Source organism: Nicotiana tabacum, chromosome 7 (assembly GCF_000715075.1).
Source record: "Nicotiana tabacum cultivar K326 chromosome 7, ASM71507v2, whole genome shotgun sequence".
Lineage (NCBI taxonomy): Eukaryota > Viridiplantae > Streptophyta > Magnoliopsida > Solanales > Solanaceae > Nicotiana > Nicotiana tabacum.
Window position 1 is genome coordinate 33302154 of NC_134086.1, and position 72089 is coordinate 33374242.

The 72089-nt window shown below is 41.1% G+C and overlaps 1 long non-coding RNA gene across 1 annotated transcript; it reads left to right on the forward strand.

Moving 5' to 3' along the window:
- Positions 1-12948: 12948 nt before the first annotated feature.
- Positions 12949-28074, forward strand: LOC107828277 (uncharacterized). The gene is made up of 4 exons (XR_001657701.2): positions 12949-13270; positions 13366-13416; positions 26221-26672; positions 27865-28074. It is a non-coding gene; the product is annotated as an uncharacterized LOC107828277 (long non-coding RNA).
- Positions 28075-72089: the final 44015 nt, after the last annotated feature.

A 72089-nucleotide genomic window follows, 5' to 3' on the forward strand; every position in this document is an offset into this window, starting at 1 on the left:
GAATTGATGGTCTGAATTATGAAGATCTATGCATTCAGCTAGACGTGGAACTGCCGGAAGGTTACAAACCTCCTAAGTTCGAGATGTTTGATGGAACGGGTGACCCGAAGGTACATTTGAGGACATACTATGATAAGCTCGTGGGAGTTAGGAAAGATGAAAGAATTCGCATAAAACTATTCATGAGGAGTCTCACTAGAGATGCCCTATCTTGGTATATCAGTTAAAATCCCAAGAAGTGGGTTAATTTGGTAAGCATGGCATCGGTCATGGACCGATTCAAGTTTAATGCAGAGAATGCACCAGACGTCTTCTACATATAGAACCTCAAGAAGAAACCAACGAAAACTTTCTGCGAGCATGCTACTCGATGGAGGTTAGAAGCTGCAAAGGTCAGGTCGGCACTAGAAGAAGAGCAGATGACCAAATTCTTTGTCAGGGCCCAGGATCCCCAATACCATGGAAGGTTAATGGTCATCGAATATCACAAATTTTCTGACATCATCAAACTCGAGGATAGGATTGAATAAGGGATCAAGAGTGGGATGGTAACAGATTTTGAGGAATTGCAGGCTACGAACAAAGCATTACAGTCAGGGGGTATATCAAAGAAGAAAGAAGTAGGGGCGGTGATGGTGACCCAAGGTCCAAAATCTCTAGTCACATACCAAACACCTCCACCCACATACCAACCTTCACCTCCCAGATATCCTCAATCCGCTACCGCCTACCAAACTTATAACACCCAGCCAGTCTATTACCATTTACCTCCAACCCGTCAAAACTATCAAAAACCAAGACCCAATTTCGATCACAGGTCTCTGATAACTAGGAAATATGATGCATTGTACACTCCTTCTAGCTTAAGTTTTGATTAGAAAAGTGTACAAAATAGTCCTAAAAGCTCATAATTTGTGCTTGATTGCAGGTTTGATCAACAAGGTGACAAGGTGTCAAAAACCAGCTCAAAAAGGAGTGAAACTTGCATAAGTACCAAGATAAGACAAAGCTCAGTCAAACAGGGCCATTGTAACCACACACAATTCTGTACGATCCGCAAAAGTGAAGTTTAGAGAGGTTGTTTTTCAGGCCAAAAAGCAATGCGGCCACAAAGAGTTTTGTGTGGTCCGCATTGAGTTCACCATAGCCGCACTCAATTTCGTGCGGTCTGCAGAGCCAAGGTTCAAAGAGGTGGTGTTTTGTAGGTTAAAGCTCAATGCGGTCCGCGGTCCTTTTTGTGCGGACCGCAATGGAAGCCACCGCGACCGCACTCGATTTCATACGGTTCATATTGCCCAATTTCAGAGAGCTAATTATTCCAGCCTAGAGCCTTAGTTCGGCCATACTCGATTTTGTGCGGTCTGCACTAGCCCCGCTGGGGTATTTTTGTCCAGAATTTTCAGCCTAGTATAAATAGATTCGTTTTCCATTTTTAGGTCATCAGATAGTTTTGTATTGAGCGCTGCGCTCGTGTCTTCATTCCTTTTTACCTATTTTGAGTAATTTTAGCTTAATTTCAATATTGAATCTTCAAGTTTAATTTAGCAATTAATTATTATGAGTTTTTCTTCATCTATTTCTTTGTTTTCTTCTCTAATTATGAGTGGCTAGACTCATTAGCTAGGGTTGTGGCTTAACCCTATTGTGGGTAATTAATGGGTCTTGTGTTTTGATGTTTGATTGTCTATGGGTGTTTGATATTTGGGCTAATTTAGGGTTTTAATTGTGAATTAGTGGTTGCAAATACTAGTTTATGCCTAGTAGACTTTGGCTCTTCTTGAGAATGAGAGCCTAAGTCCATGAAATTAGTCCAACAAGGAATTGGGTCATACTCAAGAGATTGATAGCCCCAATTAAAGGGTTAAACCTAGAGATAGTAATACCCGACTTGAACCTTGATTGCTTGTGCAAATTTGCATACCCAATTGGTCTTGAGAAAGTCAATTCGGGCAAAATCACTCGAACTACCGAGAGGTATAGAGTGAGTAGAATCGTGTAATGGTTATATCATACTCCCCAAATGTGACAATCTAGCCTTAGACTCAAGAATCCGTCAATTAACCACCTAGGAGAAAGTCACTACCCTAGTGCCTTTTAATCATTTGAACAACTCGCAATAGTTTGGCCTTAGCCTTATTTAGCTTAATTGAGCATTGTAGTTTTATACAATTAGAAGTAAATCAAACGGAAAAAATGTGTAGAACTGCAATTAAGAGCGAATACACAACTCCACTTTAGATAGACACTCGACTCCAATATCTAGCTCCCTATGGAAATCGATCCCGACCTTAATCGGGTAAAAGATGCTTCGACCTCTCTCGCTACTCAATAGTAGCGCAGGGTTGGCCTTGATCACTTTTTGGCGCCGTTGCCGGGGAGCTAACGGTTTTGGCTATCTATCTAAATAGTTTTGTGTATTGTTCTTCTTTCCTTTGTGTTACTAATTTGTTTGTGTCACAACTTCAGGTACAAAATGGCAGCGAATGCTAATGACCCTCTTGGAAATGTGATTGCGGGGGAGGAGGTAGATGATGCTGGAGATGATGAGGTACCTCTTGTACCTCAAGTACAACGTAGAGGCCGCCAGGCCAATACTAATGCCAATGACAGTATTCCAGGCCCTCCTCACCACCTCCAAGAGTGGCTCTAAGAGTGCTTCCGAACTAAGGCTATGCAAGTGAAATTGTGACACCCCGGATCCTGGCGGGCAATTTTAAATTAACCAATGTGATGCTGACATTGCTGGAGCAGCGTGGGTATTTCACAGGCATCGCAAATCAAATTGCTTACAAATATCTCAAGGGGTTCGTGGATACCTGTTGGGGGAGCAAGCAAACAAATGTGTCCGAGGATTCTCTTAATGTTGAGACTCTTCCCATTATCACTTAGAGGGAAGGCGTTGGATTGGCTTGAGCAACTTCCCAACCATTCCATCACTACTCGAGATGAGTTGGCAGACAAGTTCATTGCAAAATTTTTCTCACCGGGGTATTAACACAACAAATCAATGCATAGTGAACCAACTTGCTTGGGGTAACTTCATGAAGTTGTCGTATGATGAGGCTTGTGACATTCTTGACGAGATGGCTGGCACTTCTTCTACTTGGTAAAGTAGAGCCAATATGCCCCAGGGTGACCCTACGGTCACTCATTTGCATAAGGAATTACATGATCATGGGCAGGCTATAGCTGAGTTGACAACTACGATGAACCAACAAGCAAAGGCACAATTTCAACAAGGTCAAAATCCTCGCCAAGTGAATGCCATGGAGGGTGTCAACATGCTTGTCAACAAAAGAAGACAAGAGGTCAACAGAATCAAGGGAATTCAGAGCTATTTGACAATGATTGTGGTGGATTACAAGATGATAGTTATGATGGGCAGAATGAAGAGGTGCAATACGTGAATAATTATAAAGGCCATAGGGGTAATTCTTCCAACAAACAACAATGGAGACCCCAAGGCAATTTGGGCAATCAAAAACAACAAAGCAATGGTAATTGGGGGAACAACAATCAAAACTCCAACTAGGGAAATCAGAACAACAATCAAAACAATCAAGGAAATTGGAATGGTAATAACAACAATTGGAGTGGTAACAACAATCAAGGTGGATGGAATAATGGCAACCAAGGAAACCGAGGGCAAGGCTTCCAAAGGCCACCAATGTACCAACAACCGAACAATCCACCCCCATTTTTATATCAAGGTCCTAGTTCTTCTAACATTGATATAGGGAGAATTGAAATCATGTTTGAACAAATGATGAAAAACAGTGCGGATTCTGATGCTCAATTGTCTTCCCACAATTCTTCAATTCGGAATTTGGAGGTTCAGTTGGGCCAAATCTCACAGTCTTTGAATACTCACCTTAAGGGTGCTCTACCAAGTGATACGGTAGTAAACCTGAAGGGTGGGAACAATCATGTTATGGTGGTAACTACAAGGAGTGGACGAGGCAGTGATGTGAATGCCTCCAAACAAAAGCAAATTTTGAGTGATGATGTTGAGTTGCAAGAAGATGAAGTTCCTTTTGTGGGTGAAAATGTGATTGATGACAATGTGAATGAAGAAGTAAGGATTGATATTCAAGATGTCAAGATGGAAACTCAAAATGCTATGAACTCGTCTAGAGAACACGTAATAGACATGCCGGAGCCGGTTGTACCTAAAGCCAATGCTCCTTTGCCAAGGCCACCTCCACCTTATCCTCAAAGGCTCGTGAAGCAGAAAAATGAGAATCAGTTTAAAAAGTTCATTGATATGATGAAGAGCTTATCCATTAATGTCTCTTTGGTGGAGGCTCTTGAACAAATGTCGGGCTATGCTAAATTCATAAAGGACTTGATGACAAAGAAGCGGTCTATGGATTGTGAAACTATAAAGATGACTTACCAAGTTAGTGCAATAGTGCATTCAATGGCCCCGAAGATTGAAGATCCCGGTGCTTTCCCCATTCCTTGGACCATTGGGAGTGCGAACTTTGTTAAAGCTCTATGTGATTTGGGGGCTAGTATCTACTTGATGCCCTGCTCAGTTTTCAAGACTTTGGGTATTGGGTGACCGAGGCCGACTTCCATGAGATTAAAAATGGCAGATAGAACGATGAAGAGACCATTGGGTATTATTGATGATGTGCTTGTCCAGGTGGACAAATTTATCTTGCCAGCTAACTTTATGATCTTGGATTGTGAGGTGGATTATGAAGTTACTATCATATTAGGGGGACCTTTCCTTGCTATTGGGAAAGCCTTAGTTGATGTGGAAGCAGGGGAACTCACCTTCCGGGTGGGTGATGAAAAAGTGGTCTTTCATGTATGCAAGTCAATGAAGCAGCCCAATAGTTTCGAGGTGTCCCTTTTTGTGGACCTTGTCACGGTAGTGATAGTTGATGATACCAGTACAATGATCAATGTGGAGGACCCTCTGGAGGCCGTATTGTTGAATCTTGATGTCAATGATGATGAGGGCCTAGTGGAGTGTGTGAATGCTTTACATGGGATGGGCTCTTACTCTTATGAGCCGAGGAAACTATCTTTGGACCTTGAAAATCGGAAGACTCCACCAACAAAACCTTCAATTGAGGAGCCTACGGTGTTGGAGTTGAAACCGTTGCCTCCACACCTCAGGTATGAGTTCTTAGGCCCTAGTTCTACTTTGCCAGATATTCTTTCCTCTTGCCTTACTAACATGCAGGTTGACGCCACATTGGCGGTGCTTCAAAAGCGGAAAAAGGCAATTGGATGGACTTTAGATGATATTCGGGGGATAAGCCCCGCATTCTGTATGCACAAGATTATTCTGGAAGATGATGCAAATCCCTCCTTGGAACATCAAAGGAGGTTTAACGAGGCAATGCAAAAAGTTGTAAAAAAGGAGTTGATTAAGTGGTTGGATGCCGGGGTTATGTACCCCATCTCTAATAGCTCTTGGACTTCATTGATGCAATGTGTACCGAAAAAGGGTGGCATGACCATGGTTGCAAATTCACTAAATGAGTTGATTCCTAACAGAACCGTCACCGGTTGGAGGGTATGCATGGACTACCGCAAGTTGAATAAAGTGACCCGCAAGGATCACTTTCCTTTGCCCTTTCTTGTTCAGATGATAGACCGACTTTCTGGGCATGCCTTCTATTGTTTCTTGGATGGGTATTCCGGGTACAAGCAAATCTTGATTGCTCCGAAAGATCAGGAGAAGACCACATTCACTTGTCCATATGACTCTTTTGCTTTTTCTAGAATGCCTTTTGGGTTATGTAATGCACCGGATACATTCCAACGGTGTATGATGGACATTTTACCGATATGGTGGAAGACATTTTAGAGGTGTTCATGGACGACTTTAGTATTGTGGGTGATTCATTTGATGAGTGCTTGAAGAATCTTGATAGAGTTTTGGCCCATTGTGAAGAAACCAATCTTGTTCTCAATTGGAAGAAATGCCACTTTATGGTGGAAAAGGGATAGTTCTTGGGCATAAAATTTCAAAGCATGGTATTGAGGTAGACAAAGCAAAAATTGATGTGATTTCAAGGCTCCCTCCCCTTACCTCTGTCAAGGGAGTTAGAAGTTTTCTTGGGCATGTGGGGTTCTACCAGAGATTTATGCAAGTTATTGAAAAAAGATGCCAAGTTCGTGTTTGATGATAAATGTATGCAAGCCTTTGAACTTCTCAAGCATAAGTTGACCACCACTCCTATCATTACCGCACCTAATTGGAGCTTTCCCGTTGAGCTCATGATGGATGAGAGCGATGTTGTGGTTAGGGCAGTTTTGGGTCAAAGAGTGAATAAAATGTTTCATCCGGTATACTGTGCGAGCAAGACAATGAATGATGCTCAAGTGAACTACACGGTGACCGGGAAAGAACTTTTGGCTATTGTGTTCGCAATGAAAAATTTCGGCTGTATCTTATGGGTGCCAAGGTCATAGTCCATACCGATCATGCCGTACTCTGGTACTTGATGACGAAGAAGGATTCCAAAGCTAGACTGATGCGATGGGTCTTGTTACTTCAAGAGTTTGATTTGGAGATTGTGGACCGGAAGGGTAGTGAAAACCAAGTGGCAGACCACTTGTCCCGCTTGGAGGAGGAGGGGAGGCCTCGTGATGGCCTAGAGATCAATTTCCTGACGAACAACTCCTTTCGGTGTCGGTGGATGGTATGCCATGGTTTGTGGACGTTGCTAATTTCCTTGTGACTGGTATAATCCCGTGTGAGCTCTCTTCTAACCAAATGAAGAAGATCAAATGGGATAGTTTGTATTTCTATTGGGATGAGCCGTACTTGTTCAAGATTTGAACGGATGGTGTGATCTGAAGGTGTGTCCCGGAGGAAGAGCAATTGAGTATCTTGGAAGCTTGTCTTTCCTCTCCCTGTGGTGGCCATCATGGCGAGGCGAGGACGACTTCCAAAGTTCTTAGTTGTGGGTTTTATTGGCCAACTTTGTACAAATATGCAAGTGAACTAGTGAAGAGGTGTGATGAATGTCAAAGAGCGGGTGGAATTTTGAATTAAGATGAGATGCCTCTCAATACCATTCTTGAGGTTGATATTTTTGATGTATGAGGCATTGATTTTATGGGCCCGTTTTTTAGCTCGTGTGGGAACACATACATTCTTGTGGCGGTTGGCTATGTTTCAAAGTGGGTTGAAGACATAGCTTTGCCCAACAATGAGGCCCGGAGTGTTGCTGCATTTCTCAAGAAGAGCATTTTTACAAGGTTTGGTACTCATCGTGTAATCATAAGTGATGGGGGGTTTCAGTTTTGCAATAGAACTTTTGACACTTTGCTTGCAATGTATGGTGTCAACCACAAGGTTTCTACTCCCTATTATCTCCAAGCGAGTGGCCAAGTTGAAGCCTCAAACAGAGAAATCAAGAGTATATTGTCAAAGTCGGTCAATGGAAATAGGACCGATTGGTCAAAGAAGTTGGATGATGCTTTATGGGCTTATAGGACTGCTTACAAGACTCCGATTGGTATGTCTCCGCATTGGTTGGTGTTTGGAAAAGCTTGACATCTACCGGTTGAGTTAGAGCACAAAGCCATGTGAGCTTTGAGGAAGCTAAATCTTGAATGGGATGTTGCAGCCAATCTTCGTGTGGAGCTCAATGAACTTGATGAATTCTGATTCCATGCCTACTCCAGTTCGTCCTTGTATAAGGACAAGATGAAGTTCCTTCATGATAAATATGCTCGTAGCAAGGAGTTCAAAGTGGGTGATTTGGTTCTCTTGTTCAACTCTCGGTTACGTCTATTTCTGGGAAAGCTTAAGTCAAAATGGAGTGGACCTTTTGAAGTGGTGTTTGTGACCCCATTTGGTGCACTTGATTTAAAGAACAAAAATGGAGAAGTTTTCAGAGTAAATGAGCATAGGGTGAAGCACTACTTGGGAAAAATTGATGACAGCCACGTGGTGGCACTTATTTATCTCAAATGATTTGATGCTAACTTGAGTCGTGCCGCGACATTAAATCAGGCGCTTCTTGGGAGGCAACCCATGTGTTTTTCTTTGTAGAGTAGGATTTATTTTTGGACTGACTGGTTGTGAGATGCTATAGGATTGTGCTGATGCAGTGTAGGAAAAAGTTAGAAAATGACTACTCTTTGAAGATTTTCAATGTGGACCGCACTGCCATTTTGTGCGGCCGCAAAGACCTCAATGCGGGGGCAAGAAATCAATGCAGACCGAATTGATGAATGAGCAAAAGTGGAGGTTCTCTAAAGTTTACCACTGCGGCCGGATTGCATTTTGTGCAGTGTACGATAGTCCACTGCTGCCGCAATGCATTTTGTGCGAGCCGCAGCGGATGCCTTGTCTGAGTCCTATGACTTTGAGCAGTGCGGACCGCAGTACCATTTTGTGCGGTCCGCGGTGGGTAGGTGAGATGGGCCCCAGGACCTTTTTCTATAAATAGGACCTGAGGCCCTACTTTTGAACTTTTTGAACTCTTTACTCTCAGAACTAAGAAAATTCACTGTTCATCTCCCTTCTTGCTCGTAATTAAATGCTAAGATTCATTTATCTTCAGTACTTCTCACATCTCGTAAATCTAACTTCTTCTTAATTACCTAATTTTGTTATTTTCTTTTACTTTTTTTTGTTTTCCTTTGTTCTTCTTCGTAGCCTTTATGTGTCTCTTTCAGTAATGTAGCTTAGGTTAGTTAGTTCTTGTTTAAAGTTAGATTAGGTACTTAAAACATTGGGCAAACACTTAGGGACTCTTTATTAGGTGTAAAAATTTACTTAAATTCAACATATCATAAACCCTAGGTTAGTGCTGCTACTTGGTGCTCTGTGCAGACCGCGGTGGAAATTGTGCGGTCCGCAATGGTATTTTGTGCGGACCGCATTGCTAAAAATTCTTAAACATGATCATTGAGGACTTCAGCCGTATTGCATTTTATGCGGTCCGCGGAACCTTAATGCGGACCGCAATGGCATTTTGTGCGGTCCGCGGTGCACTTATTCAGAGAGTAGGTAGTCTGAACCCCACCTCTTGTGGACCGTAGTGCCATTTTGTGCGGTCCGCATTGGCCTCATTGCGTCTGCACTGCATTTTGTGCGGTTCGCACTCTGCTAGTTTAAAAACTATCTGCAACATTTCTTTTGCAACTGTGAATTACAATGTCTTCTTGATACTAACAAGCATAACTGAATTTGTGTACAGACAATGTCGAAATCAAGAGGCAAGGGTGCTAAACAACCAGGACGAGGAGAATCCTCCCGGGGATGGAAAACAAAAAATGATAAGGTTGATCTCACAAGCCCATCAAAACATAAAGAACACAAGAAAAATTAGTAGAGTTGTTGATAGAGCTATTGATCAGTTGTGGAGTGAGTACGAGCCCTCCTGGGAGGTATCATCAGATCAGTGCCAGAGTACATTCTTGACTGGCCGGAGAGAAATAGACTGAGAGTCACTCCTCCAGTATTCCCGACTGCCCAAGCTTCAGTTCATGTATCGTCTGAGTCGTCTAAGGGCTCAGCTGACGATAGTGGAGATGAATACTCCATCTCTCCCACAACTTCATTATCCGGAGAGGATGTAGTACCAGAGGAGGGGGAAGAAGCAAAAGGGGGTGTTCCCCAAGTTGGTGGGGTTGAGCGGACTAGGAACCTGGAAGCATAGGATGACCAGTTTGTGAGTGAGGTGGGCTACCACAAATTCAGAGAGTGGTGCTAGAGAAGAAACTGATACCTAAGTAGAAAATAATCACCCGGGACCTCATACCTCACAACGCAAATGTGTTGAGGCAATTCACAGACAGAACATGATGGGACTTTTTCATTGACCATGTAGAGGACGCAAATGAACATGTTGTGAAAGAATTCTACACCAATGTGGCCCACATCAAAAAGGGCACCAAGGTCACAAAAGTGCGGAATTTGAAGGTCAAATTCGATGGCAAGTCCATTAATGATTAGTTGAACTTCGCAGAGGAGGATGAGTCCATATACTTGGAGAAGATGTAGTTGGGTGAACAAGCCCGTCCGTGGTTGGTGGAGTACTTGGCAATCCCAAGTACTACTCCCGATTAGCTGACTATGGGGGTGAAAAATATTGAGGAGGACACTGAACTTCGAGGCTAGGGGGTGGGAAAATTTTGTGTGCAGCAGATTAGACCCTACCATCCATGACAACTCACTCCTACTTTACCGGGCGATCTTAGTAGCATCCATTATGGCACGGTACCCGATCAATGTCGGGAATGTGATGTCCAAGGTCATTTCACAGGTGGTGGATGAGGGTGACTGGTCCTACCCATTCCCCAACTTCTTGACGATGTATTTGAGGACCTCAAGGTGGAGAAGAGGAAATTTGATGTGAAGGTGAAGGCAAAGGCACCCTTCTCATGGTATAGCCTACAGGGTGATGACAACCCTAAGGGCAAGGGCTCCACAGGAAAATCCACCACTTTAGCTGGCAGTCTGAAGATCCAGTAGTGGTAGTGACTACTCCACAACCTCCTCCCACTATATCAGATATGGCCCCAAGTCCATCGACCTCCACTGATCCAGAGATTTCCTCCACCACTGCATATCTATTGATAGCCCACCGTCTGAGGCAGGCCCTCACTAGCATCAACAATTGGATGCAGATATCTACTTCCAAGCTGTCTGTGTTATCTTCTACCATGGCAGCTCAGTCGGCACCACTGCATCCATAGGTCCCACAGTCTATTTAGGACGCTCTCAAGGATATTCTGGACAACCAGAAGAAAATCCTTGACACTCAAAAATTGCTTACGGACGCTGTTAATTCACATGGAAAAGCTCTCAAGGAGCTTGCTAGGGAGGCTAAGAAGATGAGGAAGAATCGAGCTTCCAAGGAGTTCGTAAAGGAGTTGCGGGTTGAGGTTGACAGGTTGAAGGCATATCACATGCCTTTGGATTATTGTTACATGACCCTGTGCCAGCAGGCCATCCCCAGCCAAAGCAGTCCCAGAGGCCTACTAAGAGAAAGAGGATGATTCCCAGTTCATATGATGCAGTTATCCAGTTGGCAGACCCACTGGAGACTTCCTCCAGTTAGCCATAGGGTGCAGCCCAGGAGTCTATCCAGGTCCAGGCCCAATAGCACAACTACAGGTCACAGGGAGCCAATCTCTGGTTCCCGAGCATATTGAGGACACAGGGACCACACAGGACCCCATGCAGACAGACGGCCCATAGGGAGTTTTTGTATCCTCTTTCCTCTATTTTTGGTGCTTATTTTGCTTAGTTGGCATTGAGGACAATGCCAACTTTCATTTGAGGGGGTAAACCTTACTTTGATTTATTGGATGACTATATATATTTTACAGATTTAATGATTTCTTTCTTTTTTTATCTTTGGTATGTATATAATTTCAGCATTTCATTATATTTTTCGAACTTTTTACCGTGGGTCTATATATAAAAGTATGTTCCATTGTATATATTTATTTTACCTATTGTATATTCGATTAAATTCCCTCTTGTATATATTCATTTAACTTTCCGCAATTTTTCCTTCTTAGCTTCTTATTTATGTTTGTAGCTTCTTGTTTTGGATTTTTGCAATAAGTCTTTAGTTTCTTAATGCCACGGTTTTTTCCAAATATGGAATTTGTGTGAACCGGGTGGCTCTTCCCGATGATGGATGGCATGACTATCTTATTAAGGGTTTGAGTCTGTTTTTTTTTGCTTTTTAGTAGTTAATTGTTAAGGGTGCCTCAAGCAAAGCTTCACTTGGGCCAAGCACATTTTCCTTTGATCTTATGGTAAAAAACAAATCGTTGTGTTTAGGATGATGAAAGTTGTGACCTTGAGACTCTTGTGTTGGACGATGATCATCAAGTGGTTTTCCGGGACCATTGTGTGCTCAAATCTTATCTAAGGTTGTTCTGGGCCCCCGACTCTGTGTCTTTAGCGATCCCATAGCTTGTGTGGTGAAAAATTGCATGCAAGTCCAAGTCCCGAGCCATTGGTCTAGAACATACCCTGAATGTTTGTCGAGGCGAAATCCTAAGTGAAATTTGACTTGAGACATGATTATAGGCTCTCCTTGATCCAAATGATAGCTTGAACACTTCTATAGCCTAACAATGATAAAATCCCTAGTCAACCCTTTTGAGCCTTAGACCTTTTTCCTTCAAGAACCACAATACAAGCTTTTACACATTCTAAAAGATACCCTCTCTCGGCACCTGATCTTTCCATAGCACATAGGAAAAGTATAACATTGGGGGGAGATACGAGGATTGCAACAAAGTGGTAAAAAGACACAAAATAAAGAAAAGGAAAGGTAATGAAAAAGGAAGAAAAGCAAAAAGACAAAAAGAATGTTCAATATAGAAATGAATAAGAGTGACAGTGTGTCTCTCTAACCCCTTAGAAAGAAGTGAAATGACTTAAAAAGTCAAGTGAATGTGTGCCAAAATGAAACAAAAGAAGTGCTTAAAGGGAAGATGGAACCTACTTAGACTAAACATTTCCTACCCTGAACCAAAAGCCTTCACTATGTCTCCACAAATGCCCTATATGATGCCTAGTTGAATGAAGCTTACATTAGTGGTGACTCACATAAGGGGCAAGCATATGGTACTTAGAGCCAGACTTGCGACCACTACCAAAAAATGGGTCTATGACAACGGATATTTTTGCAACGGTTCAAAAACCGTTACTATAGATAGGTTATTGGAACGGTTTTAACTGTTGCGATATGACATGGGTGATACCAGCACACTTTGGCTATAAAACCGTCATTTAGGTAAAAAACCGTTCCCATAGTGTTTTATTTTTTGCAACGTTTGTTTTAACCGCACCAATAAATACATTCATTGGAACGGATCTTTAAAAAACTCAATCGGAACGGTTGTTATTTCCATCCTGAAATTTTGCCGCCTAAATTTTCGTAAACCCGCGCTTTTGAACCCCTCTTTTTACATTATTTTTTAATTAATATTATTTTATAAAAACCCATTTATGTGTTCTCCTAAATAATATGCTCTAACCTCTTTCTCCGATTTCCTTTTAGCGTACCGCCAGAACCTCGGTCTGCCAATATCCGCCATCGACCTCCGTCTCAACTGCCAATATCCCGCTGTCAACCTCCACCAACACTAGCAGAACCTCAATTGTCTTTTTCCTCCACCTATAAACTTTATCTCCTCCACCAAAACAACAACTATTCAATTAATCAAAGCTCTATGGTTTCAAATAGTCACAAAATTCTAGGGTTTTTTTCTCGATTAAGCTCGACTACAACTCCTTGTTCTCACTGAGCCTTAATTCTAGGTTTTGGCTCGACTCTCGCAAATTTTCTGATTTATTTTGCATGATCTTCTTTTATTCCTTTAGTAATTTCTCAATAGTTCAGTCGTAACTTGCAGATTCCATTAGCGAGGACGAAAATGCAACTGATAGCTGTGGGATAAATAATTGTAAGATTTCTTAAACTTTTTTTAATATAAACCGTTGTGATTTTGGATGTAAATTTCAGTTAAAATGTTCCTTTTTGCTCGATTAAGTGATTTTTATTTTATTTTGGGAGTATTTGAGTTATGTAGTGTGATTGAATGGAGATTCAAATCCATATGACACAAGCATTAAAAAGTATCTACTCGGACTTAACAATTACGGGAACTTGGGGTTTTTGGTTTATTATGGATTTTTTTAGTTATCGTTTTCATGTAAAAATTTTGTGTTATGAGGCTTTTTTTGTTGCATATTTGTCTCTATGTCTATGATTTAAGAATAATGTTGTCTTTCTAATAGTTTGATGCTTGTGCTTGAAACAAATATAGAATTCAACGAATCTGTTGGAGTATTTTAATCCAACAGATATTGAGTCTATATTTATTGTTAATGATTTAGGGAAATGAAGGGTCCAGTCCATCGAAAAATATTTCGTGGTTATGCTCGTGGTGAAGTGGTTATCCAGTATTGTTTCCTGCCCTCTACATGTTTGTACTACATGTTTACCTGAATTAAATGAAGAGACTGATATGGAACATACCAAATTTGGTGCTCCTAATTAGCTGTGCTTTGTTGCAAATTCTTCTTACTGAAGTCATAAGCTAGCTAACTTCTTACTGTATCACTTTCTATTTCTGGTTAATCTTCATTTGGCTTCATTGTTCTGACCTTATTTGCAATTTGCATCTAGCATTTACTAGTATTATGGTGACAACTTTTACGTGTAATAGCATTGATGCAGTTTCAGATCGCGATTTTTCATGGAGTTCCTTTCTGCAAATTCCATCACTGCTAAAGAATTTGGTTTCACTGCTTAGATAAAGATTCCTCAAGTTAATGTTTCCTTCTTTAGCAGTGATTGATCTAACTAGTTCAATTTTAGTATATCTTTGCTTTTGTATAGCGGTAATAATTCTCTTCACTGTAATTTTCTATTTTCTTATAGTCAATAAAGTTACTTTAAATTTCAATAAGATAAATAAGGAGCCCGTATTTGACAGTGTCAAGACAAAAATTTGGATGCTTGAGATACATGTAGAGTTTTCACATAATGTTACTGTCACGACCCTAACCCCGAACCCGGTCGTGATGGCGCCTCTCGTGAAGAAAAGGCCAGCCAGACCAAAACAAAATACCTCATTTAAACAGTTAAATACCATAAATAGTTCTAAAACATGATATAATAACCATAATTTGCGGAAATAACGATAACAATAGTAGAAACCATCCCGACACAGCCCAATGCAGGGTGTCACAAGTCATGAATAACTAATAAATTTGGATACCAGTCTACTAGATACAAAATCTAATACAAAAGTTCAAGGGCACGAAAATAATAAGTTAAGGGAGGCACGGGGGCTGCAGACGCCAACAGCTACCTCGTAGTCTCCGAAAACACTGCCTGGACTGGGAGGATCAGCACTCAGGAGCGGACTCTGCAATGACTGAATCTATACACACGGTGCAGGGAGTAATGTGAGTACTCCGACTTAGTGAGTAATAATCATAAATAATGGCTGAAAGCAAGAAAACACGTAAAGGCAAAAAGCAATTCTATATCAAGCAGTAAATTAGTGAGGAAGTCAAATGAAATTCCTTTAAACCAAGTAAAACAAGTAATTTATCAGGCAAATAACAAGTAGAAATACGCCCCTCAGGCACAATAACAATCGCTCAGAACAGTATCAGCCCCTCGGGCTCACTCTTAGTACAGTATCAGCCCCTCGGGCTCACTCTCAGATCATGATGGGTACCCGCGCTTACTGTGGGTGTGCAGACTCCGGAGGGGCCCCTTACGGCCCAAACGTTATATCAAGGCACCTCGTGGCATCATCTCTCAGCACTCGGCCTCACATCACTCGGCACTCGGCCTCACATCACTCAAGCCACCTCGTGGCGTATAAAAGTATCTCTGGCCCTCGGCGTCATATCACTCAGCATATCCTCACATATGGCCCTTGGCCTCACTTAGTCCAAAAACCATCACAAGCCCCTCGGGCATTAGTACAACAGTAGTTTTCAGCCTAAAAACATCTTTTAGAAATATCATTTAAGTTTCAAATATGAGTAAAAGTGGCTGAGTTTGTAAAACAGTAAATATCAACATGACTGAGTTCAAGTGATAAATCAATACAGTGAGGAAATAGTGATAAAAATCTCCGGAGGGTTAAAATAATTGGCACGAAGCCCAAATATGGCAATCAGCCCAAATCATGATGATAACAAACAAGTTTCAGTCAAATACGCGGTAAAATCATCAATCAGGACGGACCAAGTCACAATCCTCAATAGTAAAAGATCCCACGCTCATCACCCAACGTATGTCTCACCTCAACATAACAATACGATGTGCAATCCGGGGTTTCCAACCCTTAGGACATCATTTACAATCATTACGCACCTCGAACCGGCTACAACTCTAGCGCGCGACACCTTTGCCCTTCAAATCGGCCTACACGCGTGTCGAATCTATCCAAAAGCAGAACGAATACGTCACAATATGCTAAGGGAACAAAGCCCAAGCGAAAATAATCAAAAAAATATAAAAAATCCCGAAATTAGCAAAACCCAAGCTCCGGGCCCACTTCTTGAAACTCAAAAAATTTCACATCATTAGATTCCTTATCACCCCTTGAGTTCATACAAATCAAAAATCTCCAATCCGACCTCAAATAGTCCTTCAAATCCCAATTCAAAGTTCAAAATCCCAATCCCTAGTTTTTCCATTTTTAGCTTAAGTTCCAAGAATTTCTAGGTTGATTTCACAATAAAATCACGTTATAGGTTCAAAAATCTTACCTCCAATAAATTCTCCTTGAATCCTTTTTTAATCACCATCAAAAAGCTCTAAAAATGCTCAACTATGGAGGAAAAATGACTCAAAATCATGGATGAAATAACTTATAAACTTTCTGCCCAGGTCTGACTTCCCTTCTACGCGAACGCGGTCAACCTCTCGCTTTCGCGTAGCACAAATTTACGTTGACCAACTTTTACCTTACGCGAATGCAACACGCTAGTCGCGAATGCGATGCCTCTTCCGCCTTGACCTTCGCAAACGCGAGACATCTGATGCGAACGCGAAGAGCAAATTCCACTGGACCATAAATCCTTATACGCGAACGTGGAGAGAGCCTCATGCGAACGCGAAGCACAAACTCCTAGCCTTCCGCGAATGCGAGGCAACTCTCGTGAACCCGAAGGTTTAATTCTGGCCTTCCTCAAATTCTTCTACGCGAACGTGAGGCTTCGCTCGCGAATGCGAAGAGATAATTCTCTGCAACAACTGGGCAGATTTTTCTGCAACTTTCAAACTCCAAAATTGTCCGATTGACCATCCGAAACTCACCCGAGGCCCCCGGGACCTCAACCAAAAGCACCAACACATCCTAAAACCTCATTCAAACTTGTTCCAATCATCAAAACACCTCAAACAACACTAAATTCATCAATTCACATTGAAATCAAGCCTAAGTTTTCTTAAAACTTCCGAAATACGCTTTTGATCAAAAGCCCAACCAAACCACGTCCGAATGACCTGAAATTTTGCACACACATCAAAAATGACATAACGCAGCTACAACAACTTTCGTAATTCCATTTCGACCCTCAGATCAAAATCTCACCTACCAACCGGAAATCGCCAAAATACTAACTTTGCCAATTCAAGTCTAATTCTACACCGGACCTCCAAAACCAATTCCGATCACACTCCTAAGTCATAAATCACCTCTCGAAGCTAACCGAACCATTGGAACTCGTATCTGATCCCTCTAACACATAAGTCAACACCTGGTTGAATTTTCCAACTTAAACCTTCTTAAAAGAGACTGAGTGTCTCATTTCTTACTAAATCCATTCCGAACGCAAACTACCCAATTCACTCACATAAAACACGGATAACGAAGCAAAATGAAGCAAAAATATGGGAAAACGAAGCGGTAACTCATGAGACGACTGGCCGGGTCGTCACATCCTCTCTAACTTAAACAAACGTTCGTCCTCGAACGAGTCAAGAAATATACCTGAAGCCTCAAATATGTGAGGATATCTGCTCCACATCTCCCGCTCAATCTCCCAGGTAGCCTCCTCCACGGGCCGACCTCTCCACTGCACTTTCACTGAAGCTATATCCTTTGACCTCAACTTTCGAACCTGACGTCCCAAAATAGCTACTGGCTCCACATTAAAGGTCAAATCATCATCCAACTGAACCGTATTGAAGTCCAAAACATGAGACAGGTCCCCAATATACTTCCGGAGCATCGAAACATGAAATACCGGATGCACGCTAGGCAAGCTGGGTGGCAAAGCAAGCTCATAAGCCACCTTCCCGATCCTCCGAAGCACCTTAAAATGCCCAATGAACCGCGGACTCAACTCCCCTTTCTTCTCATATCTCATAACACCTTTCATGGGCGAAACCTTCAGCAAGACCTTCTCACCAACCATGTAGGACACATCTCAAACCTTCCAGTCCGCATAACTCTTCTGATGCGACTGTGCTGTACGAAGCCTCTCCTGAATCACCTTCACCTTCTCTAAGGAATCTTGAACGAAATCGAATAGTCTAGCCTCTCCAGGCTCGAACCAACTAACTGGAGATCTACACCGCCTCCCATACAAAGCCTTATACGGAGCTATCTGAATACTCGACTGGTAGCTATTGTTATAAGAAAACTCTACAAGCGGTAGAAACGTATCCCATGAACCTCCGAAATCGATGACACAAGCACGCAACATGTCCTCCAGTATCTGAATAGTACACTCGGACTGCCCGTCCGTCTGAGGATGAAAAGCTGTGCTCTACTCCACCTGAGTACCCAACTATCGCTGAACAGACTTCTAAATATGGAAAGTAAACTGAGTGCCCCGATCTGAAATGATGGAAACTGGGACACCATGCAATCGAACAATCTCCCGAATATATATCTCTGCCAACCGCTCTGAAGAATAAGTAGTACAGATAGGAATGAAGTGCGCGGACTTGGTCAGCCGATCCACAACCACCCAAATAGCATCAAACTTCTTCAAAGTCCGTGGAAGTCCAACAACAAAGTCCATAGTGATCCTCTCCCACTTCCACTCAGGAATAACCATCTGCTGAAGTAAGCCATCCGGTCTCTGATGCTCATATTTTACCTGCTGACAATTGAGACACCAAGCTACAAATCCCACAATATCTTTCTTCATTCTTCTCCACCAATAATGCTACCTCAAATCCTAGTACATCTTTGCGGCACCCGGATGAATGGAATACCGCGAGATAGGGGCCTCCTCCAGAATCAATTCCCGAAGCCCATCCACATTGGGCACACAAATTCGGCCCTGCATCCTCAACACCCCATCATCACCAATGGTCACATCTATAGCATCATCATGTTGAACTCTGTTCTTAAGGACAAGCAAATGCGGATCATCATACTGGCTCTCTCTGATGCGATCATATAAGGTAGACCGAGAAACCACACATGCCAACACTCAACTGGGCTCCAAAATATCCAACCTCACGAATCGATTGGCCAAGGCTTGAACATCAACTGCAAGAGGTCTCTCCCCAACTGGAATGTACGCCAAACTCCCCATACTCACTGCCTTTCGGCTCAAAACATTGGACACCACGTTGGCCTTCCCCGGATGGTACAATATAGTGATATCATAATCCTTAAGCAACTCCAACCATCTCCACTGCCTCAAATTAAGATCCTTTTGCTTGAACAAATGTTGAAGACTGCGATGATCGGTGAATACCTCACAAGATACGCCATACAAATAATGCCTCCAAATCTTTAATGCATGAACTATGGCAGCAAACTCCAAATCATGAATGAGGTAGTTCTTCTCTTGAGGCTTCAACTGACGAGAAACATAAGCAATAATCCTACCCTCCTGCATCAATACACAACCAATCCCAACTCTCGAAGCATCACAATACATAGCATATGAACCTGAAGCTGATGGCAAAACCAATACTGTAGTTGTGGTCAAAGCTGTCTTGAGCTTCTGAAAGCTCTCTTCACACTCGTACAAATAAAACACCCTTTTGAGTCAACTTGGTCAAGGTCGATGCGATAGATGAGAATCCCTGAACAAACCGTCGATAATAGCCTGCTAAACCAAGAAAGCTATGAATCTCTGTGGCTGAGGACGGTCTAGGACAACTCTGAACCACCTCTATCTTTTTTGGATCAACCTGAATACCCTCGATGGACACCACGTGCCCCAAGAAAGCCACTGAACTGAGCCAAAACTCACACTTGGAAAATTTTGCATAAAGCTTCTCCTCCCTCAATCTCTGCAATACAACTCTCAAATGCTCCACGTGCTCCTCCTGACTATGCGAGTACAACAGAATATCATCAATGAATACTATAACGAACGAATCAAGATAAGGCCGGAACGTGCTGTTCATCAAATGCATGAACGCTGCTGGGGCATTGGTTAGCCCGAAAGACATCACAAGGAACTCGTAATGACCATATCTGGTTCTGAAAGCAGTCTTAAGAATATCTGAATCCCTGATCTTCAACTGGTGATAACCCGAACGAAGAACAATCTTGGAGAACACCCTCGCTCCCTGAAGCTGGTCAAATAAATCATCAATGCGAGACAAATGATACGTGTTCTTAATTGTTACCTTGTTCAATTGCCTATAATCAACGCACATTCTCATGGTGCTATCCTTCTTCTTCACAAACAGGACTGACGCACCCCAAGGTGACACACTAGGCCGAATGAACCCTTTATCTAGGAGTTCCTGAAGTTGTTCTTTCAATTCTTTCAGCTCTGCTGGTGCCATGCGATATGGAAGAATATAAATGGGATGAGTGCCCGGCACCAGGTCAATACCAAAATTAATATCCCTGTCCAGTGGCATGCCCGACAGGTCTGCAGGAAACACATCGGGAAAATCCCTCACAACTGGAACAAAATCAATACTGGGAGTCTCAGCTCCAACATCCCTCACAAATGCTAGATATGAAAGGCAACCCTTCCTAACCATACGCTGGGCCTTCAAGAAAGAGATCACTCTACTAGGAACATGATTAGTCACACCACGCCACTCGATCCGTGGTACACCCGGCATAGCCAAAGTGACTATCTTAGCATGACAGTCTAGAATAGCACGACACGAAGATAGCCAATCCATGCCCAAAATGACATCAAAATCCACCATACTCAATAGCAATAGATCTACTCGGGTTTCCAGACCCCCAATAGTCACCACATATGATCGGTACATACGGTCTACAATAACAGTAATGCCCACTGGGGTAGATACATGAACATGTAAAGCAAGAAACTCACGGGGCATACCCAAATAACGAGCAAAGTATGATGACAGATAAGAAAAGGTGGAACTGGGATCAAATAATACAGAGGCATCTCTGTGGCAGACTGACACAATACCTATAATGACAACATCTGAAGCAATAGCATTGTGTCTAGCTGGAAGTGCATAGAAATGAGCCTGGCCACCGCCTGATCGACCTCCCCCTCTGGGGCGACCCTTGGCTGCATGACCTCCACCTCTAGCTGGCTGGGCAGGTGGTAAAGTAACTGGAGCAGAAGTCAAGGGTTGACCCCTCTACTGGGGTGAACTAGCAACACGACGAAGACACTGCCTCCACACATGCCCAAACTCTCCACACTCAAAACAACTCCTAGGTGCCGGAGAAGGGGACTGAAGGGAACCCCTCGCACCGGAGTGACTAGCTGATGCAATCAGCATAGAAGAACCCTGAGCCAACGGGGCACGAGATGAACTTTGAGCTGGGAGGGCGCTGAGTGAAGGCTGGCCCTGTTGAGACCCCTAATAACCATGACCTGAAGATGCCCTGCGATACTCTGGGCAGGCTGACTGAGCAGGCCTGAAAGAACGACCTCTACCATGCTGAAACTAGCCCCTCGAAGGAGCACCACCATAACTGCCCGATCCTCGAGGCCTCTTGGCCTGCCTCTCCTCTCGATCTTGACGGTGAACCATCTCAATCTCGCGAGCTATATCAACCACCTACTCGAATGTAGCACCCAACACCCTCTCTCGGGTCATAAGAATACGGATATGATAGTTAAGTCCATCAACAAATCTCCTTATCCTCTCACGATCTGTCGGAACCATCCAAACGGCATGACGAGCCAACTCAGAAAAACTCGACTCATACTGTGACACAGTGTACGGAATGTTGCAACCACTCAAATTGTCTACGCAGCTCCTCTCCGCGGGACTACGGTACATACTTCTCCAAGAATAGAGTGGAGAACTACTGCCAAGTATGGGGCGCTGCACTAACCGGCCTACGCCTCTTATACGCCTCCCACCAAGTGAGAGAGGCCCTAGAAAACTGAAATGTAGTAAATGCCACACCACTAGACTCAAGAATCCTTACTGTATGGAGCATTTGCTGACACTTATCCAGAAAGCCCTGGGCATCCTCGCCCTCAGCACCATTGAATAACGGAGGCTGGAGTCTACCAAATCTCTCAAGATGACGCTGCTCATTATTCGGCATAACTGACACAATAAACTCCTGAGCTGGTGCAACTGGCTGGGTGCCCCGGCGTTTGAAGTCCCTGCACTACCTACTCAGGTGTGCGAGCAGCGGGGGTCTAATTGCCTTCCCTGGCCTGTGAAGTAGCTACTACTGTAGTGGATGAAACTGCCTGAGCCAGGCCACTGCAAACTGATAAGATCTGTGCCAAGGCCTCCTGAAGACCCGGAATCACAATGGGTACAATTGGTGCCTGAACTAGTGCTGCTGGAGCATCCATCGCTGGAGCCTGATCCGGAGCTAGGGCAGCTGGTGGATCTACAGGTGCTGCCCTCGCTACTCTACCTCTGCCACGACCATGACCGCGTCCACGGCCTCTAATGGTCTCAGCTGGTGGCACTGGTGGTAGTCCACCTCGTTCGGTAGCTCGCGTCCTCACTATTTCTGAGATAATAGAATAACAAAAGTTTAGTTCTCGAATCAACAAGGTCGCACAACAAGAATTTCAAGGATATGAAGTTTTTCCAAAAAGTTCTACAGCCTCTCAAGGATAAATACATATGTCTCCGTACCGATCCGCGAGACTCTACTAAACTTGCTCATGACTCGTAAGACCTAAGTAACCTAGGCTCTGATACCAACTTGTCACGACCCTAACCCCGAACCAGGTCGTGATGGCGCCTCTCGTGATGACAAGGTCAGCCAGACCAAAACAGAACACCTCGTTTAAACAGTTAAATACCATAAATAGTTCTAAAACATGATATAATAACCGTAATTTGCGGAAATAACGATAACAACAGTAGAAACCACCCCGACACAGCCCAAACCGGGGTGTCACAAGTCATGAGCAACTAATAAATCCAAATACCAGTGTACTCGATACGAAATCCGTTATAGAAGTTCAAGGGCATTAAAATAATAAGATAAGGGAGGCACAGGTGCTGTAGACTCCAATAGCTACCTCGTAGTCTCCGAAAACACTACCTGGACTAGGAGGATCAACACTCAGGAGCGGACTCTGCGATTCCTGAATCTGCATACACGGGGCAGGGAGTAATGTGAGTACTCCGACTTAGTGAGTAATAATCATAAATAATGGCTGAAAGTAAGAAAACACGTAAAGGCACAAAGCAATTCTATATCAAGCAGTAAAAATCACTTAAAGCAGTAAATCAGTGAGAAAGTCAAATGAAATTCTTTTAAACTAAGTATAACAGGTAATTTAGCAGGTAAATAACAAGTAGAAATACGCCCCTTGGGCACAGTAACAATCGCTCAGAACAGTATCAGCCCCTCGGGCTCACTTTCAGTACAGTATCAGTCCCTCGGGCTCACTCTCAGATCATAATGGGTACCCGCGCTCACTGTGAGTGTGCAGATTCACATCTCGTGGCATCATCTCTCGGCACTCAGCCTCACATCACTCGGCACTCGGCCTCACATCACTCAAGCCATCTCGTGGCGTATAAAAGTATCTCAGGACCTCGGCCTCATATCGCTCAGCATATCCTCACATATGGCCCTCGGCCTTACTCAGTCCAAAAACCATCACAAGCCCCTCGGGCATTAGTAAAATAGTAGTTCTCAGCCCAAAAACATCTTTTAGAAATATCATTTAAGTTTCAAATATGAGTAAAAGTGACTGAGTTTGTAAAACAGTAAATATCAACAGGACTGAGTTCAAGCGATAAATCAATACAGTGAGGAAATAGTGATAAAAATCCCCAAAGGGTTCAAATAGTTGGCATGAAGCCCAAATATGGCAATCAACCCAAATCATGATGATAACAAACAAGTTTCAGTCAAATACGCGGTAAAATCATTGATCGGGACGGACCAAGTCACAGTCCCCAATAGTGAACGACCCCATGCTCATCATCAAGCATGTCTCACCTTAATATAGCACTACGATGTGCAATCCGAGGTTTCAAACCCTCAGGACATCATTTACAATCATTACTCACCTCGAACCGGCTAAAACTTTAGCTCACGACGCCTTTGCCCCTCAAATCGGCCTCCACGCGCGTCGAATCTATCCAAAAGCAGAACGAATACGTTACAATATGCTAAGGGAACAAAGTCCAAGCGAAAACAATCGAAAATATATAAAAAAATCTCGAAATTAGCAAAACCCGAGCCCTAGGCCCACTTCTCGAAACTCAGAAATTTTCACATCATTAAATTCCTTATCACCCCACGAGTTCATACATATCAAAAGTATCCAATCCGACCTCAAATGGTCCTTCAAATCCCAATTCAAAGTTCAAAATCCCAAGCCCTAGTTCTTCCATTTTTAGCTTAAGTTCCAAGAATTTCTAGGTTGATTTCACAATAGAATCACGTTTTAGGTTCAAAAATCTTACCTCCAATCAATTCTCCTTGAATCCGTCTTTAATCACCCTCAAAAAGCTCTCAAAATGCTCAACTATGGAGGAAAAATGACTAAAAATTGCGAATGAAATAACTTATAAACTTTCTGCCCAGGCCTGACTCTCCTTCTACGCGAACGCGGTCAACCTCTCGCGTTCGCGTAGCACAAATTTACGTTGACCAACTTTTACCTTGCGCGAACGCGACACGCCAGTTGCGAACGCGATGCCTCTTCCTCCTTGACCTTCGCGAATGCGAGACACCTGATGCGAACGCTAAGAGCAAATTCCACTGGACCCCAAATCCTTATACGCGAACGCGGAGAGCCTCATGCGAACGCGAAGCACAAACTCCTAGACTTCCGCGAATGCGAGGTACCTCTTGCGAATGCGAAGGCTTAATTCTGGCCTTCCTCAAATTCTTCTACGTGAACACGAGGCTCTGCTCGCGAACGCGAAGAGATAATTCTCTGCAATAGCTGGGCAGATTTTTCTGCAACTTTCAATCTCCAAAATAGTCCGATTGACCATCCGAAACTCACCAAGGCCCCCGGGACGTCAACCAAAAGCACCAATACATCCTAAAACCTCATTCAAACTTGTTCCAATCATCAAAACACCTCAAACAACAGCAAATCCATCAATTCACATTGAATTCAAGCCTAAGTTTTCTAAAAACTTCCGAAATACGCTTTCGATAAAAAATATAACCAAACCACGTCCGAATGACCTGAAATTTTGCACACACATCACAAATGACATAATGAAGCTATAGGGAATTCCGACCCTCGGATCAAAATCTCACGTACCAACTGGAAATCGCCAAAATACTAACTTTGCCAATTCAAGCCTAATTCTACACCGGACCTCCAAAACTAATTCTGATCACACTCCTAAGTCATAAATCACCTCCTCAAGCTAACCGAACCATCGGAACTCACATCCGAGCCCTCTAACACATAAGTCAATGCCCGGTTGACTTTTCTAACTTAAACCTTCTTAAAAGAAACTAAGTGTCTCATTTATTACCAAATCCACTCTGAACGCAAACTACCCAACTCGCTCACATAAAACATGGATAACGAAGCAAAATGAAGCAAAAATGGGGGAAAATGGAGTGGCAACTCATGAGACGATTGACCGGGTCGTCACAGTTACCTTTAACCAAGAGAAAATACAAAATGACCTACTAGGTTGATATTAGCTGAGAGAGATAATTCTATTTTTTAGTCTTGGGATTTGTGTTCTTGCTCTTTTATAATTGATTTATCTAGTTACCTACATATATGTTGCCTTCTAAAACTGTATGTATCCAATATTGTTTCATGTCAGCGTTCACTAATGTCCTCCTGTAACTATTTCTACAACACTTATTGCTGATTTTAATATACTACTTTTAACACTAAAAAAGAAACAAAAGAATTAAATGAGAGACATGGAATAGAAAGCAGAATTACTATTTCAGTTCTTATACTGTTAAGAGATAAGGTATAGATTTGAAACTAATGAAATGTTCTAAAAAAAAGGTTATAATCAAAGCATGAGCTATAGAAAAACAAATTATACCAACAGAGAGAACTCTACCATGTAGCTTTCACGAATGATAGAAATACCGACATGATCACAGTTTCTCCCATATAATTACTACACCTCAGCGCATAAGGGATCAAGTTCTTCTATATAGTCATCCATGCTCTAAATGACCAGAACACAAGCCACCTTAAGATGCACATCAATTGCAACAAATGTTGATTACTGTAATGCATCTCTGTTTTCTTTGACACAATAGAATGCATCCTAACAAGCTAATGTTATTTGAGACAGCTTGGTCTTAGATTAGGCCAACTCCATTTACCTATTTTTTTTGTTGTTGGTCTTGCTAACCTATGTTGTGTTTGCTTTTCAGAATCTGAAAAATATTTGAATAGTCATGAATCAAGAAGGGTGCTCAAGCAAAAATAAGAAAATATCCAACCGCATTCCAATTGGATCCCTTGCATCTTTGCGAAATCAAAGGGTTTCGTCGTTGACAACATAAAGAACCTTTCAAGCTACAAGGTCCAATGAAAATGAAGAACGACAATCAAAAGCTGGATTACCTCTATCTTTGCAAAACCAAAAGGTTTCGTCGTTGACAACAAAAAGAGTCTTGAATATAAGGTCAAATGCAAATGAAGAACGACAATCAGAATTAGGATCTCAATTACATGAACAAGTGCAACAAGTGCCATGGAATTCAGCGTCTGAACCCAGAATTGCGACTTGATCCTGACATGCTAAGGTTCGTAGAAGCTTCCTCTGCACACCAAGTTGTTGTTCAACTAAACAATCGACCATATACTGGTAGTAACAATCAAGGTCAGTACTTACCAAATGTTATACATCTTCTTCTATTTCTCCTCCTTTCTTGTGATTCTTCTTTTACCACTTCTCTCTCTCTCTCTCAAAGTCTAAATAGTTTTTTTTACTTTGCCTATGGCACTTAGTCACGAAAATGAAAGAAATGAAAAGAGAATACCTAACATTTGGAATAGTCGCCAAATGTATGGCATGTGCCTTATGGTATTTGGCATTTGATAGTGATATTTTTTGTGTTGTTGACTGCCTTGATGGCTTGTTGGTTGTTTACATTAAGTTTATTTGTTGTGATGCTCTTTATGTGTTGGAAGTGGTATTTGTTAACTGGTAGTGGTATTAAGTTTTTTGTTTAGCAAGTGTTTGGTTGGACTGTTGTAGTTAACTAGTTTATGATGTTTGGTATTAAGTTGCCTCTGTTTTGGTATGTGTTTGGTTGGATGGTTGTAGTTTATTAGTTGTTGTGCTGCTCTTTATGATTTTTCAATTTTGATTCTTAGGATTGAATCGTTTTCCATTAAAGAGATGATTGTGTATTATTATGGATATAATCTAGTAAATTGGGTCTCTTTTTCTAGTTGAATTTAGTGCAAAGATGTGAACTTAGGAAGATAATAGTTGGATTTTCTCATTGATTTTCGATTCTAAGATTGTTTAGGAGTTGATTATCATTTTTCTAGGAGAGTTCAATGTTTGTTTCACTCCACATTAGGAGGTGAATCTGGTACCAAGTTTTGTCTTCAGAACTGAAGAATGAAACTGAAGGAGAAGAATGAACTGAAGTCACGAAGCCTAACTGTTATACTCCTGTTTGTTCTCCGGTTAAGTGTGTAATTTTTAGCCTAACTGTTGCTATTCACCCTTTTTTATGCACTATTAACCTTCTTTAATTTTCATCTGATAGGTAATGCCTCTCTATGTCTGGTAATTCTATGTTGATCATCCTTCATGATCTGCCATATATGCCTTTGTTTCAATCTTGATCACTCAACTTTCATAGGAATTGAAGATTATATATGATGAAATTAAAAGTGAAGAAGATTAGTGTTAATTCATGGCCTAGCTTGACTAATTTTTAAATCATTCATGTTTTTTGACATTTTTTAGATAATGGTGAATTATATCAAATCCATTTTTGGTTTTGAAACGAGTAGTTCTCTTGAAGAGTAATGGCTTTATTTATCCTCTTTTGTAGGTGGAGTAGATCAAGAAATGGAAGAAGATGATGGAACTGAAGAACTAGACCTTACTTGAGATGAATTTTGAATTGCTATAGATGAATGTTCTATAGAAATCTTGTTATCAACATTTTTAAACTTACTCTTGAAATGTATTAAACTTATGCATTTGGGGTAGAACATTTGCTTTATGGATATTATTTACTTGATGGATAATTTATATTATTAATAGTTTCATTTTATGATTTATTTAAATTTTAGTGTTATTATAATTTATTATATGTGTAAATATATATTTATAACATGGGCTATATTTATGTTTTAACTGAACTGTTACAATAGGCTACCATAACCATTGCAATAGGACACAAATGATGTTCCATTATACAATACAAATTGTTGCAATAGGTCCTATAAACCATTCCAAAATGATCTATTAAACCATTCCAAGACAAATAAAATTGTTGTGATAGCTTAAAGAAACCATTGTTATATCCATACATAACCGTAACAATAGCTTACATAAGTGTTACATTAGATAATATGGTAACGGTTATTAACCGTTGCAAACACTATGTAGTAACGGTTTTAAGCCGTTCCAATTGGAAAGAATAATCGTTCCAGTAGAGAAAGGGAAAACCGTTGCGATAGACGTATCTATAGCAACGGAAATGCAAACCGTTGCAAGAACCCTTACTACATCTCTATTGGCACGCGGGCGAATGTGACAGTCTGTAAACCGTTCCAGTATCTGTATGGCAGCGGTTTATCTACCTATTGGAATGGTTTTTCATGCGTTACCGTAGACCAATTTTTTAGTAGTGGACTTTTTCTTGAGAGAGATGAGTGTATTTTCATTAACCACGTTCTGAGTGCCACTATCTTAAAGGTGAGGTTTGCTTAGGGAGAGTTGAGGATGAGTGAGTTTGGGTTCCACAATGACCAAAAGTAATAGAAAGAGTTTCTTTGATGTGTTGAGTCAACTCTTGATGCTCTTGCGTCGCACTTAATCTGTGGCGTTTAAAAGAGTAAATGTTGTTAATGATTCATTTGTATTGAGGGCAATTGTTAGTCCCGATTGATGCTACATGAGGTCACTTTAGGACAGCTGAATTTTCTTGGATTTTCTCTTAAGGGGTGAGTCTTATTTTGTTTGCTTGAGGACAAGCAAAAGGTTAAGTTTGGGGGAGTTGATAACTAGGAAATATGATGCATTGTACACTCCTTCTTGATTGAGTTTTGATTAGAAATGTGTACAAAATAGTCCCAAAGGCTCAAAAGTTGTGCTTGATTGCAGGTTTGATCAACAAGGTGACAAAGTGCCAAAAACCAGCTCAAAAAGGACTGAAACTTGCACAAGTACCAAGATAAGGCAAAGCTTAGTCAAATAGGGCTAGTGCGGCCGCACACCATTCTGTGCGGTCCGCAAAAGTGAAGTTCAGAGAGGTTGCTTTTCAGGCCAAAAAGCAATGCGGCCGCAAAGGGTTTTGTGGGGTCCGCATTGAGTTCACCACGGCCGCACTCGATTTCATCTGGTCCGCAGAGCCAAGGTTTAGAGAGGTGGTGTTTTGGAGGTTGAAGCTCAATGTGGTCCGCGATCCTTTTTGTGAGGACCACAATGGAAGCCACCGCGGCCGTACTCGATTTCGTGCGGTCCGCATTGCCCAAGTTCAGAGAGCTAGATATTCAAGCCCAGAGCCTTAGTGCGGCCGCACTAGATTTTGTGCGGTACGCACTAGCCCCGCTGGGGTATTTTTGTCCAGAATTTTCAGCCTAGTATAAATAGATTTTTTTCCCATTTTTAGGTCATCAGATAGTTTTGTAGTGAGAGTTGCGCTCGTGACTTTGTTCCTTTTACCTATTTTGAGTAATTTTAGCTTAATTTCAACATTTAATCTTCAAGTTTAATTTAGCAATTAATTATTATGAGTTTTTCTTCATCTATTTCTTTGTTTTTTTCTCTAATTATGAGTAGCTAGACCCATTAGCTAGGGTTGTGGCTCAACCCTAGTGTGGGTAATTGATGTGTCTTGTGTTTTGATGCTTGATTGTCTATGGGTGTTTGATATTTGGCCTAATTTAGGGTTTTAATTGTGAATTAGTGGTTGTAAACACTAGTTTATGCCAAGTAGACTTAGGCTCTTCTTGAGAAAGAGAGCCTAAGTCCATGAAATTAGTCAAACAAGGAATTGGGGCGTAGTCAAGAGATTGATAGCCCCAATTGAAGGGTTAAACCTAGAGATAGTAATACCCGACTTGAACCTTGATTGCTTGTGCAAATTTGCATACCCAATTGGTCTTGAGAAAGTCAATTCGGACAAAATCACTCAAACTATCGAGAGGTATAGAGTGAGTAGAGTCATGCAATGGTTATATCATACTCCCCAAATGTAACAATCTAGGTTTAGACTCAACAATCCGTCAATTGACCACCTAGGCGAAAGTCACTACCCTAGTACCCTTTAATTATTTGAACAACTCGCAATAGTTTAGCCTTAGCCTTATTTAGCTTAATTGAGCATTGTAGTTTTATACAATTAGAAGTAAATAAAACCAAAAAATGTGTAGAAGTGCAATTAAGAGCAAATACACAACTTCACTTTAGATAGACACTCGACTCCAATATTTAGCTCTCTGTGAAAATTGATTCCGACCTTAATTGGGTAAAAACTGCTTCAACCTCTCTCGCTACTCAATAGTAGTGCAGGGTTGGCCTCGATCAGTCGCCCAGACAATACACCCCTATTGCTAAGCCCATCGACCAGCTATATGAAATACTGAAGGCTGTCAGATATGTCAGCCCTATTCCCGTTGTTGCCATAGAAAACTCTTCCCAATGGGTCAACCCGAACAAAACATGTGCGTACCATTCCGACATGAAGGGGCATACTATTGATGAATGCAGCACTCTAAAAGACAAGACTCAGACCCTGATTGACACCAAAGTCATACAAGCAAAGGAAGCCGTACCCAATGTCCGTAATAATCCCTTCCCAGAACATAGGAGTGAATGAGTAAATATGATAGAAATTGATAAAGAATGTGATCCTAAAGGGTCAATTGGGCTTATTCGGGAAGGTGAAAAACCTAAACCTGAAGTCACACTCACTCTTATTTTGGTACAGATACAGCCACCGGTCGAAGTTGAAGTAGCCGCATCAGCTCCGTTTGAAATCGAAATGACAACACCTGCGACTACAACTACTCCAATTGAAGTAAAAGTAGCCATACCTCTCACTGTGACAGTAACATCCATACCACCATTTAATTCCAATGCCATACCTTGGGATTATGTTGCCGAAGCTAGGAGAAAAGGAAAAGCAAAAATGAAAGAGTATGGTGCTGTACAGGGGATGACCAGAATTGGAAGAATCTATACACCCGAAAATTTGGGAGGAACAAGCAATGAAGCAGCTGCTAAACAACCTACCATTAAAACTGGTCCAGATGATCTCTGGAGGAAAGTACAGGCAAGAGAATACTCTGTTGTTGATCATCTGAACAAAACCCCTGCTCATATTTCCATTCTGTCGCTGCTACAAAATTCTAAGGCGCATCAAAATGCTCTGATGAAGGTGTTGAATGAAGCGTACGTGCCCAACAACATCACCGGTGGAGAAATGGCCAACATGGTAGGGAAAGTACTAGAAAGCCACAAGATCACCTTCCACGAAGATGAACTACCACATGAAGGACTAAGTCACAACAGGGCACTCCACATCACGATGCAGTTTGAGAATAAATTCATAGCCAGAGTTCTAATAGATAGGGGTTCAAGACTCAACATTTGTCCGTTGACTACTCTAAAAAAGGGTGGGTAAAGATTTCCATGAGATACGAATATGGAGTATGAATGTGAAAGTATTTGATAGGTCTCAAAGGGCCACAATTGGGGAAATTAACCTTTGTTCGCAAATGGGCCCGACTTGGTTTGATGTTGAGTTTTAGGTATTGGACATATCTACTACGTATAATCTTTTACTAGGACCACCTTGGATACATGCCGCTGGAGTTGTGGCTTCTACGCTACACCAGGCCGTGAAGTTTGAATGGAACCATCAGGAGGTAATCATTCATGGAGACAAAAGGAATCCCATTTACAACAGTTAAACCGTCCTGGTTGTCGAGAATAGAAGAAAGTTGGGTGGAGAAACATATCACCGCATCGAGCGTGTCATTGCAATTGAGAAAGATAAATGGCGGAGCAGAAAAATAGAAAGCATACTGGCATGGTCAGGGTATGAACCCGGCAAAGGGCTTGGGAAGAAACTCCAGGGCATTACCAAACCAATACAGCTGAAAAATCATGATAAAACTTTTGGGCTTGGATATCCATATACGTGGAAGGAATATGATGATTGGTCTCCCCCATGGCACGGCCTGTGTTACCCTCTTGAGTAGCCAGTGTCGCATCTGAGTCAGACCTTTCATCAGGCCGATACATTATGGGGATATAAAGAAGAGGAAGCTTTAGCTAGGCTAAGGAACCTATTTCTAGAAGACGAAAATATGGATTGCAATGTGATAGTTGAGGAGGAGGAGGAAGAAGGGCTTACCATTCAGACGATGGAGAGAGAAGCATTTCTCAGGAACTGGACCGTCATACCATCAAGGGACAGACGAGTCCCGAGGTAGCATGGCTACTAATTTTATTTAAAAAACAAGTCTTTTGAGCATTTAGTTTTTAAAATATCTTCCTTTCAGTATTTTGTTTTGGAAAACATTGTTTTGAAGTCATTCAAACGATATTTTGTTTAACGTTTCAGTATTTATAAAAAAATTGATGTTTTATTATTGTTATCTTTCATATTTTTCTTCTACAACATTACTATTTCTTAGTTTGATGAACCAACGACTGTGACATGTAATGAGACAATGCAACATAATGATAGTTACCCAGAAGAAGAAGATGAGATACCTGAGGAAGTTATTAGAGAAGTTGAGAATTTTGAGAATAAGCCTAAGTCCAACCTAGACGAAACCGAGACGATCAGTTTAGGAGATTCTGAAACCATCAAAGAAACTCGCATAAGTATTCACCTATCACTGTCAGAGAAGGAAGAATACAGTCATTTCTTAAAAGAATATGAGGATATTTTTGCGTGGTAATATGATGACATGACCGGCCTGAACACATCCATAGTAGCTCATAAGTTGCCTACCAATCCAATATGTCCGCCGGTGAAGCAGAAACTCAGAAAGTTCAAACTAGACATGAGCGTAAAAATCAAGGAGGAAGTCACTAAGCAGATCAAAGCCAAAGTCCTCATGGTAGTTGAGTACCCAACCTGGTTAGCCAACATTGTAGCGATTCCGAAGAAAGATGGAAAGTCTGGGTGTGTGTTGACTATCGGGATTTAAACAGAGTAAGTCCCAAGGATGATTTCCCGCTGCCAAATATACACATTTTGATCGAAAATTGCACAAAGCATGAACTCTAATCCTTTGTATATTGCTTCGCGAGTTATCATCAGATTTGGACGGACGAAGAAGATGTAGAGAAAACATTTTTTGTTACACCATGGGGAGTGTAATGCTACAAGATAATTCCATTCGGTCTGAAGAATGCTGGGGCAACCTATATGAGGGCCATGACGACCATCTTCCATGATATGGTACACAAGGAAATAGAGGTATATGTTGACGACTTCATTATCAAATCCAAAAGAGCCACAGATCACATAGCAAACTTGAGGAAGTTCTTTGTCAGGCTACAGAAATACAATTTAAAACTAAATCCTACAAAATATGCATTTGGGGTTCCTGCCAAAAAATTGTTGGGATTTATCGTCAGCCACCGAGGAATCTAGTTGGACCCGCCCAAGGTTAAAGCTATCCAAGAGTTAACACCATCGAAGAACAAGAAGGACGTGATGAGTTTCCTGGGATGCCTCAATTACATTAGCCGCATCATAGCACAATCCACAGTAATATTTGAACCAATATTTGTCAGAAGGCTTTTGATAAAATTAAGGAATACTTGTCCACGCTACTAGTCCTAGTCACGCCAGAACCTGGGAGACCTTTGTTACTCTATTCGTCTGTACTAGATGGGGCTTTTGGTTGTGTTTTGGGACAACATGACGAGACAGGAAGAAAGGAGAAAGCCATATATTACCTGAGTAAGAAGTTCACACCTTATGAAGCACAATATTCTCTGCTAGAACGCACTTGCTGTGCTTTGACATGGATAACTCAGAAATTGAGGCATTACTTCTGTGCCTATACCACATACCTCATATAAAGGATGGATCCTCTGAAGTACATCTTTCTGAAGCCTATGCCTATCGGGAAGTTAGCCAAGTGGCAAATATTACTAAGTGAGTTTGATATCATCTATGTAACTCAGAAGGCAATCAAAAGACAAGCGTTCGCAGACCATCTTGCTGAAAATTATGTAGGAGGAGAACACGAACAACTAAAAACGTATTTTCCTGACGAAGAAGTGTCATTCATATGAGAGGACATTGCTGAAGCCTACAATGGTTGGAGAATGTTTTTTGATGGAGCTGCAAACTTCAAAGGATTGGGTAAAAAAGCAGTTTTGGTGTTAGAGACATGACAACATTATTCGGTATCCGCAAAGCTTAGGTTTCCATGCACCAACAATATAGTAGAATATGAGGCTTGCATCATGTGGCTCAATTTGGCCATCGACATGAATATATAAGAGTTGCTGGTAATTGGCGATTTATATCTTCTGGTACATCAGGTTTAAGGAGAATGGGCTACCAAAAACACCAAGATACTGCCATACCTGTATCATGTGCAAGATTTGATAAAGACTTTCACAAAAATAGAATTCAAACATGTTCCGAGAATCCAGAACCAGTTCGCAGACGCACTGGCTACTCTGTCTTCCATGATACAGCATCCGGGAAAGAATTTCATCGATCCCATTCCAGTAAGGATCCATAGTCAGCCAGCTTATTGTGCTCATGCTGAAGAAGAAACGGATAGAAACCCATGGTTCAATGACATCAAGGAATATTTGGCAAAAGGAGGATACTCAAAGCAGGCGAACCATACTCAGAAACGCACACTGCGTAGACTGTCCAATAATTTCTTCCAAAGTGGAGGAATTTTGTATAGAAGAACACCTGATCTAATATTATTAAGGTTTGTTGATGCCAAAGAAGCTTCCAAACTGCTAGAGGAAATACATGCTGGAACCTGCAGTCCATATATGAACGATTTTGTTTCAGAGACAGATACTTTTGGATGACTATGGAAATAGATTGCATCTAGTATGTCCAAAAATGCCACCAATGCCAAATACATGTAGATATGATACGAGTGCCGCCGAACGAACTCAATGTAATAAGTGCACCTTGGCCTTTTACTACCTGGGGAATGGATGTCATTGGTCTGATCGAACCTATTGCTTCAAACAGGCACAGGTTCATTCTAGTGGCCATAGATTACTTCAAAAAATGGGTAGAGGCTGCATCTTACAAAGCTGTAACCAATAAAGTCGTCACATATTTTGTTAGGGACCGTATTATATGTCGATTCGGGGTTCCCAAGTCCATCATCACTGATAATGCCGCCAATTTCAATAGTGATCTGATGAAATCCATGTGTGAAACTTTCAAAATCAAGCATAAAAACTCCACAACATACATGCCTCAAATGAACAGAGCCGTGGAAGCTGCCAACAAGAACATCAAGAAGATACTAAGGAAAATGGTAGAGAATCAAAAGCAATGGCACGAGAAGTTACCATTTGCCTTATTGGGATACCGTACCACAACCCGCACATCAACTGGGGCAACTCCCTATTTCCTGGTTTATGGTACCGAATCTGTCATTCCCGCCAAGATCGAGATTCATTCTTTAAGGATCATACAAGAAGCTGAACTCAATGATGCTGAATGGATAAGGAGCCGCTATGAGCAATTAGCCCTCATAGATAGAAAAAGGATGAATGCAATGTGTCATGGTTAGCTTTATCAGAATAGAATGTCCAGGGCTTTGAACAAAAGGGTCAAACTAAAACAATTTCACATTGGGGCAGCTGGTGCTGAAGCGGATCCTTCCATATCAAGATGCAACCAAAGGAAAATTTTCACCTAACTGGCAAGGTCCTTACATGGTTCATAGGGTACTAACAGGAGGAGCACTCATACTTGTAGAAATGGACGGAGAAGTTTGGCCAAAGCCTATCAATTCGCACGCAGTCAAGAGATACTATATTTAAATTATTCACATTTGTTCATCTGATGTAACTGAACTACGCTTCACTTGATTCCCATTTAAGATGGCATACGTAGGTAGCCCTGTGGGTTCGGTCACATCTCAATAAAATTTTCATTTTTCTAGAACAAGAAACTGAGGCAGAATTTTGAGAAGGACCCTCAAAATTCTAAAGCAAGTCTAGCCGACGCCATCATATGTAAGACAATCAGAAAATCGGTTAAGTAACAGGGGCAGAATTTTGAGAAGGATTCACAAAATTCCGAAGCAGGTCCAACAAACTTCGTTACATGCAGAACGGTCGAAGGATAACTTACTAAACTGGGGCAGAAGTTTGAAGAGGACCCTCAAATCTAATGCAAAGAAGTTGCAATGTCTCTAAAAATGTCGCAGTCATTAGTTCATCTAATTTACTTGATATTATATAGCACTATGTTTTCTAAATTAACTCTATTTCATCAAATAAGTGCATATTTTTCAAAAACTTTATTTCTACGGCAGTCAGGTGTTACCCAGGGTAACTCAACAGGATCTCCAGAACAAAGCAAAGAAAAACAAGCAGACAAAGGGACAGACCAATCTCCCCCGCAAAACTCACGATTTTTCTTTGGATGTAGGAACAAGGAATAACCACAAGTACGAGTGCCTTAAAATCATTATCTTCATAAAAACCAGACCGCCAAGCACAAATATATTTCTAGCTAAGAAATATGCTGTTCCTATTTACTATTTACCCATTGCATGAGACTAAGCCTTATCTCCTCTTCTTGCAAGAGGCTAAGTCCTGCCTCCTATTTGCATAAGGCTAAGCATTGCCTTCTCCTTGCATGAGACTAAGCATTGTCTCCTCTTCTTACATGAGGCTAAGCCCTGCCTCCTATTTGCATAAGGCTAAGCATTGCCTTCTCCTTGCATGAGACTAAGCATTGTCTCCTCTTCTTACATGAGGCTAAGCCTGGCCTCACTATTTGCAGCATTGCCTTCTCTTTGCATGAGACTAAGCCATGTCTCAAATCCTGTATGAGGCTAAGCCATGCCTCCCTATTTGCATAAGGCTAAGCATTGCCTTCTATTTGCATGAGACTAAGCATTGTCTCAACTTCTTGCATGAGGCTAAGCCCCGCCTCCCTATTTGCATAAGGCTAAGCATTGCCTTCTCTTTGCATGAGACTAAGCCTTGTCTCAAATCCTGCATGAGGCTAAGCCTTACCTACCTATTTTCATAAGGCTAAGCATTTCCTTTTATTTTCATGAGACCAAGCCCTGTCTCAAATCTTGCATGAGGCTAAGACCTGCCTCTCTATTTGTATAAGTCTAAGCACTGCCTTCCATTGCGTGAGACTAAGCCCTGTCTCCCTTTTTTTTTGCATGAGGCTAAGCATTTCCTCCCCATCTGCATAAGGTTGAGCTCTACCTTTCCTTGTCTAATGACTGAACGTTACCCTATCTGAAGCCTAGCACTATTTCACCTTCTCCGGGGTCAAGCTATGTCCCGATCCTATACAAGGCTAAGTTCTATCTTGTTTTGCTCATATATTCCATCATGTCTCTATACAAAGGCGTCATAGTCTGAAGACATCATCCTCATAGCCTGAAGAAACCATGTAATGGCCTGAGGATCTCTCAATATCGCACATCATTATTCAATGGCATCATAGTTCAGAGACACCATTGTCATGGTCCGAGAACATCATTTCATGGCCTGCGATTCCCTTATCTCATGATTCATGGCCCGGGATGCCATGGTCTAAGAACGTCATCCTCAACATCCAAAGACTACCTTCATGGTCCAAAGGGAATTTGCATCATGTTTAAATTCTCGCAATAATCCATATATATTTGCACGCATCATGTTTTAAGTTTTGCAGGTAATTCAAAAGTTAACCGTTCTTTAGATAGGAGCAACCTTTGCTCCGGTTTCCGCTCAATCCATTCAGACCCGTCCATTATTCCAGACGTAACCGACTCCCATCAATTACTCGCCTTTACTCCATGACCGTTCAGATATCTGCCATGTGATACATCCGTTACGTTTCAGATTCACATTCATAAATTTGCATAAATCACTCCAATATTATCCTTCGCAAAAGAACCCTTTCCGAAACACGCGACTATTCCTTTAGCAATTCCATCGGTTTCATTCACCGTTGGGTCCATAACTACACACTGCAACTCTTTCATCCTTTTCGGGTAAAGAGGTGCAGCTGTTGGTACCCAATATTTTTTCTCACATATTTAAAATATGCATATATACTTTCAAAATAATGTATGAGCATCATCAAGTATTTTTTCCTAATTTTTAACGATTTTTTAATCAATTTATTATTTTACTCTATAAATAATCATTAATTGCATCACAAATTATTTTTTATAATGATTTTATCATCTAATTTCATAATTTACACCCATATTAGGTTCTAAATATTTTAAAATATTTATCATAAATACATTTACATTTTAGAAGGCTAAAATTGTATATTTTGCAATAATAGCCCATATATATTTATAATTACTTTATTTCTGCAAAAAAATAACTTTTTCTATTTTTAAAGTATTGAATAATTGTTATTAACTATTTTTATGTGAAAGTGATATTTTTGTTATTTATTTATTATTTTTATAAATTATTTATTTAATAAATTGGTTATTTAAAATCTGGCCCCAATTTTTATTGAATTTTTCGGACCTAAACTACCCAAACCAACCCAATTGCCCAACCCAATTACCTAAATACACTATCCCAAATTACTTAAGCCCAATCCATAACCCCCTAACCCAGCCCAGAACCGACCCAACCTTGCCTAAATTCCAGTCGTTGATCACAAATGATCACCGGCTCACAAATCACCCCGTCTTTTCCTTATATCCCTGTCTCCAAACCCTAGAGACCATTATCCTAGCCCTTCCACCCTTGAACTCTCTCGAACCTTTCCTCTCTTCTCTCAAAACCCTAGCACCGTCACTAAAAGCTCTCCGATTCCAACCCCAAAAATGGAATCAATCTATGATTCCCTTACAATATTAGTCCCTCCTCCTTACTGGCTTCCTGATTTTGGTATTTCCTAATAGCTTGACTCAAATGGCAAGCAGATCTTAAGAGATTCAAACCAAATCTGGTTCAAAATCCTTAACCTGTTGTGTATTCAGTCTGTGTTCATCGCGTGTTCTTTGTGAGTAAGGTTGTTTTATGTATCTCTTGTGGATTTGTACTTAGCCCTAAAGGTTAGGGTTTCAAATTCTCTTTGATTCGAACTTAAACTAGTTAAAACTTTGATTTTTAGCATTATCTCGTCTATATTTACTTCATTATGCGTGAATCTTCCTATTATTGTTAATTTCCTTCATTCGCCCTAAATTAGGGTTTAAGATCTTTTTCTAGTTCAATTCTTTGTTGCTTTATGAATAAATCTCCTATCTATGTTCATTGTACACAGTATGTAATTATTTTGCCCTTGTTTCTCTGCCGATTTTATGGTTTACCTAAAATTAGGGTTTGAGGCTTTTACTCTTTCCTTTCTCGTATGGTACTGATATTTTTCTTATTTTTTTCAATCTACCATGTTTCCATTATTTCTTTACCTTATTTGCCTTGAAACTGACTGTTAATTGATACTTTCTTTTTTTAAATGTTACTCGCCTGATTACACGCTAGAATGCCCTGTTAATTTACTAAAATCTGTATTATTTATTATATGAATTAATTTATTTCCTTACTTATATGTGTTTGATTATATCCCTTAGTTGTTCATCTAATTGAACACTATTTAAACCCTTCTCCCTTTCCCCATTAGACAGACTCGAACTCTCAATACTCTCACTAAGAAATCTAGGGCTTGGTTTTATAATCTTTCTGCTCTCTCTTGTTTACTACAGGTCTTGGCCGGCTGAAAGCCAAGGCTAAACATTCTGGACTCTCAACTGCATGGTATTATTTTAGTTTTGCTCGCTTAACTGGTGAATGGCTATCCTTTGTCATATCATTTTTATATGTTCCTGATCTATGTTTATAATCCAGCATGTCTAAAATCCTTCTTTGAGCATGATTCTTCCGGTCTACATGCTTATCTTTTAATCCTATGGTTAACACTGTTAATTTAAGATTGGTTGTTTTTATGAACCCTCTTAAGAAATATGCTCATTTACCTCTTGTGTGTTCTGAACCTATTCTGAATTTGAGTACCTTTAGGATAATGTTAGAAAGTTAAGTAGCCAATTAGTCTTAAGCCTTTGAACTTGTATTGTTACTAGGCTTTTTGTTCTGTCATTTATATGTTTTAATAATTTGCTTTATAACATGTATGGAATTCATGTCAGTGTTCTGACTGTTTGGTTTTTCACGTTTTAATAAGGCTCTCCTAAATGCTAGCATTAAACACCTAGCTTAACTAGACTGTTTTCTAGATTTCAACTTATTTGGGCTGTGTGTTTGAGCATGAACCTTGCTTGTTTTCATAATGTAATCCTGCCTACAAGTTCTGTGTTCTAAACTTTGTTCTCTTCTGAAATCAAAAACTATTTTAACTGTCTCTACCTGTTTTTGTATGTTGTCATTCTTTTAATAGAAAAACTCCCAGCCCTAGTCCTTTAGGGTCTGTCCTCAACCACCCCAGTGCGAGCACTGCTTAGGGTCCATGTGAGACTCTTGTGAACTCTGACACACTACGAACTGGTTCTCGATCTCATTTGAATCATTTCTGAATATGTGGTTTTGATCTGAGCATTGTCCTAGGTCCCTGAGGACCTTGGTAACTTTGACACACTGGAAACATGGTTCTATATGTGTTATGGATAAATCACTCGTATTTGGCTATATTGTACCAGAAATATGCTTCGAAGTTGATTGGTTTGAAGGCCGGGTTCCCGAGTTTATTTGGGCCTAATGAAGGCTCCCTATAGTGTATTTTTATTATTGTTATGTAATTCATTCATTATATGGTCTGTAATAACTTTGTAATAAATAGATTCTGGGGTATTTAGTAAAAACAGGGGATTTTCTTATTTCCTTTGTTAAACTGGGTAGAAATCCTACATATAGGGATTCATCTATGTTGTTAATTCTGCTCATTTTGTCAAAACAATTAAGTTCTGCAATGTGTTTAGAAACCCTGCCTATAGGACTTTCATGAGTGATGTCAATTCTGCTTAAACTCGTATGAGTTTTATATAGTGTATACATTAGAAATCTTGCCTATAGAACCTATCTATATGTATTAGCAATCATGCCTATAGGACCCCAATGTTTGATTCAATTGTTTGATGGTCATGTGTAAAATTTCTGCCCTTGTGCTGCATGATATCATGCCTATAGGATTTAGATCAATTCAGTAATAGATATCATGCCTATAGGATTTAGATCAATTCAGTAATAGATATCATGCCTATAGGATTTAAGTTGGTTTAGTAATTAGAAAGCATGTCAATAGGATTAAAGGGAAATACAAGGCTATGAAACATGTCTATGAAGCTAAAATAAGTGTGCATCTAGAAATCATGCCTAGAGGATTCTACAAATTGGTTCTGAATACAATCTCCACTGTCAATCAATTGGACAATATCCCTATAGGACTTAATAATAATTCTGGATTCTGTAAGCGTGATGCATTACTGTCTGAACTACCCATACGATATTCATTAAAATTAGTAGGAAAATATAAGTCGTGATACTAGCCTTAATGATACTGCTTCTATATAACACTGCACGCCTATTTCTCACATAGATATCCTGCCAATAGGACTTTAAGATCGATAAAGATTATTAATTAATTGCATGCATTTGCTGTTTATGTGCGGAGGTCAACTTGAGCCCATATTTTCTTTGTATTTGCAAGTCCTAATTGTTTTGCTTGTCGCCTAGTCTTTTACATTTTGAGCAACCTAGGCTTAGTCTAGAACTATCCCAAATAGAGTTACTAATACCTTCAGGGCCATAGGTAAGGGACGGGTAGTGCACGCATAGGAATCGAACTAGAATCAATTAGAGCGCTTTAGATAACAACTTAATGATAGTAATTGGGTAGCGGGAGATGATAGTCTGTGCCTGCTGAATAATATGAGTAACGCCCCAACTCGAGGGAGTTACGAAGTATCATTTATGTTGCATGGGGTGATCTTTTAGGCTAAAAAATTTAGGACCTCCCCCATCCTTGCTAAATCATTCTCTCGCTTCTTTATTAGAATAATTCGTAAGTTAAGTTCACCCGAAACACCGTTGTGGACCTCGAGGGGTGCCTAACACATTCCCTTCAAGGTAATTTCGAGCCCTTACCCGATCTCTGGTGATGAAAACTGGTATAATATGAGTTATTTGTTGTAGGTTCCCTAACGTACCTCAATCCGTTAGGTGGCGACTCTAACCAATTCCTTTTCCCTACCCTCTCAAAGAAGTTGTCAAATGTCGAAACCCGATTTCGTGAGAAAAAAGGGGGCGCGACAATACCCATAAAGTGTAATACAACCCGTATCCAAGAATTTCAATACTCGAGCCATCCTCGATCTCAACCTCTGCAAGTCATAACCGATTCACAAGTATACCTCAACTCGAAACCAATACAACACATAATCGTGCAATCAAATCATCAATAGCAGAGTCCCCCACTTGGATCAAAGCCATAGATCAAAACACACAATAACTCACAATGCCCATACCCTATTACTGTCATAATACCACAACGATATTCAACTAAATCCTTCAAGAGCTCATGTAACGTAAACAATCTAATAGTTCAAATTATCTGCAAATCTTGCATTCACCCTTGTGACGGTCAGGCCAACTACTACAACCGATCCAAACTCAAATTGCACAAATATAACCTAGTGGTAAATAGAAATCCTCCACACAACATCATAAAAGTCACACATCCGTAGATCACCTCGCAGGTTATAACCCACCTGCTTAGCCTCAACTGACATATCTTTATACCCTTTCACAGCCACAACTACTACGCAATCACTTAATCTTCCTGAGTGAGAACACACCAACAAGGCATGAGAATCTAATTCGTTCCACAATTAACCATCATAAAAGATCCTTTAACACACACATATCCCGAGACTGTATGCCAAATCAGGACAGAAATCAAGCACCAAATAGTCCTTTTTACATCACAAGCAAACTCTTCTTGTCAAATTCAATCTATCTGAACATATCCCACAGTCACATCATAATAATCATATAGCCATCCAAGCACTCATCCAGTCACAAATTTTACCCATAGAGACACTACCGGACATTTAAGTCCAGAAGCGCGTGCTCACACTACCGAAATCTCCATGCTCAAGCTATAGTCAAATTCCGGCCTCAAGTCCACTAGACTGACCCATCATCAGCACGCAGAAATCACATCTTGCAACTAATCCATTGAATCGCAAGCGGGCGATGCAGAGTTGATATCGAGCGTTCACATGCGCACATGAATGCATGGATAGAATTCAAAGAGTTATGCTTCAAGCTGAATCAATGTCGTACGATAAGGAAAGAAAGATGGAAAGTATATCCTAAATGTCCTCTAGCCTCTCAAAGATAGGTATGGACGTCATCATACCGACCTGCAAGACTCTAATAGACACTTGCTCATGATAACCTAGAGCTCTAATACCAATCTATCATGATCCAAAATTCACGAGTGGTGATGGCACCTAACCCAACCCATTAGATAAGCCTACTATTAACTATCTAATTCCAATAATATTAGTAAGACAATTAAATGAAAGAAAATGTCTGAAACTTATACATTCCTCCGCTGGGTATCAACAGATCTTGAGGGAAGTAACCAGCTCGAGGTCTCGAGCCTCCGAGGCGACCTCCTAAAGCAATTTGCCAATGAGAAATTGGTCATCTGATTTCACCGTACACAGATAGTTTCCACATTTCTTAGAGGGAAGCGATAAGAAATGATTTTGACATCCCACTTTATGGGTTCCAATGATGACGTCGTGCTGATGGCGCAACCCCTTTTACAAATGCCGAGGCATTTCACCCTTTCGCTTCTTTAGAGTCGTCCAACTTGTCGTGACTCCTCGTTCTTTGGGGTCATAATGTTGCCGTCGATTCAGCTTCCATGAATGCATTGAATGCGCCTGCTGTTACGCTTTTCGAGGGCGATAATGGCGTCGTAGGTTACTTTTCCCTTCCCCCCATAAATGGGGCTTCTTGTGATCAGTTTTTTACCCAACCATCCTTCAATATCCATCCTTTCCTCCTTTCTTGCTATTTTTGTTCTTTTCCATCTCACCATGTTTGAAGCCCATGGCCTCAAGGTCTCATGCCGACGTCATGCGCGCTATGGCCCACTCCCAAATCTTCTCCGATCGGACGAGGTTGTGCTGCTGTGATGATATTGTTGTCGCTGTTGTTGTTGTCTTTGTTAGCTCAGGGTGAGAAATAGAGGACCGATTTTCTCCTACCAGGGGAGATTCTTGGATTATGCACCGCTGCTAAAGGGGGAGCTCGGATTATACATTGCTGCTCACCCTCCTTCATCGACTTGGCGTATTACACCCCCTTTGGATTCCTGGGGGTATGGCGATACTCTCTACTGGCTATCGCCTCCTGGGCTGAGGCAATGTCTCAAGAAGTGGCTTTATGATAGTATCACTGGCAGAGTTTGTACTAGCCAGATTTTTCACCCAGCCACTTCATGTCTTCTTTCGGCTTCTCCTTTGTCACCTTGCTCTTCTCCATCGCTTTCCTCTTCTATATCCTTTTTTTGAAGATTCCATTCCGGGAGGTTCGAGATGAGGTCCCCGAAGGGATCGGACTTGGAAGATATTGTCTTTTAGGTCACACGCCTGAGGAGATGAAGCCAAAAATACCGTACTTTGGGAATAGGCTAGATTCTTAGACTTTTGTTGTATGCATACCCTTGTACTTCTTTGTTCCTGTGTAGGGATCCCCTTGTGGGCTTTTTTAATAACATGTAAGGACCCCCCGAGGGCCGTTGTAAGCGAACATTTATGAATACAAAGATATTTTGTTGACTCCTACCTTTGATACTTGCTATATTTCTTTATGTTTGCGGCGACTCCAAATGCACGATCCTGTTTGTCGTTGCTAACACTGAACCTGAATGCGAGTATTCCTTCCGTTCTTCGGTTGAATGAAATGGCTTCGCGCGGGGCCCTTTGTGGTTCCTTAGATTGAACCCGAATAAGGCCAATAACCTCGGGCCGCCGGGACCCTGACTTCGCATGAAAATGAGGATAATGTTTTGGGGCCTCATAATAACCTTTGAGAAGAAATTTCTCGGGGACCCGTGGATGGGGGATGCTTATGATTTCTTGAAAGCAGTCCCTGAGCGAAAGCTCGCTTGCACTTGAACCATCCTGGACAGCACCCAAAACCTGGTTCATATGGGCGACATTCAAAAAATGCTTATCTATTCATATACTAGTTCCCTTTGATGGAGATCTTCGAAGTCGAGTGTCACCCTTGTGTTGGTGAAGGCATTATTGGCTCTCCAGAGCACTGCCTTACTATGACGCAGGTCTTCAAGATCGGGTACCGCTCGAGGCTAGAGAGGGTGCTATTGGTTAGTGTCTTCGATCGGCTTCGAATCGTCGCCGCTCTTCCCACATATAACATGAGGTTGTTTCCGTCTTCTCAGGGGTTACCCTATCTCACACAGTTGCCATTTTTTGCACCATGTTTCCGCTATTAACACGCATGTACATCTTCCTCCTTTAAGACTTTCAATTTTGCGACTACGATGGCGGCAATATTGGGATTAATCTGACAAGGGGAAGCTCCCTCCCCCCAATTTTCGGGATCATCGGGGTTTGCTGACTCCATGGTGCCGGTCGATCATGTCCTTAATCACTGTTTCTAGGGACGACAGAGATCGGGCATGGACAAGTCGCTTTGCTCAGGTGCTGACTGCTGGTATTATACCTTAAGAACCCGTATTATTTGTTAAAAAATAGAACAATACTCTTGGGGGCGCCCCGTATTTTGCCAATTCTGCCTATGGCGAGAGCGAATTTGGTAGTTGTGTCTTCCTTCCTTCTTATGAAGTGGTTATACTGGCGTTGTAGGTATCGGACGGTCCCTTAGGGGCTAGGTTGTGCCCCTCCAGAGAGGGGGAGGAGTTTTCAGCTTTCGAGGCAGGGGACAATGGCAATAAATGGGATATGCACTCGCAGTGCGATGGAGCTTTTAGCAGGGCTAAACAGGTCAGTGTCTCTAGCGAGAGAACATCGCCCGAGCCTGCTATTCTTGAAGTTATTTGTTCTGGAGCGGTGGTTCCTCCGAGCGATCATGCTTCAAGCGAGGTTGGTTCTTCCAAGGCCAAGGGGGCTAGACAAACAGGGATGTGGTCGACCTTTGAGGAAGTCCGCCGGCTTCACTTCGTGGTGAGCTTCGGCATAGTGTTTCCACATCTCGTGTCTTCCCTTCCTTATCAAGTTTTCCTTCTGCATGACTTTGATAGGCTCAGGTCTGAGCAGCTCCGTCATGGGGCCAGGCTTCGGAAATGTTCGAATGAGAGGGAGTCCCTTAGGCTCCTCAGTGAGGAGAAGGAGGTTGAGTTGATGCACTGGTGATATGAGGCATACCGGAGCTCGAATTACGAGAGCTATTTGATGGAGCAGGTAACCTCTTATAGTACGCATTTCACCCTTTTGACATTTAAGGTTAATCCTTTTGCCTATCTTAGTTGCAGAAAAAGACGGAGGCTCTAGAGTACATTAGGGGTGAAGCCGATTGAGCTAGGAATGCTTGTGGTGAACTGAGGGCTCATGTGCAGGATCAAGCTTTAGAGGAGAAAGGTGCCTTGGCTAAGGTTCCCGCCTTCGAGGCCTAACTCCGCTTGGCTCGTGACAACGCTTTAGTTCAAGTGGATATGATCACTAAGCTCGAGTCTGTTCTCTCGAAGGTCAGGGCCGAGATAATTGATGCTCAGGCTAAAGCAGCATTGAGTTGGACCAAGGCTGATCAGGAGATGGTGATTCATTTGAAGGACGCTACTGATGTCCAAACCGAGTTAAAGAGGGCCTTCAATCGTGAATAGAGGATCAAGGAATATGTTCGTTGTAGATCCCAAAGAGAGGTACTCGAAGAGATTGGTGCCAGGGGTTTCCTCCTCTTGGAAGAGTTTGCTTGAGCGAGGACAGACGAGCGTGATGCTCGGTCACTTATTGCCGACGTCACGGAGAGTGAAGCTGGGGCTGGTAGGTCGTAGCCTTCTGGAGCGGAGCGTAGATTTCACCATTTTGCCATTTTGTATTTGACATTCGCAGAGCATGTTTGTAGATAGAGAATGCACCCTTTGCGTATTTAAATGAAAGAAAACTTGAAGCTTTCTCTCTTTTACATCTTTTTCTACATTTCTTTCGACCAGGCAGGCCGGTTTTGGCGTTTGGCGGGAGCCTTACGGATCTGGAGCTCAGTAGACAGGCCCGGAGGCTCTTTCATGCTCAGTCTAGTGCGATTTTTAACACAAGTATGCATTGGAGCTTTTGTGCTTTGCCCAACTATTTTGAGTTGTCTCCGTGTCAGGCGTTGACTCGAGCTTACCTGACCTTCAATCTCATGTGCCTGCATGGGCGGTCGATATCGGTTCTCATGCCTTGCCCTTGAGCATTTGTATTTTAACTATTTTGGGTTCAGTCTCCGAGTCGTGTTGCGATGGGCGGGCAACAATGGCTCTTATGCCCCGGGTCGAAGCGACCTTTCAAATATGTGGCCCTAAGGCTTCGTGGAGCTGGCGACGATGGCTCTTACATTGTGTCCTTAGGAACATATAGTTAACTATTTTGGATTCGGTCTCTGAATCGGGTTATGACTCGACCTTATTTTAATCCTTAAGTTTTCAATTTTCAAGCTGGCGACAATGGCTCTTACGCTGTTGGTCGTTGCGACCTTTTAGTGTGTGGCCCTGAGGCTCATTTGGCTGGCGACAATGGCTCTTATGCTTTTGCCCGTGGGCATATGTAGGCTTCATTTTCCTCTCGTTAAGGACTTTTTGAAATAATTTTTCTTGACCCATCGTCGGTTCGGGAAGAACCTTAATTTCAAGTCGTTAACGGTGATGTTTGAGCACCTTGAAAGGTTTTTAGCTCATAGGCTGAGTAGCTCGAAGCTTTGTGATTTGGAGCTGTCATGGTCGAAGCTCGTTTTCCTATTGAGGGTAGCCTGTTTTAACCGGTTCTTTTCAAAGTAGATTCGAAGTAATGGCCTGTGATTTTGTTAGCGACGGTCGGGCGTCCTCGAGTCATGTTAATTTGGCTGGTGCAACCATTTTGACCGTAGTCATATGTGTTTGGCCAGAGCCATTTTGATCCCGAGTGATAGTTTAGGCGTCTACATCGGGGGTATGCCCTTTCGAGAGTCCTACAAATGCGACATATAGCCTAAAATTCGGGATTGAGTTTTATGCCTGTAGTAAGGTCTTACAAAATATTCATGCTTGTTGAGGTCTTATAGTTTTTTATGCCTGTTGAGATCTTACAATTTGTCATGCCTGTTGAGGTCTTACAGTTTGTCATGGATGTTGAGGTCTTACAGTTTGTCATGCCTATTGAGGTCTTATAGTTGGTTCTATAAAGTAGATCTGGTTAGACCGAGTCTGCCTGCTCGGGGTCTTACGACATCAGGTTTCGCAGTGAATGGTGATAGACAGCAGTCTCCAAGTTATCGAGTTTGCTTAGGCCCAAAGACCATTACTCGTGAGTTCAGAATTGCCTCGTTGGGGCCTTATAAGCCCGGAGTTCCGACCCTGAGGTCGTGCGGGTGCCAAATTGTTGACGCTAAGTCTCCGAGTATTTCGGGATGTACTCGGTGGACGGGTACCTGCTGTGAGCATGCCGAAATTTCTTTTGTAGTACAAGACGCTTTTGGTGAAAGATATTCTTCGATTTCTTGTCGTGGATACATGCTGTTGCGTTGCCGTAAGCCCGACTTATGTGGACACAGTTCGTTCGACTGTTTGTCCTGGTACATCATTCCCCATTGGGACCTCGTTTGTCCTTTCTCAGTATGGGGTTGATTACGAAGAAAGTCCAGTAGGCTTGTTGAATCCTTCCTATGAGGCACGTCACTCCGCTAAGAACCTTGCTGGCGAGGCCTTCTTCGGGGCGGAAGTCCGACTGAGGGGAAAAAGTGCGGCAGGTGCTTCTTAAGGCCTTGGGATCTTCGGGTAGAGTTAACACTTCCGGACGCTCTGGCCGAGTATCTGCATATAGGTTAGTGTGAAATAACGAAGGAAAGAGGTAGTTTTACCGTACCGCGGGGTGCATAGGTGATGTTCCGAGGTCCGATATGTCCCTGCCATTTTGGAGCGAGGACTCTAGTATAGCCCTCCACTATGTTCAACTGGGCTTGGCTAAAAACATGGCTCTCTTAGCCTTTGACTCTTTCAAAAGTGGAGATATTGGTGCCAGCTATGCGTTATGTGATGCGGACTTTTCCCCTTGCTGCATGTTGCTTTCTACCGACGGTTTTATTCCTTCCCTTGCGTAGAATTTCATCCTTTTGGTTAAAGGGGGATGGCACTGCCCTCGCGCGGTGCATCGGCAGTCGTCTGAATAAGGCGTCCATGCCTTGCTCCCCCTTTGATGATACAGAACTCGGTGTTCCGGTCGGGGCCAACCATGCTGAACTGAGAGAATGGTCTTTCTCCTTGTTGCGACTGCCGTTTGGAATCTTCCAAAGATTTGAGAGGCAGGCGTGATTTGACCCGACGGTCCGAGCCTCCCTATCACCCTCGGACCGACAGCGTTGATCGAGCCACCTGAATTCATGAGCACATGTTTTATTTAAAATGGATCGAGTGAGGAAGAAGGTTACTAGTGCGTCAGTGTGAGGCCGAGACAAGGTCTCAGTGCCCTCTTTGCTGAATGTGAGGTTATCCTCGGGAATATATCCCCAGATCCGCCTTTTTCTGGTGACGAGCATTTTTGCTCTCCTTTTTGCGAGTTCTTTGAAAGTGTCGTCTCTCTTCCACTATCGTGGTAATACGCTGTGGCCCATTTGCTTCGTTCTTCCTGACCGCCTTCACTACTCGAGACTGAGCTTGAATTCGGTTGCTCGCCGGTTCTTGGCGGTGATTTTTGTTGAGTGGCTTGGCTTTTTTCCTTCGGAGTTGGAGGCCATCTTTGGCCCCGTGGCTGCACTTGTTAAATAGTTCTCGCACCAGGTTGTGATTCCTCTGAAACGGAATCGATCAAATTGGTCTGAGCCATTTGACGTCCCTGGTTTTGTTGATGGTAAACACGATGTTTGGTATAACAATGTTGAAATTGTATTCTGATGGGTGAGGCACCCTCGCCGCTCATGCGTCCCCGTCAAACCTAGCTCCGCTGATGATTCCTCAAGGACATTGTCCTCGATAAGTTCTCCAATCATCGCGAAGTAGGTTGCATCTCGGGACATTCCTCCTATGTGTGGCGTACGACCGGTATCTTCCTTCGTTTGGTTTCGGTTTCTTTTCCAAGAGCTTGATTGGGTATACTGAGCCCAAGGGGGCTTTTAGTTGGTCATGCTCAACCCTGATTTGCGACTGGTTTGGGCCCGAGCGTCCGACCAGGTCTTAGCTGGATAATGGATCAAGTTTTATTTCAACTGCCTTGAAATCATCAGCCTTTGTTTGTTTAGGCTTTGAGTGAAAGCCTGCACCGCCCAGTAGTCTGAGACCGGGGGAAGTTCCGTTCATTCCGTCTGGGAACGAGATGCGAATTCTCGCAGTATTTCATTCTTCCTTTGCTCAATCTCAGACGTGTCTGGCTTTCTCGTCATTGCTTCGATGGAACCGGCATGTTCCTTTATGGAGGTATATGCCAGTATGGTAAGTGAGTTTATGGGGTCGGGAGTTAGGCTATGGTGCCGCATCACTGTCCCTTTCGGGAGTGTTTTCCCAAATGTTTTCAGCAATACGGACTCGATCTCGTCACTCTTTATATTGTTGCCTTTTACTGTGCAGGTGTAGGCAGTAATGTGTTCATTAGGGTCGATGGTCCCATTGTACTTAGGGAGTTTCCAACATTCTGAACTTCTTTGAAATGGGCTTCGGGGCCGCTTCCTCGGGGAACGACCTTTGTATGGACTTCTTCGAATCCACGCCCTTGAGGACCGGGGGAGCACCCAGGATCTGATCGACCCTCGAGTTATAGGTCTCGACCTTCTTATCATTGGTAGCTATCATTTTCTAGCCTGATTAGATCCTTTTAATGAGATCCTCAAGCATCTTTACTATGGCGGGGTCGGCTAGCGATCCGTTATTGCTCGATCTCTCGGGTACTTGTTCGGTGGGGGAAGCTGTTTTCGGCGCTGCTTTGCTGGGAATCTTCGGATGTCTTTGTAATTGAACGATGGCCAACTGTTGTGCCTACAACATTTCAAAAATAACATGAAGACTAACTTCCTGTTCTTCCCGGGCTGGGGTTTTTTGGGCTTCCTGTCGGTCGCCATACCGTATGCTCCTGTCGGTGTGTGAGGTTTCATCAACCCATTGTGCATCCTATGAATCCGCGTCCGCTAGAGTCGGTCCGGGTGAGTTATCGGGATTCTGTGGTGGCGCACTGACAGCCGGAACAACCATACGTTTTCGCCATGATTTTCGAGGTAGTCGTTCTCAACCCTGTTTAAGCCAAACATTTCGACCTAAAATCAAGAGATCTTGGACAAGAAAAAAGTGTGAAAGATAACTTGCATTTGTGCAATGAAACCAATAAGAAAATAATCACTATTATTTTTAACCCCATGGTGGGCGCCAAACTGTTTACCGAGAAAATGGTAACAACAATTAAATTTGTAAATGAGACTCTAAAAATATGTGATCTATTTTTATACTAACTGTTAGAGCAGTTGATGCTAGGGGTATGAAGTTTAACTATTAAATAAAAGCTAAAACGAGGCAGCGATCAAACCGAGGGGCTTACTACCCGGGCTCCGAACTGGTCGATGAAGTGCCTCGAGGTCGATATCCGGCTCGAGTTTGAGCTATCAAGGGTAGTCGGGAATGGGATAACAGTTAGAATATAATTAAAAAGGCTCTTTATGGCCAATACCAAGCGATAAATGAAGAACAAATATGAAAGTAATAAATGGAAAGAGTAGCCACGAGCAAACCAGTTAGAGAGAAAAGAAAGAGAAAGAGAGAGAGATATTATTGATCTTTTGTGGAATAGTTAGAGCTCTCCTTTATAGAGTGTTAACGACTTCCCTTTTATAAGAGAAGGGAATCCAAACTTAGTACAAGATACGTTGAGTGATAAAAGAAACGTGATGGGACATATAACTAGCTTCATGGCATATATGTAGGCTAATGATAGGCTTCCCAGGTAGACTTAATCGACTCCGGTTGCACTCTTCGGAGGCTTCCTGTATTCGTCGGGGTTTAAGCCGATGTTATGCTCAGCTGGGTATCGACAGATCTTGAGAGAAGTAACCGGCTCGAGGTCCCGAGCCTCCGAGGCGACCTCCTGAAGCAATTTGCCAATGAGAAATTGGTCCTTCGATTTCACCATACACAGAAATTAATACATCTGTTCAAAATGTACATAAACACAGTTTTTATGAATCTAAGGCTACCATGAACAAGAGGCAGCTACAACCGGAACGCACATACATCTTCAAATCCAGCTCCCGTCGAACACAGCAATGCCAACATCCAACATCTGCACGCAAGGTGTAGAATTGTAGTATGAGTACAACTGACCTCATTTATTCAATAAGTAACAAACCTAACCTTAGGTTGAATGTAGTGACAAGCTGGAGCAAAGGTTTTCCAACAGCAATAGCCAATAACAGTCCATAACAACATAAAGCAAGTAATAAAAGAAGCAACTCAGAGATAAAATGCTCAGCTTAACCATGGTTTCTAAAAATAGTTCTGCCTTTCAAATATATCAGTGAAAATGCAATTATTTACCGAAGTTGCCAAAAATATGAGTAAGTTTGAAAGTAGTAATTTTCTTGAAAATCCTTTCAACAATAAATAAGATGTTTCATTTTCTTTCTAGATAGCCAGTGTAAAATGCATCACTATGCCCATATTCCAATATGTGTGAGAAGTCATAAAAGACGTGATACTATACAATATGAGGAAAATACATCTCTATGCCTGTATATCATGTGTGCATGTCATGCGACGTATTTAATGATGAACTCAATGTACGCACACTTTTAGAGTACTCAATCTCACTAGCTCACACTTTCCAATCATCATGCTCCATCACACTGTACTGTATATAACCAATCCGGCCAAGGGAAGTCCATACCGGAATGTATACATTAACTGACCATCAATCACTCAATATTAAGTAGGGCCAATCCAGCCTATGGGGAAGATCCATCCCTAGGTATATAAATGCTTCGGACAAGATCCATGTCCAGGGAAGATCCATCCCTTAATATAATCAATCGCGCTCACTAGGGGTGTGTGTCGCGCCCTTTTTTCTCGTGAAATCAAGTTTCGACACATGAAAACTCTTTTAAGAAAGGTGTTAAAAGAGAGAGTCGCCACCTAATGGGTTTGAGGTGCATTAGGGCACCTATTTGCAAATAACTCAGGTTTAACCAGTTTGTGTCACCAAATATCGGGTAAGGGCTCGAAATTTCCTCGAAGAGAAGGTATTAAGCACTCTTCGAGGTCCACAACTGTGGGTCCCAGGCCGAACTCAATTTTTATGAATTAATCTATATCATCTTATAAACGAAGAGAGAGCATAAAAATTTAAGAAATTTCTTGTAAATAGGTTTTAAACAGAAGGTACAACTATAGGAGTAATTCATATAGGGCAAAAATCACGTGCTCACAAGGATCACCCCGTGCAAATAGTTCGTAACTCCCTCAAGATGGGTGTTACTCGTATTATTTAGCAGGCACAAACTATCATCTCCTGCTACCCGATTGCTATCTTTATGTTATTATCTAAAGCACACTAGTTGATTCTAAATCGTGCCTTATGCGTGCACTACTCATCCCGTGCCTACGGTCCAGGAGGCGTTTGGACAATCTATTTTGGGTGGTTCTATACCTAACATAGGTTGCTCAAAATGAGAAAACTAGGCGACATACAAAACAAGTTGGACTTCACATAAAGGCAGTTAAGGGCTTAAGTTAACCTCCACACTTAGACAACAAATGCACCCAAACAAATCAGGCATTGATAGTTTCAGAATTGAGCTGAATTAAAGCCATTAAGCCTTATAAACATGATTTCTATGTGACGTTGGAATTCAAACATGCAGGCAACTTCAGATGCGAGGTGTTATTTTAGAGGCTTGTTTTCTGAAGAACTTTATATTTCAGGGAGTCTAGTATTGCATATTGATTACTTAAAAATTACAGATTGTAAGCGTTTATGATATCTAGGTGTAGTAGTTGGCAGTGATAACCATGGAAGATATTCAAACTTACTTTGTTTAATCCTATAGGCGTGCTTTCTAATAGTGGCAATGAAATAGTGTTTGAAAGTTCAATATTAACATTTAAAGCGAGTGGGATTATCCTATAGGCAGGATTTCTACAATTAGCGACTGAAACTAGTTTTATCTCCTATAGGCATATCTCCTAAGTAAGTAATTATAACAATAACATATTTTACAATTAAGACCCTATAGGCATGATTTCTAAAATGTATATTCGTAAACCATGAACTAATATAAATGTATGATCATGGTATCTACTGAATATGCTTCAATTGAAAGATTAATCATTTTATTTTCCTATAGGCATGATATCTAGTACTCATGGAGAAGAAGAATAGGAATTGAACATTGAGGTCCTATAGGCAGGTTAACTAACACACATAGGAATAGAATATGTTTGAGCAAATTGAACACCTACAGGCAGGATTTCTACCCGTTTCATGCAAATATTACAATAAAAACCCATTTTCCCAATTTTACTAACACCCCAATTGTTATTACAGAATTATTACAGTCCCAATGAATGAAGTAGATTACAGATAGCTATAGTGGGCCTATAGCGGGCCCAAAGTTTACCCACCTATGCCAGGCCTTCAAATCCACATAGTTTCACACCAGCACAGAAAATATTCAGGACCTAATAGCCATCAAAGATTAAAAAAATAACCATGTACACAAGCCCATTGGCTTAATCATCAAGTGAAATGGGACGAAATTGAGCAATGAGGAAAATGGAAAAGAACTTTGGACCCTAGTGCGTCAGAGTTCCCAAGGTCTTCAAGAACCCAGGGCAGTGCTCACACCAGGGAGGTTAATAGAGGCAATTCAGGGATATTGCAGGTTTCAGCATCGAGGGGGGGGGAGGGGTGATCAAAGACCCCAAATCCTAGTGTGTTATAGTCCACAAGGGCCTCAAATGGACCCTGAGCAGTGCACACACTAGGGAGGTCAGTAGCAAGAGCCTTAATAGCCTTGGCTTTTAGCCGGCTCAGATTGTGAACTCAAAAGAGCCTAGATAATAAGTGAAAGAGAATAAACTAAGGTTGAAGGATAGCACTAAAGGATACAAATATAATCAAGTTGAGCACATAGAGCATATAACAGAACATGCTTAGGTTTCAATAACAGACTTCGCAAAGTTTTAGAAGAATAGGTTCGACACTTTAATGCATAGGTAGACACACATTAACAGAACAAGTTTGCAGTATTGATGTACACAGACTCATAGTAGGAAAAGGTTCAAATTATGCTAAGTATAGATCATATTAATAGGCAACAAAATTTAGACATGGTGAGAACAGGTCATTGCAAGAATTATGTAAGTAAAACATGATTGATAACAAAATTAAACACCAAGGAGAGTAAAGACCCGACCGGTCGTTTTGAACTTTTGCACTTTGATCGCCAGTTCTCAGGCATGACTTGCCCCGTGTAACGTATTATGACTGATGTAGATCGTTGGTTTTGGTTTTCAGAAAAAATCAGAATGAATTTGAAGAAGCAGTCTCAGTTGAAAGCTTTGAATTTGAAAGGTTTGACTAAGAGTTGACTTATTTGTATATGATCCCTGATCGGAAATTTTATGATTTGGATAGCTTTGTTGGGTGATTTATGACTTAGGAGCGCGATCGGAATGCATTTTGGAAGACCGTGGAAGGATTTGGCTTGAATTGGCAAAGTTAATATTTTGGCGAATTCCGGTTGATAGAAGAGATTTTGATCCGAGGGTCAGAATGGAACTACGAGAGTTGCTGTAACTTCTTTATGTCATTTGTGATGTGTGTGAAAAATTTTAGGTCATTTGGACGTCGTTTGGTCGGCTTTTTGATCGAATTTGGATTTCAGAAGTTTTGGAATTCTTAGGCTTGAATCCGAGGGTGATTTGATGTTTTGATGTTGTTTTGAACATTCCGAAGGTTGGAACAAGTTTGAATTATGTTATGGGGTGTGTTGGCATGTTTAGTCGGGGCCTCATGAGGCTCGGATATATTTTGGAAGAGTTTTTGGAAGATTTTGCCGTTCTGAGCATAAGCATGTAATGATCCAAAGGTCTATTTTTAGTCTAGAGATCGAAATTTGATTTTGAGACTTCCGGAATTTTGATAATGAATTATAGGACTGATCTGGAAAGTTTGGTCTAATTTGATCAAGTCGCGATTGAGTTTTTGACACGAAACATGAGTTAATTGTTTAATGAGCGAAATTGGTATTGAACTGAGCAAATGAGCTCCGAATTGAGTTTCGACTGAAAGGCAATGTTCGTATTATTATTATTTATGAGTCATAGGAACAAGAATCATCGAATTTCGAGTTCGTATGATGGAGTTAGAGCTTTTTTAGTGAAAAGAAAAGCTGCTGCTATTTTCTGGGCATTTTCTGCATTTTTCGCACGTGTGAACAGTAACCGCACCTGCGTGAACAGTCTGTGTACAATACCGTGTACAGTACATATGAACAATACCCCGTATATAGTACCATGAATAGTCCCCATGAATAGTAAAATGCGTGAACAGTACCACAAAAATTCTGTATAGAATGTTGAGTTCTGATTCATCCCATTTTCCATTTTTACCAAATTGGAGCTCGGGGAGAGGCGATTTTCGGGATATTTTCAGAGAAAACAATGGGTTAAATGTTCTTAACTTAATTTTGGTTAGATTACCAGAATCTATTACTAGTTTTGCCATTTAATTGGTGATTTTAGTTGGGAAAATCTTGAAAACCCTCTAGGTTTAATTTGAAGATTTGACGATCGAGTTGATGTCGGATTTTAGTAAAATTGGTATGGTTGGACTCATGGTTGGATGAGGTTTCATATTCCGTAAATTTTGCCGGTTCCGAGATGTGGGCCCCACGGGCGAATTTTGAGTGCAATTTCGGATTTTTAATGGAAAATGTAGAATTTCATATGGAATTAATTCCTATAATTTTTATTAACTGAATCGAATTATTGTGGCTAGATTCGAGGCATTCGGAGGTCGATTTGAGAGACAAAGGCATCGCGAGCTAGAGGAATAGCCGGTTCGAGGTGAGTAATGATTGTAAATGATGTCCTGAGGGTTTGAAACTCCGGATTTGCAAATCGTAGTGCTATATTAAGGTGAGACACGCGCTGGATGATGAGCGCGGGGTCTTTTACTACCAGGGATTGTGACTTGGTCCATCCCGATTGATGATTTTACCGCATATTTGATTAAAACTTATTTGTTATCATCATGATTTGGGCTGATTGCCATACTTGGGCTTCGTGCCAATTATTTGAATCCTTTGGGATTTTTATCACTATTTCCTCACTGTTTTGACTTATATTCAAACTCAGTCCTGTTGATAATTATTGTTTTACAAACTCAGCCGCTTTTATGCAGATTTGAAAACACAAATAATATTTCTAAATGGTATTTTGGGCTGAGAACTATTATTTTACAAATGCCCGAGGGGCTTATGATGATTTCCGGACTGAGTGAGGCCGAGGGCCATATGTGAGGATATGTTGAGTGATATGAGGCCGAGGTCCTGAGATACTATTTATGCCACGAGGTGGCTTGAGTGATGTGAGGCCGAGTGATATGAGGCCGAGGGCCTGAGATACTTTATATGCTACGCGGTGGCTTGAGTGATGTGAGGATATGCTAAGTGACGATGCCACGAGGTGGCTTGACATAGAGCTTGGGCCGTAAGGGGACCTTCCTAAGTCTACACACCCACAGTGAGCGCGAGTACCCATTGTTCTGAGTGATTGATACTATGCCCAAGGGGCTGATATGAGTGACTGTGAGGTAGCCCGAGGGGCTGATATTATTCTGAGAGTGAGCCCGAGGGGCTGGCAGACTTCTGATATTGAGCCCGAGGGGCTGGTTCTATTGATATTATGCCCGAGGGGCGGTTTGTTGTACATGTTTTGCCCGAGGGGCTGTTTACATTTTTATCATTTTTGTTACTCACTTGTAAATTACTTGCTTTACTTGTTGGAAAAAGGGGATTTTCACTTGATTTCTCACTGCTTTACTGTTTAAAGTGATTTTACTGCTTCAATATGGAATACCTTGTGTTTTTGCGTGATTTCTTTCCTTCAGTCTTTATTTATTATTATTACTCACTGAGTCGGAGTACTCACATTACTCCCTACACCTTGTGTGTAGATTCAGGTATGTTTTGGCTGATCGGAGGCAGAGTCATTAGGGTTTAGTAAGGTAGCTGCCGGCGTTCGCAGCACTGCTTTTCTCTCTCCTCATTTCATTAGTCTGTATTTGTACACTCCAAGCTTTCAGTTGTATTTATACCCTAGTAGATGCTCGTGACTTGTGACACCCCGGGGTGCTGGCCTTGTCTTCACGAGAGGCACCATCACGACCGGAGCGGGGTTTGGGTCGTGACACTAGATAAACCTGAAAAGAATCTGATTAACTCAAATTAGGTTTAGGCATGTCTTAGAGTACAGGCACAATGAAGTCAAAGGTTGAAGAGATCTAAATTGAAGTAACACAATGAGCATTGCACATAAGAATAGGCCAGAAAACACTTTAAACTACAATCTCCAAACGTGAAAACATATGCAAATGACAGGTAAATAGGAATAAAGTGATAAAAGTTCAGCAACTCACCAGTTAAGTGAAAAAACAAGAAAAAACGAAGTCCACAATAGCAAGAACCCAAAATTTCTTGCCTTGGCTTTCAGCCGGCCAAGAACCAGAATATAGAATAAGAGTATTAGAGAAGAAAGAGTAGTAACTTCAATTTTTTTAGTAAACATGCACGATTCAAGTCTGTCTAAAGGGAATGAGGGGAGGGTTTATATAGTAGTAGAACAAGCACATAAATAAGGAAGTATAAACAATCAAGCCATAAAGGGAAAGAAACACATAAATCAATTAAAAATCAAAATAAGCCGGTAAACCCTACTTTTGGGAAAAATAAATATTAATAGAATATTCACAAACAGAATAGCACAAGATGAATAGAGACACAAATAATATTCAAAATCAGAGAATCAAACAAATTTTGGTTCCGAAAAAAAGATATGAAATTCTTAGTTTTAGGGCTAGATAAATATTGACAAAAATTATAAAAGAAAAATCGGGCTATAGTAGGATATAGCACATAAATCAATAATAAATATTATGGTACAAGGTCCTTCTCTATACTGATTTCCTAAACATGGCAAGCAAATCTATTAAAAGAGATTTGAAAATCCTAATTTAGGTCAAATAAGAATCAACAAAAGATATAGAAATATTCGTACTTACAAAGAGCAAATGATGAACATAGACAGAATAATCAGAAAATTCAAGGATTTGAACCAATTTTGGTTCGTTTTTACAAGATCTTCTTGCCATGTTTAGTAAATCAGTATAGAGAAGGACCTTGTACCAGGGAGAGGTCACATATGGCAAGAAAATGGCCATGGAATCCCATGTTAGGTAAGATTAGGAAAGGGATATGGGGGGAAGACGGCTAGGGTTTGAGAGATGAGATATGAGAGGATTCAAGGGCGGCGGATGGTGAGAAATGGCTAGGGTTTGGAGGTTTGAGTAGTAATTCAAAAAGGGAGGGTGTAATGTGGGTCGTTGATCTCACAAATCAACAACCATGATTTAACGGGGTCTTAGGTCGGGTATTTAAATGGATTACCGGTTGGGTTATGGGGTTGGGTTAATTGGTCTTGGTCCAGGGGTAATTGGGCTAAGGTTTGGGTAGTTTAGGTCCAAAAAAGGGAAAATTTGGGATGCTACCCATTTTTAGCAAAAAAGAAAATAATTTATAAAATAATTAATAAATAACAAAAATATTAATTAAGCACTAAAATGATTAAAAATATATTATTTTGCATAAATATTGTAATTTCATAAATATGGGCTATTATAGCAAAAATGTGCAATTAGCCTAAAAATGTAGTAAAATATTTGAAAACATACATATTGGTATAAATGATGAGTTTAAATGATTAAATCACCATAGAAATAATTTGAAAGATAATTATTGGATATTTATATGATAAAATGCAGAAAGAAATTAATTTAAAGCCCTTAAAAATCATGAAAAATTATGAAAAATGCTTGTATAGGTTCATGATGATGCAAATGCACTATTTTAAAGGTATATATATATATATATATATATATATTCTAGAAATATGAGAAAAAAATTGGGTATCAACAACCGCCCCTCTTTACCTAGGAATGATGAAAGAATTATCGGATAAAGAAATAATGACCGATTTTGACCATATGGGGTGATTTTAAAAATAGAGGCCGAACTCCAGTTTCTGAGTAGCCTACATATCCCTGGTTTTATAGAAATCAGGTCATGTGTAGTTTTGGATCCAATGGTGAACGAAACTGATGGAGTTGTTATAGGAATGGTTGTATGTTCCAAAAAATGGTCTTTTGGGAAGGATAGTATTTGATGGATTTATGCAGAGTTATGAATGTGAATCTGAAACGTAATAGATGTGTTATAGAGCAAGTATCTGAATACCCATATAGTAAGAAGCAAGAATTGATGATGGCCGGTTATGTTTGAAACATTTGCAGAATGTGAACGTTTTGAACGGAAACCGGAGCGAAGATTGCTCCTTTTTAAAGAATGGTTCCTTCCTGGATTACCTACAAAACTTAAAACATGATGCATGCAAATATATATGGATTATTGCGAGAATTTAAACATGATGCAAATTCCTTTTGGACTATGAAAATTGTCTTTGAACGGTGAGGATGATGTCCTTAGACCATGATGTCGTGGGCCATGAATTGCGTGATGAAGGATTCGTAGGCCATGAAATGATGTTCTAGGGCTATGAGAATGGTGCCTCTGAACTATGACTCTTTGAATAATAATGTGCAATATTGAGAGATCCTTAGGCCATGCCAAAGTGTCTTCAGGCTAAGAGGATGATGCCTTCGGACTATGGTGCCTTTGGACAAAATGGCGATGTTTCAGCCCATGAAATGCAAAGACATGATGTTGGGTTATATGAGAAGTGAAATAAGACAGAGTTTAGTCTTGCATAATATTGGGGCAGAGCTTGGCCCCGGGAAAGCAAAAATAGTGCTAGATTTCAAGTAGTATTGCAATCGGTATTTGGCAAGGAAAGATAGAGCTTAGGCTTATGTATTTAGGGAGGCAATGCTTGGCCTCATGAAAGAAGAGGAGACAATGCTTAGTCTCGATGTAAGGTAAAAAGCAGTGATTAGCCTTGTGCAATTAGGGAGGCAATACTTAGCCACATACAAGAAAGGGAGACAGTGTTTAGTCTCATGCAATGAAAGGCAATGCTAAGCCTTATGCAATTAGGGAGGAAGAACTTAACCTCATGCAAGAAGAGGAGACAGGTCTTAGTCTCACGCAATGGAAGACAGTGCTTAGCCTTGTACAATTAGGGAGGCAATGCTTAGCCTCATGCAAGAAGAGGAGGCAAAGCTTAGTCCCATGCAATGGAAGGCAATGCTTAGCCTTATGCAATTAGGGAGGCAGGGTTTAGTCTCATGCAAGAAGAGGAGACATGGCTTAGTCTCATGCAAGGAGGAGGCAATGCTTAGCCTCATGCAATGGAAGGCAGTGCTTAGCCTCATACAAGAAGAGGAGATAGGGGTTGGCCTCATTCAATGGAAGGCAATGCTTAGCCTTATGTAATTAGGGAGGCAGGGCTTAGCCTCATGCAAGAAGAGGAGACAGGGCTTAGTCTCATACAAGTAGGAGGAGGGGTTTAGCCTCATGAAATTAAGGAGGCAGGGCTTATACTCATTCAAGAAGAGGAGACATGGCTTAGCCTCACGCAATTGAGGAGGCATGGCATAGATCATGCAAAATGGGAGGCAGTGCATAGCCTCATACAAAGAAAAGAGACAGGGCTTAGTCTCATGCAAAATGGGAGGCAATGCTTAGCCTCATGCAAAGATAGTGAGCGATAGCAGAGTATTTTCTTATTTGGAGACATGTTTGCATTTGGCAGCCTTGTCGTTATGAAGAAAGTGATTTTGATATGCGTATACTTGCGAATACTCCTGTTATGTTCATTGTGGCTACATCCAAAGAAAAATCATGAGTTTTGTAGGGAAGTTTGGTTCATGCCTTCGCCTGCTTGCTTTGCTCTGGAGATCTTGTTTGAGTTACCCTGGGTAATATCTAGTTGCCATAGAAATAAAGTTTTTGAAAGAATATGCAAGCACTTTGATAAACATAGTTTTAAAAACATAGTACTCCCTCTATTCTAATTTATGTGAACCTATTTTCTTTTTGGCTCCTTCCAAAAATGACTCCTTTCTAAATTTGGTAACAATTTAGCTTAAACGTACAATTTTACCCTTAATAAGAATCTTTTATAACCACACAAATACTCTGAGTCTTTTTTTAACATATTTAGGACCACAAATTCCAAAAGTCTTTATTTTTCTTAAACTCCGTGCTCAGACAAACATGTTAACATAAATTGGAATAGAGGGAGTAGTATGCAATATCAAGTAAATTAGATGAACCAATGATTGTGACACTTTAGAGACATTGCAACTTCTTTGCACTAGAATTTTGAGGGTCCTCCTCAAAATTCTACCCCAATTTAATAAGCGATTCTTTGACCGTTCTGGATATGACGAAGTCGGCTTTACTTGGTCTCCTCAAAATTCTGCCCCAATTTCTGACCATGGAGAAAATGAAGATTTTATTAAGCTGTGGCCTAACCCACAGGGCTACCTATGTATTCTCTTTTAAAAGGGAATCAGGTAAGGTGTAGTTCAGTTACATCAAATGAAGAAATGTAAATAATCTACACATAGTATCTCTTGACTGCATCTGAATTAATAGTATTTGGCCAAATATCTCCATCCATTTCTACAAGTATGAGCACTTCTCCTGTTGGTACTTTGTGAACTATATAGGGCCCTTGCCAATTAGGTGAAAATTTTCGTTTGGCTTCATCTTGATGCGGGTTGAAAGCTCTGGACATTCTGTTTTGATAAATTTGACCATGGCATACCACATTCATTCTTTTCCCGTCTATAAGAGCTAATTGTTCGTAGTGACTTGTTATCCATTCTGCATCACTGAGTTTTACTTCTTGTATAATTCTTAAGAAAGGAATTTCAACTTTGGTGGGAATCACAACTTCAGTACCATAAACTAACATGTAGGGAGTTGCTCTGGTTGATGTGCAGACAGTGGTACGATATCCAAGCAAAGATAAAGGTAGCTTCTCATGTCGTTGTTTGTAAGTAAGCTTATGAGGTACTATGGATGTGCTCAAACTCGTCACATCATCGTAAGACCATTCAAAGATGTCCTCATACTCCTTCAGGAACTGAATGTACTCTTCTTTCTCTGATGGTGATAGGTGAATGCTCACGTGAGTTTCTTTGATTGTTTTGGAATCTCCCAAATTAACTATCTCAATCTCGTCGAGATTGGACTTAGGCTTGTTCTCAAAATTTTCCACTTCTCTGACAATTTCCTTAGGTATTTTATCTTCTTCTTCTATTTCCTCTAAATCACTATACTTATGTTGTGTTGTCTCATTACATGTCACAATTGTCGGTTCATCAGGATAAGTAATAATAATGTTGTAGAGAGAAAATGTAAAGGATAATAATAAATACTAAAATAGCAATGCATTAGATAAATCTTGAAAACATTAAAACAAGTATGACTCGATGACTAGAGCAAATATTTAAAAACAAAACAAAATACTAAAAATGTCTTAAAATGCTAAAAAATTCATTCAAAAAAATAGGTCATACTAATTGCTAAGCTACCCAGGAACTCGAGGGGCCCGGGACGGTGCAACAGTCTAGTTCTTGAGAACAACTCCCTTTCCCACGGTCTAAATTGTAAGGTCTTCCTCCTCCTCCTCCTCCTCATCCTCCTCCTCCTTAACTATTGCAATCCTTGTCTTCATCATTCAGAATAGATTCCTCAGGCCAGCCAAAGCCTCATCTTCTTTAGATCCCATATCATGCCAAACTGTTGGAATGTCTGGTGCAGATGCGATATCGATTGTTCAAGAGGGTAATAAGGACCATGCCATGGTGACGACCAATTCTGATAATTGTGCCAGGTTTATTCATACCCAAGCCCAAAAATTGTGCTGTGACGCTTTAGCTGTATCAGTTTGGTGATCCCTTGGAGATTTTCCCGAGACCCTTGCCGGGTTCATACCCTATCCATGACAATATTCTTTAAATCTTATGACTCCACCATTTGTCTTTCTCAATTGTATTGACGCGCTTGACGATGGTACTTCTCCACCCAACTTCCTTCTATTCTTGATAATCGGAACAGTTTGATTGGTGTAAATGGGATTACTTCCGTTCCCATGGATAACTACTTCCTGATGGTTCCATTCAAACTTCACAGTTTGATGTAGAGGGGAGCCCACGGCCCCAGAAACATGTATCCAATGTCGTCCCACCAGCAAATTGTATGTGGAGGATATGTCCAATATTGAATTAAAAGTCAAACCAAGTCGGACCCATCTGCAAACATAGGTTGATCTCCCCAATTGTGTCCCTTTGTGACCCATCGAATGCTTTCACGTTCATAGTCCTTGCTCGTATTTCATGTAAACCTTTACCCAACCTCTTCAAAGTAGTCAAAGGATAAATGTTGAGACTCGAACCCCCATCTGTCAGGACCCTGGCGATGAACTTGTCCTCAAATTGTACCATGATATGCAGTGCTCTATTGTGACTCAGTCCTTTAGGCGGTAGCTCGTCTTCGTGAAAAGTGATCTTGTAGCTTTCCAATACTTACCCTACCATATTAGCCATTTATCCACTAATGATATTACTGGGTACATAAGCTTCGTTCAATACTTTTATCAATGCATTCCTATGTGCCTCAAAATTCTGTAGTAGTGATATAATGGATATCTGAGCAGGGGTTTTGTTCAGATGATTAACCACAGAATACTCTATTGCTTGCACCTTTCTCAAAGATCGACTGGGCCAGTTTCAATGACAGGTTGCTTGGGAACGGCTTCTTTACTTGTCCCTCTCAAATGCTCAGGTTTGTAAACCCTACGGGTCCTGGTCATACCTTGTGCTGCACTAGTTTCTTCCATTTTCCCCTTTCTTTTCCTTATCATCTCTGCAGCATAGTCCCAGGGTATAGCTTTATGGTGATAATATGGGTTAGGTGCTACCGTCACAGTGAAAGGTGTGGTTACTTCCACCTCAAAAGGGGTTGGTGCGGCTGAGGGCGTTGTTGCTTTAGCCTCAAACAAAGTTGGTGTGGCTATTTCAACCTCAATCGGTGACTGAATCTGCACTATAATAGGTGTGAGAGTGACTAGAGTTATTTTAGGTTCATCCCCTTCATGAATGAGTCAAATTGATCCTTCAGGATCCCATTCTTCATCAATTTTGATCACATTTACCCCTCGCCCCTGTGATCAAGGAGAGGATTGTTGCGGACATTAGGTGCAACCTCTTTTGCTTGTATAACTTGGTGTCAATTAGCATCTGGATCTTATCCTTCAAAGTGTGACATTCATCGATAGTATGACCTTTCATGCCCGTGTGGTAGGCACATGTCTTGTTTGGGTTAACCCAATGGGAAGAGTTTTTCATGGCAACGGCGGGAATGGGAGTGACATAACCGGCAGCCTTCAGCCTCTCATACAATTGATTGATGGGTTCAACAATAGGAATGTATTATCTAGGTGGTCTACGGTCGAAATTTGGTCTGTGTTTTTTGTACATTTGGCGGGTTGGTGGTGGTGAGTGCTAATATGTAGGTTGGGTGTTATAAGTATGGTAAGCAGCAGCGGATTTTTGGTATCTGGGAGGTGAAGGTTGATATGTGGTTGGTCTGGTTTGGTATGTGAGGGGAGACTTCGGACCTTGGGCTACCATTATTTTACCAACTTCTTTCTTCTTAGAGATAATCCCGACTGCAAGGCTTTGCTTGTAGCTTGGAGTGCCTAAATATTTGTCACCATTCTGCTTTTAACTCCTTCGTCTATTCTTTCTCCTAGTTTGATGATATCAGAGAACTTATAGTTTTCAATGACTATCAACCTCTCATAGTATTGTAGATCTTGAGCTCTGTTGAAGAATTTATTCATCTGTTCTTCTTCAAGCGCTGGACTTACTTTGCAGCTTCCGACCTCCATCGAGTAGCATACTCGCGGAAAGTTTTTGTTGGTTTCTTCTTAAGATTTTGAATGTAGAATACATCTGGCACATTTTCTGTATTGAACCTGAACCGATCCATAAAATCTGATGCCATGATTACCCAGTTAACCCATTTCTTTGGGTTTTGACTGATGTACCAGGATAGGGGGTCTCTAGTGAGGCTCCTCATGAACAACTTCATGTGGATTTTTTCATCTTTATCAACCCCTACGAGCTTGTAACAATAGGTTCTCAAGTGTACCTTTGGATCACTTGTCCCATCGAACATTTCGAACTTAGGAGGTTTGTAACCCTCTAATAGTTCTATGTCTGACTGAATACATAAATCTTCATAATTCAAACATTCGATGCCTTTACCACCTTTAATATCTTGGACTCGACTAGTAAGTTTCTTGAGTTCTTTTGGCATGTTCTTGATGAGCAGGTCCTTCTCGGCGGATTCAGGTATGTATAAGGTGTGTTGTGGAGTGTGGGGTAAGGTTTCCACATATATAGGGTTGCTTTGATAAAATCCAGGAATTTAGACATAGTGGTGGTCGTTGGTTGAGTTTTGGGGATCAAAGGTAGGTTGTGGTGCATTTTGAGGAGTGTGGTAGGTGGTGGTTTGTGGGAATTTAGTCGGATGGATGATGTTGTGGAGGGTTCAGTACTGGTGGAGGATTAGGATTTAAGGAGACGTGGCATAGTGATGAGGTGCAGGAGGATTTTGTTGGTTTTGTGTGTTCTGGGGAGGTGCTGAGTTTTAGGCATTTTATTGATTGACTTTTGGGACGTTCAGGGTAAAGGAAAGGTTTTCCAAGTTTTGGACCTGCCCAAGTTCCGCTTGTAGCTCTAGTATCTTTTGTTCCAACCGTAAAACCATGTCATTCTGTGTTGGAGTACTCCGACCGTCCGAAGTTTCAACATTTTCTGCGTGCGTAGCATTGTCTTTCCTAGTACCGCTCGTATCATCCATTTTGACTTTTCCCTTGCTTTTAGGATCTCTTGGAGGAGGAGGTGGTGGAGGACCTCTAGATTTGGTATGATATGCTGATGATACCAGTATGAACGAACCAACCTTAGGGGATGGGAATAAACAAATAAATAAAAGAATAAAACAAAAAGGTAGACAAGTCAGTAAGGAGTATTAAAAGGATATTTGCGGTATTTAAACACATATTGTGGAATTATTAATCCGCGTCCCAATTTGGGCACTTCATTATGCCCGAGGTAGGCCTAAGAGACATATAGATTTGGAGAAAATCGATGCCAATAACTACGTCATTTCATTAATATGATAAATGAACCAAATCTCAACTAAAACGACAATAATTATAAAGAGTTACTAATGGCATGTGCCTTATTACAATCTAAGTCTAAAACGAGTCTAGGAAGCAAGTAAAAATATCATTCCTAATCTATTTGGTTCCAGAGGGACCTTCCCCATGCTTGGCCTACTTTGCTCCATCGATCAGATTCCGAGGTCGCGCATGTCCAAAACAGATATGCCCTTGCTAAGATCCCTCCTTCATTGACATCCATGTTTTGACAGCCTACAACCCTCTTTCTCATTTTCCCTTCAAGATCCATCAACCCCTGCTCTAGATATTCCAACCTCTCTATTGATTTAGCAACGATTTCTCTCCACTCATTGATTGCTTCCATGTCCACTTTATGTTGTTCCAAATGCCTGGTTTCAGACTCAAAAACTCTTTTGTGCAACATCCTCTATTTGACGTGTGCTTCAGCAGCGTCATCTACAACTATGTTATTCAGATTAATCCCTAGCTTGACATCCCCCACTATATCATCTACCAACCATGATAGATAGAAATACACATGGCCAGCATGATACCGATCTGCCTTGATGGTATATTTCTCCACAATGATCTTTTGATGCCACATGTGTTGTGCCTTGAACTTAAATGGAATGGCATTCCCCTGGAAGTTTGTGTTGTACTGAACCATTTTGGAAACTCATGGTATAACATGTTTTCTCCCAGCTTTCCTCATAACTCTGATAGGAGCATAAGGATAGATCCCCCTCAATCCGATTAGCACCAGATGAGGAGTATATCTTGACCTGATGATGAATTCACTGCTAGGGAACCACTCAAACATCCAATGTCATTAGTCAGATTGCTGAAGAAGTGTGCCAACTCACAGTGTTTTCCGGTTGCACGAACCTGTTTGGGATAAAAGTCATTCTCTTTGGATGGTGATAGGCTATGTGGTCATTCCATGGTTGTCGCATATATTCTTGACGGCATTCTCCACTTTGAAGGTGTTCCAACAACCATTCTTGCAGTAAGAGATTGCAACCCTCGAAATGCCTATACCCCTTTTTGCAACGGTCTAAAGTTCGATACATATCAGCAAGAATCATAGGGACAATAGTGTAAGTCTGCCCCTCAATTCCCTCTATTAAAGCCTTAGTGACTATAGCTAGGTGAGTGTGGATCCTTTCTCCTTATATTGGAAATACCAGCATCCCCAGAAAATAAACAATGTATGACTTGGTGTGCCCATAACGCTCATAGAGGAAATCGAATGGTATATAAGACTTCTTCAGATAGACTAAATCATCATTTTTCCTGAAACCCATCATTTTCAAGAAACCTCGAGAAGTGCGGTTTTCTGGTACCAACAATCCAAGACTATCCTATGGTAGCCCAGCGAAACCTCCTATTTCTTCTAAAAAGGGAGTCATTTATGTCACCAAAACGGAAAACGGCTCTCTCTTCTTATCCCAGAACATAATGGCGGCCTCGATTAATGCATTGTTTGGCTAAATGTCTGTCACGACCCAAACCGATGGGCCGCGACGAAAGTAGTATCAGAGCAGTTCTATCTTAGGAACTCTACAAGCTGTGTCTAGTAGAGTCTTGTTTATGGGTGTGTCGTGCACCACACTTATAAGCATGAGGCTACAGGGCATTTAGGATTGTTACTCTTTCATCTTACTCTAGATCGTGTGGTAGAGCTCACTTATAAGAATTCAAATTCCGAAATTCTTCTTTCATTCGTAATAAGATGATACCTACATCCGGAAAGAAGGATTGGAAAAAGAGATAGTTGTGAAAGAGTTGAGTTAGAGGAATTGGATTTTTGTAAGATGCCTACGACAAGTAAATGTGGGGTCTTTAGCAGATCATGAGTGTACTGAAAGGTGTAAGCTTTCTGATAAGAAACCTTAAGGAAAGAGTGTCTATCCATCTTTATGGTAAAAGATAATGAGAGATTAAGAAGATAAATACAAGTTTTAACAAGCAAATGAAGCAAGATGAAGAAGGGTACGAGGTGCCTAATTAATGAAGGTTAACGACGTTCATAACTGAGGCAGAGGAACATAAGCTTTTTGAGTTATATTCAATAGTAACAGATGTATATACAATTGGTCTCACCCATTGTAGATATGCCCTATGGGGTTTAACAAAAGTAGTATAAGAAGGTATGATGGATGAAATGATTGCGTCAGTTGACATTTTCGAAGGATATTACAAATGTGTTAATAGATCTCTTTATGAGACGCCTAGATGGTGCACTCTAAATTAGTGCAGCCATATATGAGTGCTACAAAGACATGAACTATAAGCCTTGAAGGGATAAATATTACCTTAGTGTTGCTCATGTCCCTAGTAAAGCGAGAACGTTAAGCAACTTGAAGAGCCACTGGATGGAGCAAAGGAAATCTAAAAGCGAAAAAATGTCATATTGAAGTTTTCACAAGAAAAGGGATATGCAGAAATATTAGCAGAATAATGAGAAGAGGGATAAGAAAGCATTATGAATAAGGTGTGATACATGGATGAAAATTGTAGAGTGTTACAGAACCTATAGTCAAATGAAGGAAGAAACGAAAGGTGATGAGCCTTAAGACAACGATAGAGTATAGATCATAAGGTTATATCCTCATTTCGAGAAATAAGTTCATGACTCCAACGCGACTACCAGAGAGGAGAGTTAATCCCCAGAGTAACAGAAATCAGTATGGACTGGTAAACAAGATAAACTAAATATGAATTAGGGACTGAATGATTGGAAAGTACTCGGCATCATGGGAATTTCATATTTTGTTCCGACGGTAATAGAATGGACCATAGAAGAAGATTCACGATGAATTCAGAGAATAGTCATTCAGGGAGACGCTTCCTTAGAGCAAGCAATGCGAGCAAAGTTAAGCTTAAGAGACTGTATGTGCAAGTTACGCTAAGTGTCACCCTTGCGAGTAAGGGAATTTGTTATCCTTGGAATAGAAGAATTACCGCAAAGAGATTAAGGATCATTGATGTTGAGAAACGATGCCAAAGATGAAAAGGTAAAACATCTATAGGTAGATCCTCGTGGCTTCAGCTTTTAGTACACCCCTAAAGTGGGGAATATGGAGTAATGTGGTATTAAGTCAGAATTAAGTGGTTCTAGTGACCATGGAATGGTAAAGGAAGAATGTGATAATGAAAGAGGAATGGCATGACACTTATCCAAATCTTACAGATACACTACGACTCAAGAATATTATGCAAGCACGACGTCAAGGAGAGGAATTAAATGTTTCTGCCCGAGCTGTTATTAATAAATAAGGATCCAGTACAAGACGTAAGTTAAAACAAAGTAAATAACCCAAGAGAGATTACGAGGAATATTGATATGATAATGGGCCTACAAGTAGTTAGTAATTGGTCAGGAAGATCTCAGTTATGGCTAAATAGGAGGTTACATACGAGTCATCAGATCATGTAAGATAAACATAGTAGAACCCAACATGGAGAATTCAGCTTCAGAGAATATCATTATAATACTTGAGATATATTCAAACAAGAGTCGGGGTAGTTAAAGGTATCGTATGAGTGTTACAGGGAAAAAAAAGTTCTACTAGGAAGGTAGTCAAAATATCAGTTCAGAAGCAACCATATAAGCACAAGGGCATGGAAGTAAGCAACTACAAATAATTATAAGCAAGTAAGGACATCAGAAAAGGTCCGTAATAAGCTCACAGCTTTACGAGAGTCAAGGTTTCTCCCTAAGTACTACAACGAAAGACTAGCTGAGCAGATAAGAGATAAGGCTTCAACCTAAGCACAACGACCTAAAGAAGAAATGGTCGTGTAACAACAATCTCACAACATTATAAGCACTCCAAAGGAAAGTGGCACCTACCATGACTAATGAACGGAAAGTAAAATTAAAAGTTATATTTGAGATCATATGAGTTGCAAGAAAACTCTGGCATGTATGGGCACTCAGATGAGCTAAGTATGGACGCAACAAGGGGGCAGAAGGACCAGGAAAAATAATAGCTTACGTTGAAAGAAAGCTAAAATAGAACAAAAGAAATTATTCAATCAATGATCTAGAGTTGCTTACGTTATGAACTCACTTAAGGGTTTGGAGTTTTATATATGTAGCATATATAGCCGTAGAAGATTCTGGTATACGTTAAAAGAAAGAATTGATCCCGGGTCATAGATGAAGGATTGAATTATTAAAAGATTGTATCATGGATATTCCTCAGCGCCCATTAAAAGGCTAAACATAATAGCTAATACCATGAACCTCAGATCAGGAGATAACTTAAGCCTGC